This window comes from Cyprinus carpio, chromosome A6 (assembly GCF_018340385.1).
Source record: "Cyprinus carpio isolate SPL01 chromosome A6, ASM1834038v1, whole genome shotgun sequence".
Taxonomy (NCBI): domain Eukaryota; kingdom Metazoa; phylum Chordata; class Actinopteri; order Cypriniformes; family Cyprinidae; genus Cyprinus; species Cyprinus carpio.
This window is the reverse complement of record NC_056577.1, coordinates 8204979-8266239: the sequence shown is the minus strand read 5'-3', so window position 1 is coordinate 8266239 and position 61261 is coordinate 8204979. Positions and strand designations below refer to the sequence as shown.

The window sequence follows — 61261 nt, the reverse complement described above, 5'->3', positions numbered from 1 at the left end:
TCAGTAGGACACCACAGGACAATTATTTTCTAGCGTTCTCGCGTTTGAGAAAGTGTTTTGATGGTAAGGTCTATGTTTCTGTGTATATGGCTGGGAAGATACACACACATAAACGAACATACACATGTTTGTGCAATGTGGACTTACAGAGGTATTTTAAAATCGCTTCATTACCATGACCTCCATAAATAAAGAATGAATCTGTTGACCCAGTGACGTCTTAAAGGAAATGTAATCTGATACTTGTCTTGAGTGTGTAAAGCAGGAGAAACCACAGTCAAACTAGCAAGATACACTGAGAGAGGTTAACAGGGCACATCAAGCTCTCAGCATTAATGAGTTTAAACTATTAAAGAGCTAAGTCATATTAACACTGCTATTCAATTGGTGTAAAAATAACAGACGTGAATTTATCTGAATACTGGATTTGTTGATGATCAATACCACCAGTATCTCCACTGTAAACATATTTTTTTTCAGGTAGCCTAAAAATGTGATTTTATTTGTCAGATAAATTGTGTCAAAAAATGTTATGTAATATACCTGACAAATTAGGTTACAGGCAACAAAAGTCATTTTATGGTTATCATCAAGTAGGAAATAGATTATAAAAAAATTATAATGCCTGCATTGTTTCATTGTTAATCAAGATACTGTGAGCTATTTCTAACCTAATCTGACCCTTATGATCTTAATTCTTGTAACCATATTATAGTCAGATTACAGATTTACTTTGTTACTTACTGTATTTTAACCCAATATTGTCATATTGATTCAGTCATTTTAGATAATAAATTTGACGTGAATAATACCAGTATATTCAGATGTTACCACATAAAAGTGCAATTCTGAACACCTGCACATGTTTGCTAAACAGTTTTATCATGTAATACAGAAACACTGGGTCTCACACACTAACAGTGTGCATACACAAATTTGTGTGTGATATCATACGTACAATATTTTTCATGATAACAAATCATGATTCATCAATAACTGTTGTAATAAAATGAAATTTTAAATTTACAAATAAAAAAAACAAAAACATTAGGAAAAACTTGAAATAGCATATGGCTTTCTAACCGGGATTGCTGAGAAACGGAAGGCTGTGTAGAGACCCCTTTTTTTTCATTTTGGGCTGTGTTTTAAACAAATTATGGTAGTTTATTTAGAAGACTCCAAACTCATTAGCATTACAGCAAAGTTAAGAACAATTTTGTGTGCCATGGGTTTGTGAAATAGACAATGTTCAGTGGTGAGAAGTTTCGTGAGCGTCCCTGTTAATAAATATGAGTAAGCCTACAATTATTAGTGAATGAGACCAACTGACTACGCTGGTGTGCAATCTTATTTGCTTGACTATTTAAGTGTGTTAAATCGAGTTATTTTTTTCCCAAGATTTGTAAGGAAAAGTTGGACAGTTTTTTTACTTTCCACTGCGTGAAGCAATCTTGCTGTTGACCGTGATCATAGCCACCCTGTTGATTAGCCAAAGAATAAATGTTTCTCAAAGGCAAAATTCTTTCGTCTTTGATATAATAGTACTACTGTGTGTAAAAGCAGCACTCTTATAGTAGTACAGTTTTTAGCAGCATTTTTTATGGTTTTGATCATGGTGTTTTCTTCCAAGCTGCCGATCAGGCTACCATGCCACACCATGAGAGTAAAGAAATTCAGCTCAGGTTGCAATTTTCATTTCTCACACATAAATTGTGTGTCCTGAGGTGAACTATGTAATGTGTAGGAGAAGAGCTGTTAAAGAATTTTGCAGCTCTTTCACACTGGTTTTTTCCCCTCTCCATTACAGGAGGAGACACAATACACAGTATCACTGTCTGTGTGTTAATTTCTGTTAGTTACTTGAGGATCCCCGTAAGCATCGTCTCCGTTAAAGGTTGCGAGGATTTGTTTTTTTTTGGCCAAGATAATGGCATATTACAGTTGCACTGCACTAAAAGTTTTGGCCATGAAAAAGCAGCTCAACTCTAAGCAGGAACTCTAATAAATAATGGCTGGCAGATCATATTGAATCACCATTTACTTCCCAAGAACAATATGCCCCCAAGTCCTACCTTAAGGTCACAGTGCTTCTGTTAGTCGGAAGTAGGGATGATCTGTCTGTTGTTTCTATAGAATGCGGTTACTGAAATGATCTGAAGGTGTGTGTGTGTGTGTTCATTTTCTCTAGTCTATATGAACAGTATTAAGCTCAGTTCTTGTTTCAAGACGATGGACATTTCATTAGAGGCAATTTCCTTACTAGCAATAATTAAACCTACAAAGCCCCTTGTGGAGACTTCGCTTAAAAAGAGTCTAATCGCATATGCACTAACCCACCACACACCCACGACACACCCACACACCACACACACAAAACGATTTACTCCAGCTGCTCATCACAAAAGCATGCTCACACTCACCCAATCACACTCTTTTGTAAAAACAATACAGAAAAGAGCAATCATACACTCATTCGGTCTACAATCTTTCCTGTTTTTCTTATGGAATTGGGGACAGTGTCTGGTTTCAGGATTCAGGATGCAGTGATGTTCACATTTTATCATGCATGATCGTGGCTTGTTTGCGTTTATGTGAAAAGTTTTACAATTACGTTTATGATGTATAGCCTCAGTGATGTATACAAGGTGGGAAACGCGTCTGGCTTGAATGATTCATTGTCTCCATCCTCAATTTCCCAGTGACGAGACATCCACGGTATACACACACACACACCACACACACACACAAAACTGGTTTCAAGCACTGTGGACTGATTGGTCTTTGAGGAGTTTTCGTGTTGAAGGTGGGTATTACTGTGCTAGCGGCGACCAAGGAGGGGAGCGAGTAGAGAGGAGAGAGAGAGGTTCATCAGCTGTCCTGACACCCCCTGATGAATGAAGCTGTCCTTCAGTCTGCTGGTCCTGGCCTGGGAGACTCCGCAGTCTCCTCCCTCCTCCCCGAGATAATGATTGTGGTGCAAAAAGAGCTTATTCAGTCTGATTAAAGTGACAAAAATCTCAGAGAGCAGGTTCTTTATTGAAACTGACAGAAGAAGGTAGTTGAATGAGGGTGTGGACAGACCAATGCTGCACAAAGTGTCTGGTGCAGGTCACAGTGTGTTAATGGGAGAATGCTGGGGGGGGGGTTGAGAAGTTCGCGTTCAGTGGTGCATGGGGAAAAAGAGTGGAGGGGGCAAGGAAAGGGGAGGGAGTTCAGCTTCTGACTGCCTGATGATGAAGCTGTCCTTTCAGTCTGCTGTCCTGGCCTGGAGACTCCGCAGTCCTCCTCCTGATGGCAGCAGACTGAAGGAAGCTGTTTGTCAGGTGTGTGGGATCCCCTGCAATGAAGAGGCTTTTGCGAGAAGTGAGACGGGTTCCCGTAAATTGTCCTGGAGGGAGGGGAGAGAAAGAGAAACGCGATGACTCTTCTCAGCTTGCTCTCACCTAGTGTTGAAGAGTCCGGGTACGGCATGACACGTTGCAGGCACCATACTACACAGTGATGCAGAGTAGTCAGGATGCTCTCAAAGGAGCCGCTCTTGTAGAAGGTGACACATGATGAGGGGCCGGTGCTCTACTCTCTTCTCAGTGTGCAGTGGAAGTAGAGACGCTGCTGTGCTGTTCTTTTCCTCTCTTTTCCAGTGCTGAGGAGTGTCGGTCTCCTAGGAGATGGATCCTCTGTGATGTGCACACCCCAGGCCACTTTGGTGCTGTCACTCTCCGTACCGCATTCTCTCTTTGCCACAGCGCCCGTTGTACTTGTGTGAGATCGAGGAGGAGCATGCTGAGGGTGCACTCCTTCCGGAAAGGGTACGCAATCTTCTCGTCTTATCTCCATGTTCAGAGCGCAGACTGTGGTCACTGCAACACCCGCCAGGCGGCTCACTAACTCTGTAGTTGTGTCTCATCTCCTGTTGTGCTAAGGAGACCCACCACAGTGTTGTCATCCACAAACTTACTACAAAGAGGTTGGAGTTGTGTGACGGTGTCGTCGTTGCGGGTTCAGCAGAGTGAAGAGGAGGGATCTCAGCACACATTCCTTGGGGGCCCAGTGTTTCAGTGTGATGTTGCTGGATGTGTTTGGCGGCCGACCCGTACTGCCTGAGGTATTCCAGGCAGAAAGTCCAACAGCCATTTGCCAAAGCGAAGTGTTGAGTCCCAACTGGAACCAGTTTTGTAAAATACTTTGATGAGGTATGAGTTGTGTTCGAACGCTGAACTGAAGGTCTATGAACAGCATTCTGACGTTATGAGGTTCTTTTGTCTGTATGTTGTGAGTGCTGAGTGGATGGTAGTTCTGTGACTGGCATCATCGGTCGATGCGGTTGGGACCGATAATGCCAAACTGGAAGGGGTCAAGCGGAGGGGGGAGGTGCAGACTTGATATGGTGCAGTGACTAGCTTGTTTAAAGCGCGATGTTAGAAAATGTCTGTGAAAGACCTCAGTAAGTACTGCTGCACAGTCTCTCAGTACACACCCAAGGGGATGTTTGTCAGGATAGCCCTGGAGCTTTGCATGCATTGATCCTGCTGAAGGATCTCCTCCACAGTGTCTGGGTCATGCGTCATCAGATGGGTCACCAGGGAGGAGGTGGAGTCTTCTGTGCAGTAGTCGCGTTTGTTGTGTATCTTGTATATTCTTTGTATGAGTCTGCTTACTAAGGTAGCGTGAGTGGGCTGGTGTATTTCTTTGGAAGACGTATCAAAGGCGTGTACTTAACCTTAATCTTTTAATGATCTGGGCAGCAGCATGAAGTGACCTTGTGTAACCACCATGCAGACTAAGGGTTTGTTCACACTTGTAAGCTTCGGTTCGTTTTGGTCAGGCTCATTTAGGTCCTGGTCTGCTTAGCCTTTCACATTGGCATTGTAAAAACCGAACCTAAAGGCATAGGGATATGTTTCACAACGTTGATTGATTGGTTTTTTTTTTTTTTTTTTTTTTTACTTTGACACTAAGAGATTTGTGACTGAATTTCTTATTGTTTTTATTTGATGTGTCGCCTCCTTATCATGTGCACCTTCTACAGAGGCAACCATGAACGAGAGCACATTCTCGACCTAGCTGAAACATCACTGGTGTAGTATGGCTCCTGCAAAACGCGTCCGCGCGTTCAAGTCCACGGTCAATGCATAGTGAGAGCAGCTGAGAAGATCGTTGGTGTCTCCCTCTCCCTCCCTCCCAAGACATGTATGGAACCGCGTCCTCACGCATTTAAAGCACCTCTGCATTGCATGGTGATCCCCACCCGTTCTGACACAGCTTCTTCAGCGTTGCTGTTCATCAGGGAGGAGACTGTGCGGACTGTCTCCAGGCAGGGGACCCATAGACTGAAGGACAGCTTCATTCATCAGGCAGTCAGAAAGCTGGAACTCCTCCCGATCTTGCCCCCTCCCCTCTTTTTTCCCCATGCACCACTTAACTCTGAACCTCAGATCTTTCTGCGCCCCCAGCAGCCCACTATCACACTGTGGACCTGAAGGTTAAATGTTCTACTTTTAGTGGTTATCTGTATGCTACACAAAGGGTCTGAGAGTAACGCAATTATTTCAATTCTCGGTATGTATGTACTGCTACAGGTTTTTTTCTTGGAAGAATTGACAATAAGCAGGACTTGACTTGACTTGAGAACCCGCCTTTTTTTTATTCAAGCTATTTTTTGCTATAATATCGAAACTGAAAATTTGTAAACTTTCATCACTGGATATCTAACAATGTTGGTGCCAACCTTATGTATTAGAAATACAAGTTTACATGAATCCAAACAACACAAGAAAACCAAACTTTTTTTATTAACTATTTATATATTTATACTTTGGTGGAGGGCCAGTGAAAATCCTCTAGCACTCAGCCCTGTTTCAAGTCAAAATCTTATTAACATCACTGAATTAACCTAAATACATTAGGTATTCCAACAAAAACAGGATATCCAAGGGTTAGACTCAGATATAAATAGCTTCTTAAGCTTTCTTAATAGGGGTAACACGTAAATAGCGCACACAAAACTCATAATTAGGTAGCCAGCTCTATGTGGTCAGTATGCATGTTGTTATAAAGCTAAGACTAGAATGAATATGGCCGGTTGTTTTTTGTAGAAATAAAGATGAGTGCCAGTCATGTGTAAAACACAATCCCCATCTGACCTGTTGAGCTCATGGGTTCAGAATGACTTATCTGTTATTCTCTTTGACAGAGCTCTAACCACTGATCTGCTCTCATGCGGGTTCTCTAATTCAACTCTTAGTGATGAGACAAGGTTTGCAGTCTGCCCAGGATGAGTATATTTTGGTGTTTTACAGGTCTGGTAGAAATAAAACATGTCAGCTATTTTCCCAAACCAACCTGTAAATATTCTTGTTCCTTTCACAGAGTGTTAAAAGCATTCACAATCTGACAAAGCATATTACATTTGTGGATAATACTAATAATTGACTAGTGCTGATAGGGTTAGTTTCTTGCTATATTGGCTGGTGGTGAACAGTACAATGCAGTTCAGTCTGTGTCTCTGTTCCCCTGAGCAGAGACTCCAAACACCATACCTACCAAAAGCACAAGATTCTATAAATACCTTCTTTCCTGTGTGTGTGGGTGTGGTCCTCCTCTCTCTTCTGTCCTCTGCCAAAGGTGAAACTGTAACATTTAAAATCTGCTCAAATAGAAAGAGGATCTTGACATCACCCGATTTCAGTTTCACAGAATTAAAGATACAAGATACTAGGAGGCACAAGTGCTAATAATTCTGATTTCATTAGAAAGTGAACCACATTAATCATGTGTGCTAGAGTTTTGTAAAGAAGGGAATAATTTAGTCAGATGTTTGAAGCGAGTGGGTGAATTTTGAATGTTATGAACAAGATGTCCATTATTTGCCGTTCATTAACCTGATTTCCTGTACTAAACAGCATTTTATACACCCGTTTGACACAGTTGCTGTTCGGTCTTTAAAATGGACTGTACATGGAGCTTGCGTGCGATTAGGTGGAGGCCTTGTGTGTAATAAAACACCAGCTCATTTAAATCATACAGACGAGGCCTGTCAGGGCAACATGACAGCATATGTTCATTAAGCTAAGCAAAGAGCAAAGAATAAAAGACAGAGAGACGTCATGGGTCACTCATTTTCCAAAACACAGGTCCTCATCTGACACATATACACAGTCATGAAACCAAACACTGTTATTTCCCCCAAACAAAACCTCACAACGTCATCCTCAAAAATCATCTCTGATCACACTTTATAACTTGATCTACAGCAGTAACACAATAACATAATGGTGAGCTGACTCGATGGTTGAAATGCACATTTATTATATTTTTTATTGGTTATTTTGTAAGGAATACATTCTCATATGAAAGTATTCAAGAAACAGCAATTTACAGAACAATTTACAACATGTTCTTCAAATATTCCACGGAACGCACTCAGAAGAGCGAAGAATTCTGAGTAATGGATGGCAGCATGGCAAATGGATTTAGCTGAATTATGTAGTATATTATTTTATTCCTATTGATGGAATTGAATCCGTTGCAGCAGGGAATTTGCCCATGCAAAGCAGTGGAGGATAACAGTGTCCCCTCTCAGACAGGAAGTCTCAGAAGAATAATGCCAGGGCTATCTACATTCTTCTACGCAATATAAAATGCGAAATAAGGCATGGACCCATACGATGAGGGATGTTGGGGTTGAGCTTGTTTGGGTACAATTCAGTGTGTGGTGGGTGTGTGTGTGTGTGTGGTGGTTGTTTGTGTGTGTGTGTTTGCGAACTAATCTTAGATCTGAATAAGCTCTAATGTGACCACAAATCATCACTCTTAAAAGTTTATTCAGTGGTTCTTTGCAGCAACCCACTTCAGCAAAGAACCCTCTTCTAATCAAAAGACCCCTATGTTGTACTCCACCTTCATTTTATAAGGTGCGAAAGTAAGCCGTTTTTCCTGTGAATGTGCGAGACTTCCGGTTTCATTAGCGCTGTAGGGAAATAACGAGAACAATAATAAAGTGCAGTAAACAGTAAAACTGTTTTGCACCTACAAAACTAGTGTGTTTATACTGAAGATAATACATAAAATAATTATGGTTAAAGATACACCAGTTTGATGAATATCAAGCCAGGAAAACAAGCTTGTTTTGTACAGCTAAAAAATAGGCTGGAAAGCCAGACACATTAAATTCACAAATGGGCCAAGCCACTCTTCCAGGAAAAATAAGGGGATCTAGGGCACTTGGTTTGGCTATATGATTTCTCTGAAGATTTAAAAACGTTCTTTCTGTTTTTTTGAATTTATAGGTTTCTCCAGATCAGTGAATAAATAGATAAGACCAGACAAATAAGAAAAAAGTAATTTAAAAATACTTTCTCACTCTGAGATTTTTTTTTCCTCAGATTTGTCGATTAGGACAAATTTATTATGGAGGCCTAAAGTTGGCTAAATTTAATTTGAAATGTAATATGCACAATGGCAATTTGAGTATTGAATTTAACCATTTCCCAACATACATACTGTATGTGCAATCTTTTTTGCAAAAATGAAACTGCAAATTCAATAATATTAATGTTGCATTTGCCATTTTCATCATTATGTACCATTTAATTCTTTAAATAGTAAACCTGAATAAGTGATAATGTGTTAATGCAATAAGAGTAACAAAATAATTTTCAAATGTCATTTACACTCACAATTTGTAAATCCAGTTTATATAAAAAAACAAATTTGTTACAAAACTGTTTGTTCTAATTTTATTTGTTATTTTTATGAATGTCAATAGAAGGATGAAAATTGAAGAAGGTAGGGAAACAGGGAAAGACACAGATGCTTTCTAAAAATGCTACACGCACCTGCTCATCATTCACAGTTTAATGCATTCACAGCACGGGGCAGCCACTGAAAATCACTATACAGAGAGCAGGTCCAGAATGTGCTGTGCTACGGCTCAGTGAGAGGGGAGAGCCTCATTAGGGCACACTCAGAGACAGGAGTGCTGAATTTTATATGGAGGTCTCTGGGGTGGAACCCACATCTAATCACATGTCCATTAGGTTATATTTACATATATGACGTATAAAGAGACATACAGAACGAGCAGTCAAACATGGAGCTTTATGATAGCGCACATTACGAGTTTACATCCTTTCAATTATGGAGAGGGAGTGTAATAGTTGTGGTTATGATTTCCACGAATGAAGGAAAGAGGGTTTTTTTGCCCTGACAGAGTCTGAAAAGTGAGTAGAGTCTCCCAGGTTATATTTCTCCAAAAAAATCAGTCATGAGAGATATCAAACTAAGGATGGAAAAATTAAGAACGGGTGGAGGAAGACGGGTGAAGACGATGCATCTTTGCATGGCACAGCCAGTAACCAGATGAGAAGAGAATAAGAGCAGATATGGATATTATTGAAGAGATGACTAGATGTACCAGTGGGCGGGACAGGGATACCTGGATGTTTGTGCTGTTGTAAAGAACTTTGACTATGTATTTCATTTAAAGTATTAAATGTAGCTAATTCAGATAACCTTCGGTCGGACTAAGCAAATTAATTGTAGACGTAGATTTGTATTTTCTATATTTTCTTTATATTTTGTGTATTGAGCATATTTTCACATATTTCCGATTAAATTACGTCTCACTTTTGTTTTTGGTTAAACTTGACTGACATAACAGTTAAAACGAGGTATACAGAAAAGAGTAACCACGTTGTATAATTATTTTTGCAAATTACAACTGCTGTGTTTGATCTGATTTACCATTTTCTGTGTAAAATTAACATACAGTAGCAGAAAAAAAAATGCAAAGCAAATTTATAGGAGTGCATTAGTGGCCCACACACGGTCTCTCAGTGGCATTAGTTCGCGGGCAGTACCCATTAATTTGTCTTATAGGGGGTTTAAAAAAAAAAAGTCTTTGTTTTGTCTTTGCCATGAACCAAGCCAAGCAGGCCAGCTACAAGGCCATTTAATATAAAACTTTACCAAACAGGTACAAGACTTAACGGCCTTAATGAGGGAAATAAACTACAATGCCCCAGAAAAGCACTGGATATGACATGAAATAGCAAAATTAAAACCATGGAGAAATACAAAAAGTAGGTTGATTATATCTATTGAAAAAATAATATTTTACATTTAATAAAAAAAACCCTATCATACATAAAAAATTAAGCTTGAAATTCAAGAGATTGAATGAACTTCAACGGAAGTAGGGTAGGGGTCAGTTCAACAAGCTTGAAGCTCGGGCAGAAGATCGTCTTTAAAGGTTTATAAAACACGACTGGGGAAAAATGACAGATCACTATGGCGGGGAAACCAGTGAGCCGGGGGGCACGATCGATGAACCCAGCTGTTGCACACAGAAAGAGTCTTGTGAAATCGAAGTGAAAGTGTATTGCATTTGAGGAATAGCATATTTAGAGATCAGGTTTGAAACAGGGCCTGCTGACTTTTCAAAATTACAGTAAATTCTGTAGGTGAAAGCCCAGTTGTAATATTACCTTCCAAATTACCGGTATGCTTGTGTAGGTTAACAAGAAAATCCGTTAAGCGTTAACTAAGGATAAATTAATGGTTACATGAAGGGTCAGGATACGGGCAATGTTGTAAGAGGGTCATAAAATCATACTTATCATTGAGTAAGAATGCATAAAGTAATCTCTACTTTAAATGCATGATGTAAAAAAAAAAAAACGCTCATGACCTAGGGGTTTATTGCCATTTGCAGCACAGCACCTCTCGCAGTTTGATACTATTGTGCAGCGTCTCGTGTTTTAACCTATGGCAAAACATGTTTCTGTGCGATTCTCGTTTCCACCTTTCACTGATATCAAAAAGGATGTCTGTGCTTAAATTGGAGGAGATGTGAGCCGTAGGCGGTGCTGTTCTACTCAACAGCGGATGAAGACACACAGCGCAGTGCTGTTTTAAAAGGTCATTTACGATGACTGGCATCACAGAGGTTTACTAGTAGATTTGAGCTGGATGTTTGAATGGTCCCCAGCAATCAGAATTAAAAGCCAGACACACTTAGCTGCTTGTAGAATAGCACATTTTTGCGCATGATGTTAGGGAAAAAAATCAATCTGGTAATGTGGGGTAGCAGGTAATATACACAACCAGATTTAATGCGTGTGTAAGGGGCTTCTTATTATGATCTTTGTACAAGACAAGAACAAATGTCCTCTGTTAGGGACATGTAGTCTCTCACTACAAAAGACACTAGAGCTGAACAGGATAAAAAAAGATTTCAGCTCGAGAGAGTTTCCCTTGTGATCTGTAGACAACTTTTCGAAGACAAAGGAAGCTGTCATTTCAGGCTGAGGTAACTCCTCTCATAATTCAAAAATGCTCTGTCTTTACTGTCGCTGTCTCTTCCTCGCTCTCTCATTTATATCTAGATTCCAAGTATCGGTTGATTCCTGAAAGACCCTATAAAGGAATAAAGGTACTATTCAATAATAATAAAGTGACATGTACCCAAAATACATTACAGTGACTAAAAGAAAACTCCATGGAAAGTGTCTGTCCTCTGTGTAAAGACATAACTTGACTTCACAAATCAAGTACTCATAATGTTTAAGTTCAAGCTGAAAGTCTAATTTCTTTGCCACTAGCATCACAAATGGAACGGTAAAAATTGGAAAATCCTTCAAACGAGGTTTCACTACCCTGTCTGCCACTTGGTCATCAACCAGCCCCCCCCAACCCTCATTATTGGCTAAGAGTTTTATAGTCAGGCTAGTCGGGATAATTAAAAAATAACTCTCACGCAAAGTGCGAATCAGACATTAATAGCTTACTATAAAAAAATTTGTTTATAATGGACGTTGATTTCATCCCCTCTGTCAGGCATCTATCTCGTATAAAACATTCTTTTTTTCTTTTGCGTTTAGAGTGGTCGATGAACTGAAATAAGTCAAAATTCCCGTTGATCTTTTGACACATAAGAGGTCTTGTAACTATAAAAACCAGATCCCTGTAAGTTTTCAGGAAGCTGACAAACTTTTCGTTTATTTATGCATTCTTTAAATGGTACTGTATGTTAGTTTTTGGAACTCTACTAAAGCATATAAAAATACCGAAATATGTGTGCCAATATTTAAGAACATTTCATAATGTGTTCTTAAAACATGTCTACAGTCAGTTATCGCTCCCTTTATAAAATGTGCAGTCATCTTTTTTGGTTTGTGCGAGTGCACTCGGTCCGTTGTGTTTCAATCTTGGCAACCTGCAGCTTTTTGGTCAAGTCCTAGGAATAAGTGCCAGTGAAAAAAAAAACCCTCTGGAATTTTTGAATTTGGACGAATACATATTTCAACCACTCTCGTGTCAACTCTACATAACAGCACCTTTAACCGAAAATCACAGCACGTCCATATATGAGGATGCTATGCTTTCAAATATACACAATGTTAGACACTCATAGCAGTGCCCTTTACTTCCTACAAATCCTCCATGCTGTTCAAACGACGGTCCGATGAGAAGGCTCAAACGAATATAAAAAATACTCCTTTTATTTTTTTTTTATTGTATAAATATATGTAAAAATTTTGATACACATTATAAGTAGACCTCTCTCTAGTACAAAATATAAAAGCAGTTATGCCTCCTTTAAACCTTTTTTTCCTTTCACTGAGGTTTCACATGGTGATTATAAGAGCAAAACATTAACCAAAACATAACATTTATAAGCATACCACATTCTCAGTTCAGTGAACTACTTTAACCAAGAAAAGCGCACACACTTCACCCGTCCCTTCCGTGATAGGTGATCTCCTCTTTATGCGTTCCTCGAGCCCAGGAGAGCCTGTGGCTACCTGGCGCAATAGCGCAGCCGCTTGGTCAGCTGTCCGTGCAGGAATCACATTATAGCATGGCTTTTCTGCATGATGTCCGCCCCGGGAAAAACCTGTCATCATCCTGCCAGAAGGCATCAGTGCAGTAGAATGATGGGCACAGGTTCTGGACACGTGCGGCATTGGCTATGACAAATCTCTTGTCTGTAGAAACAGGCAGAAAGAGAGAGTTACTACGATAAAAGAAAGTCTGTCTGATGTGTAGAGGTGAAAAGATATAGTAAATAATTTTAAAGCTTTTATACAAATTTTACTTTTCCTGCCATATATGTGCACTTGTGCTTGGGGCAGCATGTACCTTTAGAGTATAGCGTCATTGTAGGATTGTAAATAGCAAGCTCATGCACTGTCCAGTAAGCCTTGCCAAATTTTACTTACATTACATTGACAATGCTTATACGGACACTTTTTGTTGAAATCAAAATTAAAATAATTTCTGATCGATGAATCTGAACGAGGGGTTTACATGAATGCTAAATAAAGTGATCGGGGGTTTATAGTCATTATTATGTCATATTATATATGTTTATAGTGTTTATATGTCCCAAGCTTCAATGTCAAATTTGATCGTTTTGACATGCACACAATGCTCAAATATTCAGAGTTTGCCCGAGCGTTTGCACATACTATTCTCCGACCATTGCTTCTTTTCTTTGCTTTAAAGAGCAGACTTAATATTTATCTATTTCTGGAACCTAATTAGGAGACAACGCTCATGAAGATTTTTGTGCCGTGCTGCTTTTATCAAGCAGTAAAAAATCACCCATTCCCATGGCCAAACAAGCAGTCTGTGGATGAGAGTATGAAGTGAGGACTGATGGGATGTTGTTCTGTGCCACTTCACAGACGATGAGTGGAAGGGGAGAATTTTAGAATAACATGACAGTCATGACACATCATTCCACAAAAACAACAGCTCCTTCCACGCTTCCACCTCATTAGGCCATTTCTTCGTCATTGCACATGCGCAGTACTTTCCGATTTACATGTCCCTTCCTCGATCGGATTAGAAAAGGTCTACACCACACTTTTCAATCCGATCAAAATTGGAATTTCGGATTGAGCTCAGTCGGATCGATTAAGCTTTTACATGAAGGTTTATCAATCCAATTGAACCACAAATCTGATTACTAATGGATTAGTTGGTTACATGTGCTTGTTTGACCGGTGTGAATAGCAGTCTCTGCTATTCAAACCAATAAGCATTAAAAAAAAAAAAAAAAAAAAAAAAAATTGCATATGCAGGTAAATAATGTGTAGAACCTTCCATCCATGCATGATGGAAAAACTTCAATGCATCAATAAAAGGTTGAAGGATAGAACAATTTAAGAGGGGGAAGAGGGAGCGCTGCAACACAAGTGGAGCTGAGCAAGAATGTATGGCATTAATGGATTTGGAGGACCACGGGCGCTCCTGGCCTTGGCGAAAAAACAAAAAGCCAGGTTACTAAGAGGCACTTACAAGGGAAGGTAAGGTGTCTCAGTGGATAGGGGACAAAAACAGCCACAAGACAAATCCTACTGTGTTAAGGTGATTGGACGAGAAAAAACAGGGAGTAAACCGGCTCCGGTTTGTGAGAGGTTGTATTCAAGAGATATTAGATGAGAGGAAATTCAAACGGTAAAACAGTGAAAGACGGAGACAGCGCACAAGTTGAACGAGAATTGAAGTACAGTACTTTATATAGTGCAATTGAAATGACAGTCGCTTTAACAGCACCCGATTTAGTTAAATGTAAGCTTCACTTTTTTGTTTATTCGCCTACATAGCGGCTACTGTCCCCAGTGGAATGTCCAGGGGAAGAGAACCTCACCAGCTTCGTCGGGGCTTTAAGGAAACAACGTCAGGACAACAAAAGCCAAAAGTGACTGGGGGGGGGGGTAACCAACACGGGTGGGAGAGGGAACGGGAAGCTGAGCAGACCTTCGCTATTAAACCAAGAGTGGCCGAGGGGGGTCCGGGAGCAACAAAAAAAAAAAATGTCCTTAATGTTTGGTACCGACCAGAAACTGGTCCTTGCTCCTATTAACAGTTTATGAGTTTGAGAGAAATCAGCAGAGACAGTAAAAGGCATGGAAGAGTGATGATTTTGGCAGTGGCCACTGCACTGGTGGCCCCGAGGGGAGCCCGATAGCTCAGCTGAGTGCCTGCGGTAGTCGTGAGTAACGACATTAACACTCCAAACACAACACAGAATACGGGAGGTGACATTTTCAGGATGCTGCGACATGACGTTTGCTGTACACCTGGATAACAATAAACTGGAACAGTTTTACCACCTACTGGAGAAAGACTCCAAACTCTATCCAAAAATCTATTGCGCTGTTAACCACGGATTAACTAATCCAATGTTTACACAATCAATGCGAAATGGTAACAGTAAATCAACGCAAATTAATCAAAATATCTATTTCTAAAGTTGGGGACAATAGAATTAAGGCTTAAAATAAGTTGTTCAGGGAGACGTTTCATCAGGCGTGTTAGAGGTAGGCGTTACATTCTTATCACAGTTTTAGAGGTCACAGTCACTAAACATAAACCGCAACTGAATCGCATCACATGCAGCTTATTGTTGCAATGAAATAAACAAACACGTGCTGCAACATCTGGAAGATGATACTCACTTTGAACTCCTGACCCTCGAATTTGCGCGATATAACTCCCGAGAAACGTGTTCTGTGGCGCAACGTGACCCCGTCGACCCACCGGCATTGATTGACACGCTGGTCATTGTCGCGCGAGAGCCGATCGACGTCGCGCGCGCCCCCTTACAAACAGCATGGATGAGCTTCACGAGCACAGCGCGAGGGAAACCGCGTTTTTTTTCTTTGTGATGGGTCATGTCCGGTGAGGCCTCTTCTCCCTTTCTCTCCACCCGTTAGATGGTCGCGCTTTCCCGAGATTCATTTCCGTTTTTTTGTCTTCACCGGTAGTCGTTTTGTTTGAAACGAAAGACGAGAAAACGAGGCGCTCGTGTGAGGGAGCTGCGGGTCTGAGCTGCAGCAACTCAGTCGAAGTCGGAACTGAAAAACGGCCACAAACGGACAGCAGTGACGCGTCTGTCTTTCGCGAGGGGACCTGTGCAAGTGAGATGCGCGAGGAAACGGTATCTTGTTGTTGCGCGAGAGAAGCCCGAGAGGAGGGCGCTTGTTCACACGGATCGCTCTCCGCAAACCACGTCAAACAACACAACACACCGGGGTTTTTCTTTTTCCACCTTTAGGATATCCATGACAGTGAAAATTAAGAGCGGCTGCGCACTACATTAGACACGAGGCATTACAGTGTTAATCTGGATCGTAGTAAAGGAAAACAGTGGTTTATGCACAAATGCCGTTACGGCAAATGTAAGAAGTGTTTAAAGTGCCGAAACATAAAAAAGTAAATCAGGGCTCGCCTTTCGGCAAAGTGTCATCTTCGCACACTGCGTGGTACATTTGGGACATGTCCATGGATGCTGGAAATAGAATGCCAGCTACCCCGAGAGGCGTTTCCTCCAATAAAAAAACAGAAAAAAAAAGACATGCCATTTTTGCATATAATCTTCTAGAACCTATTACATTTTTTATTGCTAGTTAAACAAAAAGTGATGTGAGCAGTGGGAGTCTACCTCAGTTAAAACACGTGTGACAGGAAGGTGAGCCCATAAACTTTATGTATAAAAATTTACCACAACAAAATAAAAAGTTGAAAATTATATTCTTTAGATTTGTTGCCATTGGTCTAGTGTAAAATAACAAATAATATCTTTCGCGAATTAAAAGATTGGTGGGGTTAAAGGGTTTGTTTAAATGGGGTATACATGTCAATTCCAAAATTTCCTGGAACCAATTCACCAAGTAAAAAAAAAATAAACGTTATTAATGTTGCATCCTTCATTACCACAAAATGCAAATACTTGCATGATCAACATATTTATGCAGTAGTTTAAAAGTGGGATTTGTTTGGTCTTGCGTTAGAAAGAAAAATATTTATGTTGTTAACTCAAGTCCTGATATTATCGATTAAACGCCTAATGGAATCTGCCTTCAAGACAAATATGATTCTCTTCTTCTGAAAAAAAAATCTGGCGAATATGTTTATTATTGCATTTCTTGTCCATTAATGCCACTCGCCATCTCAGTAACAAAAAACCGGCTCCTTTGTATCTTTGTGTCCATATAATATATGCTCCCTTGACCAGCTTGCATTAGACCTGTGGGAATAATCTCTTACGATCAATGTTGATCTTTGAAAGGAACTAGGGAAGTCATAGACTGTCATGAAGCGGTCATAAGATTCAGACATTAGCAGAACGTCAAATAAAGAAAGAACATAAATTAAAACTCTATTGAAACCATTAGGGGAAAAGAGATTTATTCCTAAAAGTTTATATCTCTAGTTTATTCAACAAAAGAGTTTTTTTGGAAAGATTATATTTAGAAAATAAAAAAACATACAGAATTTTACGAAGTCTTATCCAATGGATTGTACAAGGTGTAAATATTGTTATGAAAATTTCAGAACTTCCAATCTCCCCTCCTTTGCTACAATCTGGATATCACGCTTTTAGTAGTTTACATACCATGTTTTTCCAAATAGAGTCAAGAAATATGTATAGACTCCATTAGTCATTACAATACATTAATGTATAAAAAGTGACGGATACACAAAGAGAGAGAGATCTTTTCCGCTTTAATATAGGAGAAAACCATATAGAGAGAGGTCTCGTTGTAGCCAAGATAAAAATACTGAAACAAATAAGGTTGGTTGTGCTGAGCTACTCTAAACTGTCTGTGTGTTATATAAATACCTAAATACTTTATTGCATCTTTTGAACGAGGAGGAAATAACATATTTAATTCATTTATCACATTTATGCATGTGACATTGAGCTCACAGTTTGGGACCACATTTTAGCTTTAAAAACCAGAGTCACTCGCAGAATTGTTTAGATTATCTAAATGGCTTTTTTACCGGTTAAAAAAAGAAGTGGGGTCATAGCTATCTGTGAGATTATTAATTTCCTGATAAAAATGGAAATAACTTGCAAGTTTCTGCTGTGCATCATACCCCTGAAAATAACATGAAGTACCAAAACAAATACAAAGGCGAAATCGGCAACCCTGTCTGAGACACCGACGATTAGCAAAAAACGTTGGGAAGCGACCTTTCTAACGATAACAGAGCTTGATAATTTCTTTATAAAACATTTCAGTTACATTACACAAACGAATCCCCCAAAGCCAACAAATTGGAAAGATTGCAGAATAAATCTATGCTCAATGGTATTGTAGGGCCTTCTTTTTACTTTTAGTAGAAGAAAAGTATAATAGCTCTAGATTGCACAAAGTCAGACACAGTCCCCAATAAATCTAAAAATACTGTAAGTCTAATATTATTACTAAGCTATGGCTACCTTTTGACAAACCCTGTTTCTTCTTCGTTTCTGCAATAATTTGATTGATTTAAATTTTAGTTTATTAAGTATAACTAAAGCCAAGATCTTGTAGTCAACTGTAAAAGTGTACATTGGTCGCCAATTATCTTTTAAGAGAGAATCTTTTTCAGGCTTTGGAAATATTTGTTAAGAGATCTTTAATCCCTCTTCCTGACTTCTGATGTCATGGAAATATAAAGGAAAACCCCGCTGAGGGAGAGCTTAAAGTAGAATAAGAAGAAGAAGAAGAAAAAACAGTGCTGGCATCTAGTGAGTGACAACAAAGAGAATATTGCCATGTAATCATGATTTTACTGTCACTGCATTGCAGACAAAAATTTATCAAAAATTGTAAAATGCCGTAAGCAGAAATACAGTTCAAAAGTTTGGGAAAAAGGTTTTTGGCAATTATCTTTATTTGAATAAAAAAAACCTATAATAGGGCTTCCAATATCCATTAAACTCATTTAAAATGACTACGTTGTTTTGTTGTTAATGTGTTTTTATGAGTGACATTCCTGTGCTGGCAAATCTGAATTTGTCAGCATCATTACTCCATTTGTTCACTATGATCATTACGGAAAGTTGATTTGGCTCCAGAAAACATTTCTCCCTTATTAACAAGGTTCAAAACAGTTGTTTCTGCTTACAAATATGTGTAGGACTCTGAGATACTTTTATTAATATACTGGTATAAAATAAAGGTTAATCTCTCTCCATCTTCTCCCTCTTCTACACGCGGTGCCTCGATCCCTCAGTCAGCAAAGGACCCCACGGAGAGCGCTGCGCACAAACAGACACAGGAATAGCAAATAACCAGATCAACCCCCATTCTGCCTCGGACAAAAGGGAGTGTTACTGCTTTTGGTCGATGTGCGAGAGAGAGAAGAAAAAAGAAAGCTGTCGAAGCCGCGCTGCTTGAACTGAAATGCTGAATGTAAAAAATCAATAAAAGTCGAACGGCTAAGTAAACCAGCTCTATCCTTACATTAATTATCAGTGCAAGGTCATCAATATTCAACTGTATGCAATATTCGAAGAGATGAAACTTAGAAAGAGAGACAGCAGGGCGCCTCTTAAGTCTGTTCCTCTGTAATGGACGGAGGTTTGCTACGCAACTGGCAATAAGAAGAACACGTGTGTATCGGTGTGTCGCCAACACAATATTTTAAATCAACAATATTTACTGCCATGTCTTGGAGATATATATATATATATATATATATATATATATATATATATATATATATATATATATATATATATATATATATATATATATATATATTCCGATAAGTAACTAAATCCTAGAATTAAATCAATAATTAATAAAATTTTCTAAATTTTTAAAAGTAATTTTATAATAAATTAATTTAGAGTAAATACAAACTTAATCTTTTGAAAATGTATTTTTTCACATATATAGAAACTATTAAAGCCAATTAGGTAAGTGACAGATAACTAAACATTTTTTTGATTAAAATTTATAATAATTTCAATAATCAATAAAACATTTTTACAGTGCATCTAAATTCACAAACTGACTTGCTATAAGTTAATGTCGCATACATTCATGTGACTTTTCTCTATCAGAAAAAAGCATGATAGCTTTGATTTGTTGTGCTGGAAAATTCCATTTAGCTATGGAGTCTGTGTTGCAACTTGATGGAGATATTTTTAAGCATACAAATTCTTAATCATTTTTGATTGGTCATTTGGTAATTCACTCCAGTGCTGGGGTTGACAGACTTTACCCTACTGGGATTTGTTTCTTACTTTCAATTTATTTACAGAGTGGATATTTAAAGAGATCTACAGAAACCTTACACAGCCTCTAAGATTTTGTCTGCCAAACCATTATCAATTAAACACGGTTCAGCCCCACACTTTGCAAATTAAGCACTGTTTTTGATAGTATGTCTGTATCACTGAAACATGGTCACGAGATCTAACCTCTCTGCTCTTGTGTTGATGGAAATCAGCAGTCTGACGACAGTGCTGATTGCAGATAGCTATACAGTTTGTACCAATTTGGAGGGAAGCGGTTAAAGGGATACTCCCACTCAGAAAGATCACTATTTCATCATTTATTGACCCTCATACCATCCCATATGTATATTACTTTCTTTCCACAGATAAACACAAACTATAATATGTAAATTATTACGAAAAATTTAAAATAACTTTTTTTTTTTTTTTTTTATTTATTAATTCCTGTAATGGCAAAGCTGAATTTTCATCATCATTGCCTCCATTCTTCAGCGTCATGATCCTTAAGAATGTTGATTTGGTGCTCAAAAACATTTCTTTATGTTATCAATGTTGAAAACAGTTTTTTTGTTTTCTAAGATATTTATTTATGAAGATTTTTAGACAGATAATCCATCTCTGTGAGTCCATATAATGTACAGGAACAACAGAGAATAAAATAATTAAACATTCAGAAGCCAAAAAGTAAACAAAAAGAAGTGTACAAAAAAGTAGACACAATGGAATTTGATGGAGTAAAAATTATATTTAAAAAAGCGAATAAAAATGATAAAAAGTGGATAATAAAATTACACTAAAAAAGCTAAAATCAAATTTTTAAAAAACTACTATAATAGTATATATAATACTAAAATAAAAAGTGTCAAGAATGAATGATTGAAAGCTAGACATAACAAGCATATTTTCATTAAAGATTAAAGATGGCTGTATTTACATTGAAATGGGGTTCTATAATGGTGTACTTCACAAATCCTCATCCAACAGCAGATGGCAGCACATTTACACCTAATATCCTTACTCAACATTTTTTAACTCGTAGCTTCACTTAAACCAGGCAATTTCCTAGCTGTCAATGAGCAGCTGATGAAAGTGTGTGTTGTATTTGAACCACTGCATGTATCAGGTATCAAAAAGTTTTGAAACTGAAATACATACTGCATGAACTAAATGCCATTATAATATTTACTTGCACATTTTTTGTACAGTTGTATTCTCCTCCTGAGGCAATACGCCCTGCATTATTTTCATTTCCAAGAAAGAATCAGTTCACATCTAATGGATTTAATAAGTGAAGACTCTTTAAGTAATTAAGGATGATGGCATCATCTGTTTGCGGGTTTACTGGGGAAAGCACAGTCACGGGAAGAAATCGAAGAGAGATCCTAAATTATTCAGGAATTAGGTGTTTTGCTTATACTCCCTTCATTCACAGCATTTCAAACAAACCGGGTGACACCCCGCACATGAGATTTTGCGCTTCCAGTTTACGCTTTCATTTGTTAAACAATTATTTAATGGATTTAATCTCGTTCCCCCGTCTAGCTAAAAACAAAGATAAAAGAATAATTATATAAATAAATCCCCATTTACAAAGTCTGTTTAAAGCGACTTTTGATTGAAAACAGTTTGATTGAACTTTTCCTTTAGAGAGAGTGTAATTAGAGCCCTCTTTAACAGTTAAAGAAATGACAGTCCAACCTCTATTTTCTTCATTAACATGAGTAAAATAAATTTGTCTCTGAATTGCAGTTTGTCTCTTTTGGCAACTCAGTGTTTTAAAAAGATCTTCTTTTTTCTCATTTTTTGATTATGCTCCCCACGTTTAGTCTGCATTTTAGGATTTTAAATGTGAATAGAGAAATGGGTAGTTCACATTAAATGGTGGGAGGTTAACATCTAAACAACATTTTGCTAATTCTTTTTTTTTTTACAAATGGAGTTTTTATGACCATATAAAACAAAAAAGACTACGAAAATGTCTATTTTTAAAAATTCATTTAAAAATATATTAATATATATTTTAATAATTGCTGTCCCCCACCTAAAAATATTTTAAATTTTTTAAATATAAAAATTTTTTCATATTAATAAAAATTTTTTATATTCATATTTACTTTTAAACTAAAACTAAAATCTTTAAAAATTTTTGCATAAACGTCCTATTCTGCAGCTTTTAAGGGATAGTTCAGCCAAAATCAAAATTTGACTTTTACTCCCCCTAAATTTTCTTCTGTTCTGTCTTCTTCAGAAAAATTTCTGGAGAAGCTTGAACCCCTTTTGCGTCCCCATTGTCTTCCACAGTAAAAGAAAAAAAAAATTTGGGGAAGAAATGGGGACCCCCAAATTTTTTGTTCCCAAACATTCTTCAAAATTCTTTTTTGTTTTCAGAAGAAGAAAAGAAATTCAAAAGGGTTTTGGAAAAATTTTTGGGTTGAACGGGCCCTTTTAATTCTTTAATGATAAAGGTATTTTTGTTTTTTATTTGTTCTTATTATCAATACGAATGTTTTTGGTATGGCTCGAATTAAATTGTTTAAACGCGTACGAGAGAAGCAAGTAGGGGAGAAAAAAAAAAAACAAAAAAAAAGATGAAAAATGAATGAAGCTTTTCAAGATACAAAATCAAATGATTCGCTCTCACAGTAAGTTTGAGACAGACAGTTTCTTTTTTTTTACTTTGTTCATTGTTCTTGCCGTGAGAAATCAGAAAAAGGACGATCATAAGACATTTTAAATCATCTTTGTTTAGACCTTGATGGAAGGATTCAACCCTACTTGAACTCAGAGTGGTTTCAAACAACAGCAGCAGCTCTCTCCAAGGTGGGCGGGGAAAGGGTCAAAGTGTTGTTTTTTATAAGGGGGGCTTGGACACACCCCTTTACAGCCGTGGTTAAACTACTTTGTCCACCAAAACTTTGAGGTCTGATTTTAAAGGTTGTCCACCCAATACGTTTTTTTCCCACCCGCAGATCAGCCAATGGGAAACAGGCTTAATGAATCTCCCAAGGTTAATTTGTCCGAATGGCATTAAAAGGATATATGGAAACAGTTTTCCTCTAAATACAATTTCATTAATCTTTTTATAAGGGGAGGAGTTGAAATTAGGGCCAAATCGCCACTTTTAAGAGTCATTAGCTCCACACTTTGTATTTGCCTCAGAGAGGCTTGTCAGTGAAAGCAAAAAGAGGCTGGATTCCCCTTTCACCCAAAAAACCATAATTATTTTCGCAGTAAAATTTTATACAAAACTTATTTTTATAATTTTTCCCACATTTGCATCTTTCCATCCCCATTGCATACTTAGTCAAGGTCTGCGGGGGCCAACCATTTTGGGGCAAATGAACTGATTAATGGAAAGAGTCTTCCTGACGAGGGGGGTTTAAAGAAATGGATTTACAGATAAAAAAAGGGATTTTATACAGAAAAAACCCCATTATTTCCGTTACCCCTTTTTTTGTTAGCGCTTTATAGGTTTAACATTTCTCTCGTGGGGAATTTTCCATTCAAATTTTATTCAAGGTTATTTTTTAAGGGTTGCTTTAATTTCAATTTTCAGCCCTCATCCTCAATTTGATTTCTACCCGAGAAGGTACGTGGGGGTATATGGTTTTTTGTGGTGTGTGGGAGAGAGTGCTGGGGCCGTACGGCCTGATTAGAATGGTGCGGGGTTTTGGTTTTTTAAGGGGTAATTTCATTTTCTTCCTCTTTCCTCAACCCCTTGTCACCCCCATGCGATTATAAAGGATATAGTTTTTCTTTATTGGCTTTTTTTTTATAGAGCCCAAAAAAATATAAAATAAAAGGTGCAATTTAAATTTCAAAGGAATTAATGGTAGTTGTGATGGCCTCAGTGCGTTTCCGTGTGTTTTTCAGCATGCAATTTTTAATTACCCACCACAACACGACGCATTTTGGAGAGCTAGAAAGCTTTATAGATGTGTAAGCGAAGCACTTAAAGGAGGCAAATTTAAAATAAATGTAATTAAACAAAAAATGCCCTGTAATTTTGTAAAAAATGATTGAAAATGGGGGTGTAAAGTGTCAAACTTTGTGCTTGAGGACATTAATGTGAAGATATAACAGTCTTTTTGGAGAAACATTAAATTTACTCCATCGCCAATTAAAGGGTTTTGGATTAGTCCCCCTCAAAGATTCAAAATACATCTGTGTTTGGGTGTGTGGTGTTTCTGTCCAAAACTGAAAACGCAGAGAAAGGGTTTGTTATTATTCACTAGGGAGTCTGGATTGGCTTTCCAAAGTGTAGGAAAAGGGAGAATCATCCCCTTCTGAACACAGAAGCAGAGAGACTGTTCAGCCGTCAACCCCACTTGACTTTCTTGGAGAGAGCCCTTTCTCTGTCTCTCTCCCTCTTTCTCATATGCACACGCCGCTGACATGCATATTGACCCAAAGTTGCATATATGATCAATGACATTCAGCATGTATGCTTAATTACAGAGCACAGAGAGCGCGCGTTTTTGTAGGGGAGGCTGTGCGTCTAGCATAGTGAAATGTTCACTGGCACTCATAATAAGCATCCACCCCACAAATGCACATTATGGAAAAGAGGAAACACAGCTTTCCTTTGTCTGTACACCTCATGGACATATTTGTAGGATGACAAAAGCGGCTTGAGACACATGCTGTGTGGTGTGTGATTTAATATATGCTGAGACTGAAATGACGGAGGCTTGAGGCTGGTGGTTTAATTATAACTTTTGAGCAACTTCAAAGAAGTGCTGTATGTTTCTACATCACGTGTCTTGATACTATAAGTAATCACGAATAGACTCAGTAATTTAAGAGAAAGGGCACTCCTACAAATTATGATAAAGCTCTGGGCGGAAATGCTTTGCTTGGGGGTAGGGAAATGTCGAGAGATCCCGTTTTGAGTGCGTAGAGTAGTTTGGTAGGAAAAGAAGTCAGTTGAAACTTCAAGTGGGAAGGACTACTCTGATGGTCAGCTTTTTGCAGCGCACCATTTCATTTTAGGAAGAATTGTCTGTGTTTTTGCCCATAGCGTAGGCCCTTAATCCGCTTGAATTTTTCATAGCCATATTACAACTTACACATTCAATATGAGATAAATAATATAAATTATACTGGTTACGATATTTGTAATGTGATAAGTATGAAAAAATAAAATATCTAAACAAGGGTCTAAGAAAGCAACGGTCAACCCAATTCATAGTTTTTACATGATGTGTAGGGATGATAAAGATTCAACGCGAGACGGGGGTTGGGAAAATGCGATACAAAAATATGTGACGATTTCCACAATCCAGTTGAGATGTTAAAACGAATTGGGTGACCACATTTTTTGTAGTGGGGAGTTTATGTGACTGCCTTTGTTTATATGAAGGAGATGTTTTTGTCCTAGATTTAGGGTTTGTGTTTAAAAAATTTCAATTTTTTAGTTTTGTTATTTGACCCATAATTCTGTTTGACCAAAGGAAAAAAAAGATAAAACCAAATATAAAAAAAATGGTCGGGCAGCAGTTTGTCCAAGCAATATAAAAGAACACCACCTTTTCATTTAGTCCTGTTGTCCGTAACTTTAATATGTTTTTCAGAAAAACAATTGTGATGGGGAGGGGAAGAAAAGGGGAGAAGACTATTTCAATCGTCAAAATAGGAATCAATGAATCATTTGTTACATCCCTACAGATTTGTTAGGACAATGCCCACCTGGAGGGCAAAGGCTTTCTTCTATTGCTCGCCAGTTATTTTGACTACTTTTACTAATCTAACTACAACACAGGGATTCAAGGTTATTGGTCGATGCTTACCATATTCACTTTATGTTTGTTAACATCAATAGCAGGTGCCAGCCATTGTGTAACTTGAATGTGCATGGCTTCTTACAGCCTGGTTTTTTAAGCGGCAAATAAGTTTCATGTCCCATTTTACTGTCTTGTTATTCTTCTAAGTTTAATTTAGCTTTTCGGTTATCCTACCTATACCAGCTCAATGAAACCAGTAGTCTCACATCATTCAAAACGAAAAATATAGCTTACTTCTGCTTTGGGCAAAATAAGGTGGATAAAACCAGGCAAGTTGCATGAAAAGGATTTGCCCTCCAGGTATCTGCACCACTCATGTGACTGACGAACTTTGAAATATATACTAGCTAATACAATAAAATCGAGGTGTGGTGTGTAAAATGTATAGTACATACTAAAATTACATATAGTTCAACTATAAAGCTTGTTAGTTCTTAGCTGCTTATGATGGCAAATAAAGATAGGCACTGCTGAGTCTGTTGAAAGGTGTGGCACTGTGTTCGGTTTACACAGGTCGCAGTGTCTCTCAGGAAGGGAAGCTTTATTGTGAACCAAGATGTTCACAGTAGGTAAAGCTACAGCTAGATGATTGACCTGGTTGCATGTTTATGAGTCCATACATACGTGAACAGACAGATAGACATGGACTATTTTAACATGCCCATATAAAGCCGGCAATCTGTTTCATTACTGTAAGTACCCTGTTGAGTTATCAGGTGCCTGACTCAAAGGTCAGCCTGTCAGGACCAATGTTCTCTGCTCAGATGTGCATATGTACACCGCGAGGAAGAAAGAAAGAAATAACGGAGGGAGAGAGGGAGAGAGGAGTATAACAAACAGTGGATGTTATAGAAGGTTTCGTCTGATGACAGGGGTATGTCGTTCAAGAAAATGTGCTGGCGACAGCTCATGGCGTTTACAGAGCGAGGGGCATGCAAAATGATTTTTATTTACAATCCAATGGATAGTTGCATTTATTTTTCACATAAAGAAGCACAGAGGGGCGACCTTGTAAATGATGGTCAACACAAAAATAAAAAATAAAAAAAAAAAAATAAAAAGAGAGGAGAGGAGAGCGGGAAGGAGAGACGAGGAGGAGAGGCGTCGATTGGAGAGAGGGGGAGAGTGGAGAGAGAGGGAGGGAGGAGGCGTGAGCGGGGCGGAGGCGAGAGGGGAGAGGGGGGGAGGGGGCGAGACGAGGGAGAGGGAGGGCGGGGGGGTGGGGACGAGGGGGGGGTGAGGAGGAGGGAGGGCGGAGAGAACTAGGGTGGTGTATCTGTGTTTTTAAATGAATCTCACTTTGGTTGGATTAAAGCAGGAATGAAGCACGCTCCGACAAATTAGCCAACTGTCATTGTGGTCTCCAGAGAGACGATTCTGGCTGCATCACCACCAAGACACAATGCTGGCATTATACAGTAGAAATGAGGACAGGCCGAGTACATTACAGCTTTTTGGTATTTAGTGGCGTTTTTTACTTTATAAAATCACATTCTTGTACCTAATTCTCAGCCAAATAAGATGCAATGCCAAGGAAGGGGGAGAAGAGGGGAAGGGGGAGGAAAGGGAGAAAAGGGGGAGGGGGAGAGGGGAAGGTGAAAGGAGGGGCCGGAGAAAAAAACGAGCGGAGAAAAAAAAGGGGAATAGAAAAAAAAGGGCTTAAAGTGCCAGGGAAAGTAACAGGACACAGTGGGGGCACTCTTCTACCCCCTTAAATTATAAGCCTCTTTGGCATTTATTCCTTTTTGGATGTCATTCCGCTTCTTTGGGACAACAGCTCGTGTAGCTCAGAGTGAAATTTGTGGACAAGTGAGGCGGGGGGTTATGGGTGAGCTGGTGTGGGGTAGTGAGATCACTATGTAGAGAGGGGGGAGAGAAGACGGAAACAATAATCAAAATATTAATGAAAATTAATAAAATAATATTTTATTAGTTAATTTAGGTTTTCTTCCTGTCTTGTCACATTACTTAATCAATAGTCATGAGCCATAGAATTAACATTATGAACCCTGAAGCCAATTTTAAGTTTGATTATTGTACTTTGTTATTTAACGTTAATTAATTAATCTGCAGAATGAAAAACGGTCGTCAAACTATTTAACATCAAAATACGATTGGAAATAAGTGTTTAACTGTTTAAACTCCAAAAAAATGTGTAGACCTATAAATCATTTGCTAATGTTCAGTCTCCTGTACTTGGTGTTCATTTTACTCAGTTAACAAGAAACATATGCATCTAGCTTTGTGGTTGTCATTATTTATTTACCAACGTGTCATAATGTGAAGAAAAGCTTTGATGAAATATTTTTTTTATGTTTAATATAGGGCTAGATGATCGTAGTTAGTTAATTATTTTGCTGTATTGTTATTGTTTGTTGCTGTTCAAGTTGTTCTAATATAAAGGGGTCATTTGATGCAATTTCAATTTTCCTTTCTCTTTGGAGTGTTACAAGCTGCGTGCACAGATAAGACCCCTAAAGTTGCAAAGACTAAAGTCTCAAACCCATATATTCTTTATAATCAATATTCAGTCCTTAGCCGTCTTTAAGAATCGGCTAAAAACACTTCTCTTCTATCTTTATTTGACCCTCTAACTCTAGCATCTCTATTCTAATTCTATTCATAAAAAGAAAAAACTTTTTTCAATTGATTTCTTTTTATTTATTATATAATAATTATTTATTTATTTATTTTTGTGCCATTTTCATGTGCAATTTTCTATTAATGTGGGGTCATAAAGACACTTTTGCCTGTTTTCAAATATCAAGGTCTAATAATATAGTGAATTATATGCTCTATCTGAAATGCACTTTCACTGCGAACTTAACAGAGGAAGGGCATATTTCAATGTGGGCAAAAAAAGGGCCTTATCCCCCCATTTCTGGCAGGCCTACCTTGAAAGACAGACTTATGTTTCATGGGTTAAATTCACGCCTGTCATTGTATCAGATCAATGGTGTAAACGTGCATCCAAAGTAGAGACGACAGAGAAAAATAGCTCAAAACTGGAGATAAAGATGGGATAAAGCACACCTATCTATCTCTGAAAGACATCCCATATGAAACAAAAAAAAAAAAATCTAATCAAAATCTAAATGATATATTTTTAATGGTTCAGTGTTGAACTCTCAGTTGTGGAACAAGGGTCTCTCAGTGCCTGCCAAGGCAGCACTATGATTATTCAAATGAGTACTCTACCTTACATTTTAATGACTGTGTGTTGGGGGTAATTAATGTGTCTATTAAAATAGAGAATCGTGATGATGAATACATCTTCATTCCGGCTTAACCACAATAACATGTAGATAATTGTCTGAGATTAGAAGACATCATCACTGTTATCAGCCCTTGTCTAGAACAAAATGTTCCTGCAACTCAGGCACATTAAAAAAGAAGATCAAATGCCAGGGCACCTGATTGGACGGAATGATGAGCCGTTGAGCCGTAGGTCTGTTGTTTGTTTTTTCTTCTACATGTAAATCCAAAATCCAAGATGGATTTTCTGGGATTTTTTGAAGCTTTTAGAGACCTGAGAAAAATAAACTAGATTTTACATTTTGTAAAGAAAATGTGAGCAATGAAAAACTGTTAAGGGTGATTCCTAAGATGTTCTTAGTCATTTGCATTGCTATATGGGTTGATAGGTTGTTATGAGTTTCTCACAAAACCCAAAACAGAGAATGAGAATTATACTCTTTTCAAAAAGAATGTTAAAATATTGTCTATCATGAAGACTTCTATTTATACAGTAATAGTGATTGTTGCCTTAGCAAACAAACAAACAAAAAAGTATAGATGGCAAGTACATAAATATTTTAAATTTTTTTTTTTTTAATGGGAATTTTTCAGACAAAATATAGTTGGATAATGTGTGGATGATTGTTGTGTGTTATAGTGTATTTGTTGGGGTCATCCAGTGTGAAGACTGAAGGAATGAAACCTGATTTATTAACGTCATGCGCACACACACACACACACACACACACACACACACAAACACACACACACACACACACACACACGTTTACTTAGTTATCTAAATTGGGACATTGCATATATTGTTTTTACATCTGTAACCTAACCCTAAGAGAAAATGTTATGCATTTTTTACAATTTTTAAAAATCTTATTACAAAACTAGGTTCTGAGAGATTAGGCAGGTTTAGCACACTTCTGGGTACAAAATTTGTCCCCAATATGTGGTTACACACACAAAAGTATACACACACATACATTCTAAATTCATTCAAATGAATCTGTACAAAAGAAAGAAAGATAATAAGTTACAAAGAAAAGGTTAAATATGTTGCCTAGCTGTTAAAGTAAGAGAAAATACAAACAGACACACACAAATGGTGACGCAATTTGAACTTCATTCCAATGCTATATGCATAATTACCCCGCAAATGTACCGTCATCCAGAAAGCCTTAATGCACACACAGACATGCACACTGGCATTTAGTGGTGTTTGTGTTCATTTACCCCATGTCAAATCTATCACACACACACACTGAAGCACTGTCATTTCATAACATCATGGAAATATAAAAAAAAATGAAACATTGCGCTTATTACTGGGAATTTAGGCTTTCAAACGGTCAAGTCCTTTTGTTATTTGCATAATTTATTCATGTTTTTCTTTCTCTCTTCTGCCTTTGCACAATTTCCACTAATTTACATAGACTGTCCATTTAAGGGTCCTTAAACAGAATTACTGCCCTGCATACTTTAATTGTTGAAAATTACATTTAACGTGAAATAAAAAACAACAACAACAAAGCCATTAAAACATAAATCACTGTGTGAAAATGTAACAGGGAAAAAAACAAACACAGAAAACCTTAAAGAAAAAGCTAATTGCCAGATATCATCCTACGCACACTGGTTTAACACCAACAAACACCTGAAAAATACAAAAGAACAAAATTATCTAATTTACCTGAATAACACTTACAGCCCACGTAAACATGTTCACCGTGTAGGCCTATATACTATAATAATTAGTTATCCATTTTCCTAACCACTTGTATGTGATGCTGGAGCCTATTCCAGAATCTCGTCCATTATAGGGCTAACACACATGGACATACACACAATCACACTCACACCATCAGATAACTTAGTGTCTCCTATTTTCTCAATTATATCCATCTATAAACTGCAATATTGCACATAATAAGTGATGAAAAAACTGGATGAAAACAATTAAAAAATTAAAGTCTGTGAGATGCTGAGTCTGTGAAATGGTGAGTTAAATAACACAACCATTCTTCACTGCACACACAAACACACACAAAACCTTAGCTATCTCAATGAGAAAATGTGCTTAATTTTGATAAAAAGCTAACTAACCATAACCCAAACACTACTTCTAAAAGAAATCTATTCACACTTATATTTGTGCATTTACAGCATAAATGTTTACCTGAATTAATATTTTTACAGTATCTTGCACCCTAAAAAGTGGTTTTGTCAGATTTCTGGGTTTGTCCAAAAAAGTTAAAACTCACGTATAGTGTTTCACGTCCACTGAACACAGCAAACAAGGCCTTAAGATAAACGTATTTAATTAGCAAATTGTTTACAATACTCCAAAAGTCATGAAAACAAACACAACAGAGTTGATTAAGAATATGGCAACAAACACTCTCTTTTTGACTGCAATTAACTCAAAACTCAGTTCTGAATGTAACTGTATTTTATATATTGAGAACACAGGCTGTAAAATGCTGTATTTTGAAATGCAGAAAGGAGTCACCAACCACTAAATGTGGTTAACACAGTGAAACATCATGTGTGGTTGTAATGTACCTTTAACACCAATTCCAGCACTCAGAAATACCAAAACACAGCTGTCCAAAGTCTTGGTGTCCAACAAAACAACTGTAGAGAGTTTAGTGCACCATTACTGCAAACACTACAGGATTTCAGAAGTTTCTAGACAGGGGTTTTTTTTTTTTTGTTTGTTTTGTTTGTTTTTTGTTTATGGCTGTAGAAGTGGTAATGAACTTTATGATATGCTTATGATGTACAGTTTTCAATATCTCTCATTCCATGGCACCTATTATCACCTCTTCTGTCTGCAAGGAGTATATGAGGACCCATTACTTCAGTTTGGTTACATCACTGCAGACAACCTCTCTCCCTATAGTTCAAACAATGTATAGAATAAGAGAGGTTTAGGTACATCTTAGAAGGATCCTTACAAAATTTTGGTAAATACAGTTGAATCTTTTGTTGGAAAGTAGCCGAGTTCCAAAACCTAGTGAGCAGCCTGGCTGCCTACATAGGCAACATCCTAATAGTTTTGGAACCACAAACACGCTTCAATGAAAATAGTCACTTATATGCCATTCAAATAGTATGAAAAGAGCAAGAAAGACTCCACTAACACTCACAGTTGGTTCCAACTGCTGTTAGCATGTTGCTAGGCCAAAAACTAATAAGTGCAAAAATACATAGCACAAAATAGTAAGTGAAATAGTCAATTTAAAATAAAATCTTAATGCACAGTCTTGCTGACTACTGTTTGGAACAGCCTTCATGTCAATGCGCTCACTAGGTTTAGGAACAGAGTTATGCATAGAATGCCACAGACTATTGAATTTAGAACTATCTACTGAAACTATGTGAGGAAACTAAAAAAAAAAAAAAGGCAAAACAAGCCTCTTGTGGCTTTACTTCTGTTTTAATACCAAACAACCTTTTTAATAAGACAACAGATGGTTTGATTGGGAAATGATATGATACTGATAAATAAACTTCTCCTAATTTTCAAAATGATCAAGGCAAAAAAAAAGAAAAGCTGCAGACGGAATGAAACAGGAAACCGTAAAAAAAAAAACCTTCAAATGACAGCAATAAAAAAAACACGATTTGGAAGAAAACATTTCTCTTTAAGCATAAAGAAATATAAATGGCGCTTTTGGCAAACAGCTGAAAAGAGTTAAAGAATGTCTTTACTTTCATCTAGACCAGTAGTCCTCGCGTATCATCGCTCTGCACATTTTGTATGTATCTCTTATCACTACATACGTTTGTTCTATTCGACTGTAATTGCCCTGCGAAGTGGAAATCACAGGATATTCTGCCATGATTCCAGTTTGATGGGAGCGTACGTTCCATTCAAAGGGAATTAAAGTGTGTGAGACGCAAATTGAAACTGTATTTATTTACAGAGGTATATTGTCACACTTCAGTAAGTTTTGTCTGTGTGTGAAGACACTGAAGGCAGTGGGGTATCACAAATCCGTGAATGAATGTTCTGAAGTGAAATCAGCTTCAAAAGATTTCCCGTGCACAGGGAGTAAGGAGCAAAGAACACTGTGTAGGGACCATGTCAATCGGAACACAGTTCATGCATGGAGCTCTCTTCTAATGAGCTAGTTTTCTGAATCAGATGTGTTAAAAGGGAGAGACATGCAAAATATGCAAATCCCGGTGGTACTGTACTCGAGGACTGGAATTGAGAACCACTGATCTAGACAATGATGAATATGTGTAGTTGTGTAAGGAAAAGTGTACTGGTGTATGTCCTAAATCACTATACAATAGCTTAAGAAACTTGAATGAATAGGCTGAGCATGAGATAACACAATAATACCACAGGAACAATGTAGTGATGCACACCATTGCAGAACGAGATTCATCATCATGATTGAGGTCTGTTCCACTCAGTTCAGCTGATTTGCTTCAATTCACAATTAAATTTTTACCTGATCGTTCTTTAAGCAGCCTTTTCAAGGAATTCCTTCCATTTGTCTCTTAGAATAAAGCCAATTCACACTACTGAACTGAAACCACACAGAAATAAAAAGACTATATTCTCACAGAGGGAGTTGATTTGGATGAACATTTCCTTCTGATTTGGCTCCCACACTGCTGCTTTGGTGATTTATTTTCATAAATAAGTATAATAGCTTTATTCCCTTTGGCAGGGTTCACAAAGAAGGGAAAGGAAGTAAACAGTAAGATTTGTAGTGAGGCCAGCCAAACCTATTTCCAATGCTTGGGATAAAGTAAACAACACTACTTTTTAAAAAAGCAAAAAACCTTAAGTGAAGACAAACATGCAAAGTCATGTGCTCTCCTTCTCGCTGAGCATTTTCACACTTGGCCCTTAAGGCAATGTTTTATTTTGGTGGCCAAGCAGGCCAAGACCGTCTCAGGAATTAGCCGAAATAATCTGAATTCCATTTGTTTTTATGTCTGCAGTAATGTTTCACTCAATATGCTTAATTTTCGAGATAGTCTACAACATTTTTTGAGACAACAGCAGAAATTGGTGGAATAGACAGAACAGCACTATGACTGATAATTACTAAACATTATAAATCTAACAGCAAATTTTAAAGCTGCGGTTTGTAATTTTGTTTGGAATTATAAAAATAAAGATTTTTTTCAGTTCAAACATTCCCCTGCACTTAAAACATTGGTCAGACCGAAAGGAAGTCCCGCCACCAAGTTCCCACCAATTGTTAAGCCAGTGTTGGTAGTTTGGACCACTCAAACAAAACTCCACAGAACAACAGTGTTTACACTTTTTGGAAGTAAACATGCAAATAACTGACTGTTTTCTCTGCATATTGACCTATGAAAGCAAAATGTAATTTCTCATAGAAAAAAATACACACAGCAGCTTTAAGATCCTAAAGAACTGCAAAAATCTTGTGCATAATGTTTCATAGAATGATCTTGTAACATAGCTCCACAAAAGATGTCTAGCAACATATCTGTATCCTCTCTTAAAATGCAGCGAAAGTGCATACAAACTTAGCAACAGACAAAAAACATTTTGCTTTGGACCACCTGGTTAAAGTCAACTGAATTGGGTTTTTCCTTAGGATGGTATGTGAAAACGCCCTCTTCTCCTCTGTTACACACAAACACAATAAAGGTATAAGCCATTTATCTGACAGACACTTTCCTGAGGTTTTATCTATCTCTCCCACACTCACATACTTTAAACAATCAGGATTTGTCAATTCTCCTGTGGAAAAAGTGGGAACAGAAATTTACAATTAAAGCTCACCACATAAATAACCATTACAAGGCCACAAACACACACTGAATGTACACCATGGCAATATGGTCAACCACAGCTAGTGTCCAACCACCACATCTGTTACCATGACTCCTTGTTTCCATTGCAGCCACAACACATCCATTAGACATATATATTCCCTTCATGTACTCTCATATCTCTTAGAATGGAGGAGCAAATTCTTTCCAAACCTCTCAGAAATATGTGTCTGTCATAGAGGATATACTGGTCTGTCTGTCCATCAGAGTGAGGAGGTCAGTGTCTCGCAATGACCTGTTAGGCTCGGCTAGAAGGGGCATAAACATCATTGTCCTTTTTCCAGAATGGAGAAACTAATCTCCTTCTGTCCTGTAGAGCAAACAGCACACCAAGAGACCTCCTGGGCAGAATTCCCCTGCTGCACTAACATTTTGAGGACCTTGCATTGAACCCCAACTCTATGGCTTTGAGCAAGTCCCTCCTTTCTACCTCCAATCCACTAGGGGGAGCATTCACACATCATCAACTCAAGCACTTCTGGTTGAGTGTGAGCACAATCACTCAGGGTGTGTTTGTGTCAAGGCAGAGATGTTGGTGAGAAGTGATAATAGAAGTTGAGGTAGATGGAAAGTGTTGTCCGGATGTACCATTGTTCCGTCCGCTCATGGCTACTGTGAGAGTCTCCAGGCTTCTTAAAGAGTCTCCGTGATTAGCTGGCTTGAAAGATGATGATGTTACATCTGCCGATTGGTTGAATCCATTTTGCTTGTCCACCGTTTCTTCTCCTGATGGTCTGTACAGGGGGCTGCCTTCAGACCTAGAGTCTGAATTAGAGTTCCCGCCAAAATCAAACTCCTCAAATACTCCATTCTCGCTTTGAGTTGATGGGTAATATGACTTTGAAAGGCTGGTAGCACTTGAGGCATCACTTTCAGAAACACTACCTCCCAGGCTGGTGGCTGGGTATGAGTATCCCACAGCTGGAAGAGGGTTGGGAGGAGTTATACCTGCAGGTAGATATGCCGAGGGAGGACTGTAGCCGGCAGGAAGAACAGCCTGTGGGGGGTAACGGGTATTAGGGTAACTGTATGCAGCTAGGTTTGGTGAGGTGTTAGCATTGTAGGTTGATACCAGACTTGCATGGGAAGGGGTAGGGTGGAAAAGAGAGCCACCGTAATTGCCTACAGGCTGCAGGAAGGGAGTGCTGTAGGAAGTGCTGCTGTATTCCTGATTCCCGGTCTGACTGTTACAACTGCTGCTGGAGAAACAAGGTTCCGGAAGACTCCTGCTGCCTATAACCGGTGAGTTACACGCAGTGACAGACACATCCGTCACACTGAGTGGTGTTTTGGGAAGAAGTTCGGGTATGCAACCTAACGGAGGGTAGACACTCTCCATCCAAGGCTCTGCCTCCACCTTTCGTCCATTAAGAAGGGGCGGCCCATTATTCACAACACCAGGTCCCCTAACGCTAACGGAGATGGCTGTGTCTGGATATCCCATAAGTCCACTCTCACAGGGTAGATCCAGAATGGCAGAATATCTCTCTGCATACCTCTTGAGCAGGTTAGAAGCAGTCAGAGCTGAAATGTCATCGTTTGCCCACGAATGTTGATATGCTGCAGCTGAGGTCGAACCTGTTAGCCTTGGATCCCTAAGTGCTTCGAACTTATGCCCTGGTGAGCGTGTGGTGGAAGTGATGTCATAGTGTTGCTCCGCCCACTGCGATTGCTCAGGGCTCCACTGAATGGTCACACCTGCCAGTAAAAAAAACAAAAGTTATATCCGTCAGTTCAAACTCATGGAACTTCATAAAAATCAGAAATATAAATAACATCATAAACAAATATAAAACGAAAAACCTCTGAATGTACTGCCCACATTAATTAAAAATAAAAAAAGTAAAAAAAACATTAATTATACTTAATATTCTACCTTATTTCCATCACAATATAAATTAAGTGTTCTACAGAAAAAAAAAACACCACTGAAGCCATGTTTACACGACAGCGATGTAGTCAAAAGCGGCAAAGTTTTTCCCTTGCATTTTTAAAAATACCTACATACCTAACACATACTACACACGCACATGACGTCACCGTTCTCAATCCCGTATTGAGTTTTTACACGCAAACAATAACGGTGGCATTTTCAAAAACTTGTACTTTGAAACCCATTTTCAAAAATGTGAGTTTTCAGTCCCCAAAACGGCGTTGTCATGTAAACGAACAGTCAAAATTCATAATGAGAAAATGTAAAGCAATTTAGGTTAGATTATTTAGGTTAGTTAACGTTATAATTAACGTTTTTAGAAAATTACAGCAGTTCCAGATAATGACCAATTCCGCATCATCATCTTGTCAAAAAAACATATTTTTACAAAAATGAATAACAATAAAATATAAATAATATAAAAATAACTAATATACAAATTTCAAATGAAAGACCATAGAAAATGGCTTTCACAATTCTTTTTTAAGGCATTCACTAGCCGCTATCTAAGCTGTTTTATGGTCTTTAGATTGACAGTGAAATTTAAATTCAGCTGTGCACTTGATTCACCGACCCCCCCACCCAACACACACAACAATAGCACTGATGATATTATTAAGGTCTGATATTGAGATACAGCAGAAGGCTTCTTCTCTAGTGAATAAAATAAAAGCTCTTTAATGTAATCAAGGAACCTCAAATTACACTCTCTCTGTCTCTTTCTTAGTTTCACTGACTCACACACACCACGCAGGAACATAATATTTCAGCATACTGTAATAACAATTGATCAATAATGTAGCTCTCGGCATTAGCAACTGAACCCGACAACAGATGTTACCCCTAAAAATACTGTATCTCCGTCATTTCAACTTCACACATGCAGTATTGCACCAAGATTTTAGTTTGTGAAACAAAGAGCTTTTCTTTTGCATCAAACTTTGGCATATGGCTGTACAGAAGGAGTGAAATAGGGGGAGAGAAGGAAAAAAAGAACAGATAATGTCCTTAAGCCATAAAATATAACACACAAAATACTTCTAAGATCAACCAACAATGGATTTTCTCTGACCTTGCAAGAACAGTGGATTTGCAAAGCCTTGCACATCAGAAACAATCCAATGTTTTGTCAAAGCAAAATAAAATGAGAGACATATACTCCATATTACAGCAGATGGATATTGATTTTGAGCTGATGGAGCAAAATTTACATGTTCTATCCATCTCAATTAAAAACTGCCCAATTACATTCAATTCTATCAAGCAGCAAATCCTCCTGATCGATTCATGCAACTTGAGGTCAGTCAGTGTTCTCTCATGAGAAAAGCCTGGACTTACTGCAAACACACACACACACACACACACACACACACACACACACACACACACACACACAAGAGGTGGAACAACTGGCACAGTTTCCCTGAAAATATTTTAAATGACATAAATTAGGACTTTGAAAGTCACTCAGCACATTCATTACATGAGCAATAGCTTTAACTGTTAAAAACTGAAGTTGTATAGTTTAGCGCACACTTAAAGCGACTTACAATACTGGGTACAAATCACACTAAAGGCAATTAGCAGGACAGGTGGCTGAAAAATGGTAAGATAAAAGAAGAAAAGCACAATAAAATGACAAATGACTAAAAGCAATATCAATAACACATCTGAAACAGCTAAAGATGTCTTTTAACAACTTCCTAATTGTTTTTTCCCCCTCTTTTAACAGTTAAGGCTATAGCGAGGCATAATAGTAGCCATTAATTCAGCATTAATTCTTACATGCTCGCCTACAAAAACAGATACACACACACAAAAAAAGTGCATTCAGAAAACTAGAAGAAGGGGAAGAAAATGTTTTTTTCAGTGTAATTCTATGGAATTTTTTATATTTACGTTTATGCATTTGACAGATGGTTTTATCCAAAGTAACATACATTACATTCCAAATACGGCGTATTAGTTTATGCTATCCCTAGCAACCGAATGTCATCGCCATTGCTATCAACATATATATTGCTATCAACATACATCCTACAGGATGTCCAACAGTATATGAAAAGTTCTTACACAACTCTATATTACACACTAACTTCAACTCTTCTACAATACAATGATAAAGTCCTATGCATCATGGAGAGGGATATTTATTTAAATGTGAAAAAATTAAATATTCTCTAGCTGTTTTATTCTTTCCCTACATTACAGTCTCACCAGAGTCTAAAGCCAAAAGTGATGTGTTGTAAAGTCCAATATTAGCTGTGGTTTGCTGGAATGTTCTCTCAGATGCTGTCTTTTTGTTGTATTCTACAGAACTACCTGGACAATCCCATTAGCCGCAAAGCTGCTGATCTAGTGTGTGTGTACTTTTGTGTGTGTAAAAGAGCGTGTGCTGGTGCTTTAGAGAATGACTTTCTGTTGTTTCAATATACCCTCTGGCTACAAATCCTCCGGAGAAGGCCCAACACACACACACACACACACACACACACCATTTCTAAAGCAATGTTCCACACTTTAAAGGCAGACATTTCATTAGCCTGTTTTAGAAAAAGAGATCTTCACCTCATTGACTGAAAATATGTTAGTTCAGCTGTTGCGTCTCTTTAAACAATGCTTATGCTGTGTGTGTTTATGCAAGTGCGTAAATGCATATAGACTACTATTAAAAACCAGAAGCACATTGACAGACAGATAGACTCACTCTTCCTAAGTGAAATCTCAGGTTTCTCCAGCAGCAAAATCAATACATCACACAGACTCACACACACACACACACACACACACACACACACACACACACACACACACACACACACACATACACTGCATCCATAAAATGCTTTTATTGAGTAATTAAACAGCCATTACTGTCGCCAACCGCAAAATAGTAAAACGGATAAAGCCATTCAAACAGGATCTAGTCAAAATACGTTCACACAATCTAATCCAGACCATTGACTAATGATTACCGAACTACAAAATCCTATGGGTTCCTGATTTCAAATCTTTTACAAACAGAAGACAAAGACCCACAAATGTACTCAATTCAGTCTTTAGGAAAAAGGCCACTAGTTCCAGACCTGTATGATATTCTTTGTTCCATCAAACACAAAAAGAGATGTCAGGCAGGATGATCACTGTGGACTCCATAAAATGAAACTGAATGGTCACCAGGGGCTGTCAAGCTCTAAAAAAGTACCATAAAAGTGTCATAACACTAGTCTATACAACTCATGTGCTATATTCCAAAACTCCTGAAGCCATATGATACAGACAGAATAAAAGGTCATTATTTAAAGAGTCGGAGTGTGAATGTAGCTTAACTAGATGCTGCTGAGAGCGGCATTCAGAGGATATGCACATATGTGCTTCGCACTTTCCTCTCAATAATGAAATAAACACACAACTGAAATGACAGTGGTGAGAAAACAGCAGTTAAGAAAGCATCTGATCATAGCCTTGTGGATATGTTTGCACCAGCTCTGCAATTGGTGTTCCAGTCAAGTCACGTCACATTTATTTACATAGCACTTTATACAACAGATTGATTTAAAGCAAGCTGTTTTACAGTATTTAACATGAAAAAACAATGGCAGTGTCACTTTCAGTTAGAATTACAACTTGATTTTCTGTTATTGATCAGCTTTTATTAGTGAATGCAAAAATAAATAAAAATTGTAAAAAAAAAAAAAAAATCTTATTACATTAAAGTAATAGTTTGGTTTGCATAGATTAAAGCTTAATCTAGCTCAGGGCTATTTTGATTATTATAACACTATTAGGTATTTTAAAGGGGTCATCGGATGCCCATATTCCACAAGTTGATATGATTCTTTAGGGTCTTAATGAAAAGCCTGTAATATAGTTTGGTTAAAATTTCTGTCAAAAACAGCACTTTTCAAAGCAAGAGGAACAGAGAAACACAACCAAACACTTCTCACTGTATTTTGTTCCATATCCATATGACTTACAAAAGGAGATGTCAGACAGAATGATCTGTAGGTCAGTTAGTTACTTTTTCATACAGTTAATTAAATGGTGAATGAGAAAGTCTCTCTGTCTGTCATCTCATTTTGTATGCCAAATATATTTATTTGTATTCTAAAAAATTATTGTAATAGTTGTACAATAGTAATACAATTGTTTTTAATTTTCAAAAGCTAAAGTGATTACCTTGTTTTATTTAGAATATGTGTACATCAATATTTTAACTGATTGTTAAAGCTGAATAATAGATCAAAGCCTACTGATTAATCTGTGAAAAATGTGTTGATTAGTTGATTAACCGTTGTAATCAATTATCAAAATAATCGTTTGTAGTAGCTCTACTGATTTGACACATTATAATATTAATATAGTGTATACAAACATGAATGAGATCTGGGAGTTGCGGCAAGGAGAAGACTGTCAGTAAATAACTTAAATTTGTCATTTTAACACACAAAGCTATCATATGGCTTCATAAGACCATATGCCTAATTATCATACTTTTATAGTACTTATTTCTGGAGTTTTTTAGAATTTTTTGGTCACTGCTGAAAGAGAGGAGTGTGAACTCTGTTTTTATTTTTCTTGTTTTATTAATAATATGGTAGAGTGTTGGGTTTTAAACAATGACAAAATTAAATTGACAAAATCTTTTTTTTTTTTTTTTTTTTGGGTGAGTAATCACTATACAGTATAACATTCCTCTATTTATGCTGTTTACTCCTCTAGACATCAGCTACATACTGCATGACACGAGCCACAGTACTGCATAGATCATATTATCCATCTAAAAATAAAACAAAATACATTTGATACAAAACCACACATGTGTGTGTGTGTGTGTTAGCTGATGTGAACAGTTCTCCTGTTGTGCCAGGCTGTTTGACCATTGTAAGAGTGGCAGCATGGAAGCCCTTTAATTATTCTTTAATGTGAATGGCCTATTCACTCTCAATGTCCTCTCTTCAAAACGCCTGACTTTCAGCCCTGGCCTGCTGAGTGCTGCAATAGAGAGAAAAAGGGAGAAAGAAAGGGAGGGAGATGCAGAGAAGTATGACAGAACATAGCCTCAGCAGCGGAAGGTCTATGAAAGTTTAAGCTCAGAGATTTAAACTAAACCTTTGTTTTGTAAATTCACTGTAAAATGATGCTGAAAGGGTAAGGCACCATTCAATTAAAACAATAAGGTGAAACCATCGACAACATACAGCTCCAGTTTGATAAACTCCTTTGTGCAAGTGTGTGCAGTCTTCAATGATCAAGTCAAAATTCTTAAGACTCCAATGTACTTTAAGCAAAATCAAAGAACAAATGGGTGTAACGATATTTTAAAATGTCAAACTAAGACACAAGTAAAAATATGAATACACTGGAGTGCCGAATTTCAGAGCTGATACAAACATACTATATTAACATCTCTGTTTGCTTGCATAGAGTTTTTTATATATTTTTTTTAATTTCCAATGGATACAATTAAGACCCATCCTACATTTTTCCTGTTAATTATCCTGTTTCACTTGGAAATACAAAATTATGGGTTGCAAATGGATTGCAAATTTTAATTCACATGGACATTTTTTCTGAAAAGTATAAACACTGTAGGTCTACAGCACTTTCAAAACATAACTTTATTTGTGTGAGCATCCCCAAAACCATTGGCTCAACTAATGGAGTGACTTTGGGACAGGGCTATGTGTTTTACTGACCAATGGCAGATGAGAGAGTGTTCTGGAAACGTGACACTTTAACTTTGATTTAAATGAATCACACTGAATCAAACATTTCAGAGAGACATTAACAGCCAAAAAAAAAAAAAAAAAAAAACACTGATAATTTCAATATAAGACAGACACGGCAACTCTTTTCTTTAACTTCCTCCCCCTTCCCTCCTACTCTTTTCTGCAGATAGGTTATTTAAAACCTCCATAAAAGACATAGCAAGGGCTTAAATCACTTTCATATCTCTCTAAACAAGACGAACGCCTTGCATGTCAATGACCAATTCAATTCCACACGCCATTTTCCTCTGCTAATTAACACAGTACCGTGTTCATTTAGAAACACAATGCAGAGCACTGGGCCGGGGCAGGCTGGGCGGCCGCATGCCGTCTGCTTCTGACATCGGCCTTTAATAGGGCTTTAGCATATTAAACAGCTCAATCATCTCCCATACACACACACACACTCACTCAGACTGGATGGATGCACTAGTTTTCTGTGTAATAGGGACAGATATGAGAGAAAAGAGAAAGTATGTGAGAAAGTCTTCATTAGTCACTCTAAGACACTTTCCTCTTGTCACTAAATAATAAATATCTTTAGATGTGTGAAGAGAGTGATAAAGCTGGAGGGACAGAGAGGTGAATGAAAAAAGTGGTGTAAAATGTAAAGGATAGAGAGATAATTTCATCACGAACACTGTCAACACAAAACTTTTACCATAATCTGACTGCCAAGATAAAAATGGAGGTAATTAACGAGATGTATATGTTAATTTCATATATTTGACTATATATTTTGTGGCTGGCTTTATGTAGCTGTCATATGAACAATCACACTTAAGGGTCCCAATTTTTTGCAAAAATGAGCACATTCAATCATGCCCACTGAATATGACAGTATGACTGACAGCACAAGTCTTAATTTACACTGGATAATTCAGTAAAGATTAAATTAAATAAATTTTCTTTTGTCACAATATCACAATTAAGCAAAGATGAGTGGAAAGGGTGAATTATAAAAGATTTCACTAAGAATATTCAAGATGTTTCTTAATTTTTTTTTTCTGAAAACAAAACATTTTCTGTAAAATATGAGTTTATAGTTTATTAAATGTCCTCAGTATCACTTTCCATCCTAGTTAGACTTCACTTTTGTAATATCAGTTTAGCTAACAAAAGCCAGTTCCTAAATTTCATCATCCTACAGGAAGTTTAGAGAAAACAACACACACAAAAAAGCACAAGTATCAGCAATGGACTTCAAATTGACAGTCTCATGTAAACTAACATTCAGTTCCTCACTGAACACAAGCATATTCATTTTTTATTAAAAAAACTAGAATGCATTTGAACTATATGATGAATTCTGACTCAATATGAGTAGTCTGCATCACTGGATATTACTATAGATGTTTTGATTTGATTGGTCATCTAAAAAAAAAAATAAAAAAAAATCATCATTGACGAATGCTGTTAGCCATTGATGAGTGCACACAATTTGGACAACTTAGCTCCCTAAATGTCAATGGTTGTTCTGGAACACTAAACCTCACATAAAACTATTTTAATTTATTTGGTTTTAGTTATTAATTGTTTTGTGTATTTTTGTGGATTTTTTTTCATGTTGTTGTATTTTTTTTGGTAGGAAGGACATAAAAAAAAAACAGCTAAACCTTTAGGCTACACACAAGCAGGACAATAAAATAGACAATATCACTCAATGATTGATGTTACACAGCTGGTCTTGTGAAAATATAGTAAGAAACAAACGCACATGGTAGTTTAGCTGTCCATTTCTAATTCACAAATTCCCACCAGAGTGTGACTTATTGTGTGTAGTGTGTGACTGGCTCAGTGACACCACATTCAGACAGATAAACAACCCCTCATACAGACAAGTCCACAGCAATCTGCTCTAACTGACTGAGAGACAGACAGACTGAAAGAGAGACAAGGGGCACACTGGAATATTGGAAAATGAAGTGTTGTCATTTCGCAATACATCTGAGTCCAAATTACGCACAGCTAACTACCCGCGCCACTGTGCGCTCACGGCTGATTTCCCGCCAGAATCCCATCACAGCTCGAGCATTTATTACGCGCTCGTGCAGCAGTCGCTCTTCCCGCGCGCGCGACTGGAGATACAGCGCGACATGATTGCGGTCTGTAACCTCCAATCTCGACTCTCCTTCCCCTGACGCGAGCCAGGAAAATGCTATCATAGCGCTGAAAATCAATCTGCGTTCTGCACGACCAATATGAATGAAATATCCGAATGAGACAGTTTGAAAAAATAAAATAAAAAAAAATAAAAACGTTTAAGTAGGAAACCATAGGCTTTAAAAAGCGAGGAGAAGAGTGAAGACACGGGATCATCTAACAGTGAATAAGTAGTTTTATTTAAGAGAGCTGTTGTTCGGTTCCAGTCCGGCCTGGGTCACGATCCCATTACCCTCTTTCCTTGGCCTGCACTTTCTTGCCATTTCTGCCAGCAATTTAAATACTAATGCATGCATGTGATTGGGATTGACTAATAAAGAATGCAATAAAACATTTAACCGATCCATACACAAAATATAACACCCTCCAATGAAAAATATTGCATGGATTTCAAAACTAAACATAGATTTGACCTACCATATACACCGCTGATCATATTGCTTGACATCCGCAAGGTGATTGAGAGACAGAAAGGAGTGAAAGATTCACTTCAGTGATTTCCAAAGGCGAAGAGAAAGTCTTTCCAGTAAGTTGAACGACACACAACACATGTAAATAGTGTTTTAAGCGGACATGAACCCCAAACTGTGGAGAAAGAAAGAAGAAGAGATGAATATAATGCAGCAGCAAAATATGCTTACCAGTAAACGTAGCCTATATAAAAATGCTAATTAACGTTCATTGTTCAGGCTATTTGTTTTTGTGTTTAACGTTCCATTTCAACCTAAAACTGTTGGTAAATAGGATATAGATATATATATATATATATATATATATATTATATGTATATGTATATATATATATATATATATATATATATATATATATATATATATATATATATATATATATATATATAAACAATTTTATATCAATATTTTACGATAATATTATTTTCCAAATAAAAAGTGTGCTCAAAAAGTTCATTCCAGACGTATTAATTAGGATTTTCACATTGAAGGCGTTTTTTCTATTTATTTAATTATTGCAGATAAGTATATAATAAGTAGCCTATATATGACTTAAATGTAATTTAAACAATATTATGTAGCCTATTTATCTGTTATATAAAATCACTGGATTGTTTTGGCAATGCTATATTTGAATAGTCTTGTAATGGAAACATCATTTATATAATAGCTAAAATGAGATTTATAAATTAAGCCAGAGATCATATTGAATTTTGCTGAGGTAAGAATGCCTCTCACTATCGCCTAGACATACAACACACACACACACGGATCAATGCTGCCTTATTACAGAAGTCTACTCTAATAATAAAACTTATTTCCCAGTGTTCAAACTACCATAATATCATGCTTTTTAGAGTCACGCCGAACAAAATCTGCGCGCTATATTTTGCTCAGGCCTGTGTCCGAGTGTCCGAGCGCGCTGTCCGTGCAGTGACATGGCCCCTCTCTCTCTACAGTACAAACGGACAGCTGGTGGACACAAACAAAGTGAAAGATTTACCTGTTCGGCGCCGGAGAACGGCGACAGCGTCCAGCTGTGCTACTGAGATGAGGGGGATGAGGGTTACTCCGAGTCGGTAATGGTCTGGAATGTTTCCAAGTCAGGGCTGGAGAGACTGACCACCATAGAAATACTGACCACATCTACTGCCATGTTGGAATTCCAGAACCTCACGCCAGCTGCCGAAAAGAAAGCGGAGAAGCTTCACCTCCTACTGCGCATGCGCTCTCCCGGACTCCAACTGAGAGTCCAGTCTCTCTCTCGCTCTCTCTCTCTCTCTCTCTCTCTCTCTCACACACACACACGCACATGTAATATATCATGTTTAACGCAATCAAAGCTGGCGGGTTTAAACATCCTTTGGGAATTCACATAAATATACAAACATAATTCATATCATTCATTTGTAGCAAAGGACAACATTCGCTGATGTTGTACACAGAGTGTGACAAAGCACGGGAAGTCATTGTATACAGCTGTGAGAAAATATTTTATGTTGTTGTCATACTAAGGGTCGAGAAAAGCTCGTGTAAATGTGATTATACCACTCTATAGGCTATAATAATTTACTGCTATACGATGTTACTCATTTGATGCAATGTAATTTGATAAACAATGAAATAAACTGCAAAGTGCTTTTTCTGTAGGCCTATCTGTTAACGTAGCCTATACGAAGACTGAGATTTACAAATCTGTAATGCATAATATACAAAACAGCAGCCTAATAATTATTTTTCTTATCTTAATTTTTCATTCCTTTCGTTTCTTTTTTCTCTCTGCTGTTAACACGCCCTGAGAATATAATCAGACTGCACATTTTTGTACTAAATTGTAAATGTGTGGCTAGGCCTATGCATGTGAATGAGCATATTAAGGAGTGTAATGCGCCAGTCACTGTATATTAAATAAACTTAGAGCATATATAATGTGCATGATAATTCATATTAAGACATCCCAGACAAATTCACCATGCTTTCAGTGTGCAGAAAAAAAGTCAAGCCCCCATTCACCAACCTCAACATCATCTCATTCTAATCCACATTTCTTATGTTTGCTAATTACATAGCCACTCATGTCCCTGTCTCTGATTATCATTTCACACAAAAGGCACAAGTTTAGCATAAATTACGAATATTTCTGCATATTAGCCAGTGAAGCCATGACATGTTAATGACCCTGGTGTCAAATGGCGGAGAAAATGAAGGAGAGATAATCTGACAGAATGAAAAATAGAAAGAATAAACACTGAAAGAGACTGAGAAAAGAAACAGCACCTTGACATTTAGAATTGTTTTAATTACTTTTCATCAAAAAAAAGAAAAAGGAAAGAAAAGAAAAGAAAAGAAAAGAAAAGAAAAGAAAAGAAAAGAAAAAAGAGCCAGTTTTCATTTCAAATACATGGACACAGTGTAGGCAAAGCAGTATAAGCAAAGTGCAAATAATTTAAGATAGAAAAGAACGCAGACAAGCAGCAATATTTTGCATATCGTTTAAGAAAACAGCACTTGAAGTGGGGAAGTTGAGGTTGAAAAACTGTGCATGTTGTGATTACAACATTTTCTTGGTTCTTTTGTCCATTTCTAGACTAAATATAGTGTCTGTCTGTTTGTCTTTTCTCTCTGTCTTTCTGTGTAAGGGCAGGGAGGAGAGGCCATCCGCACAGCATTGTGGGGGTTAGAATGTGGTGACATCAGAGGAAATGTCAGAGATTGTGGGAGGCAATGTTAAAGAGAAACTCAGCTCCGTGCCTGAAAGCCTAACTGACATTTTTGGACAGTTGGAAAGGTCAGGCATACCTTCAGATGAAAACTATTACTATTACAGTATATATATGTAATTTTAAGTATTTTTATATTCATTTTCATGGAGAGAAGGTATAATATTATACATACTACAAACACATTTTTAATTGTTACTGTTAGGCTGCAGTGTCATTGAGCTCAACAACCCATCATAGTCTAATGGATTTCACTGAGTGAAGTGCAGATACAGTATCTGTCTGCAGTTTCATCGGATGTCATACAATAACATGTTTTATCATATTTCACATTTGCATGTATGTGTTTATCCCAGGATGACACAGTGAAAATTAATTTAAAATGAAAATACTTATTTATGCATGGTAATTCATATGTGTGTGAGAGAATATATTCACAGTATACACACACACACACACACACCACACACACACACACACACACACACACACATATATATTATATATATATATATATATATATATATATATATATATATATATATATATATATATATATATATATATATACTGTATGTACTACAGGCCAAAACTGTTACTTTTGGCTGTTGTGCCATTGAACACAGCGAGCCATCATAGTCATAAATAGATTTCACTGGATTTTTAAGTGCAGATATCTGTCTAACACAGCTTCATCTGAGGCCAGTTCCATCTGAGACAGACTTTATGTAAATAAGTTTGGCTCTGATTGTTAATTAGGGCTTTAGGTGATCAGTATTCATGAGTGTGCGTGGCGCTCTGCTCTCGCCGGGTGTGTCTGTGTTGTGCGGGGGTTGAGGGAGCGCTGATCTGGCTTCAGTGACCAGTAGGAAGTATGTGCGCCACAAACTTGCCGGAATACTGATGAGGGAGGTGAGAAAGGCACCAGTCCACCAGGGAGAACTAGACGCTTCCTCCATCTCATGCACCACCAGTGGACTTTACACAAGGTGCATATTTTAACGCAAGAGCGTTTCGATCAGTTCCTCAGCATACTCACACATGTAAATCAAACTAGCTTTATAAAATAGAAAACATGCATAGGTCAGATGACCAATAAAGCCCACCTATATCCCAGTTGGCTATGGCAAACATATACCCGCAGTGTTTATGCCCACACGTGGGTTTCAATAGCCCAATTTGATGAAAAGCCCCTCATTTTGCTTAGCGGGGTCCTATTCAATCAGCCGTGTCTGTTGGAAAACCATTCCTACACACCACAGAGAGGTGTCTCAGAGGGCAGGAAAACACGCCTTGAAAATGAGTGATGAAAATCTGAAATGGCTGAAGGTCTAAAAGGTGGAGATGCAACCGCTCTGCAGGCTGTTGCGGCCTTGAGAGAGTCCTCCTCAAACAAAAAGCAAGGAAGATAAATAAACTTCATCCTTTTTAATGTCTTTGACTGCCCACAGAATAAAGTAACACTGAAAGCTTTTTCCCCTTAGTTTTATAAAGTCTATAGAACTTGTCAATGACAGACAGAAAAGATGTTACTAGCAGAAAGAGGTAGGTATTTGAAAACAGAAATAACACTGTGTCGCTGGTTAAAAATCTCTCCTCTGTGATTTGACCTATGTGTTTATCGTTAAGAAAATGACAGTTGAAAGGATCCGCAAAGTACGTGAGTCACATCGGGATCAGTGAGGGAAAAAGTGTTTGCCGTGACTGACAAAAACACATGCACAATACAAGGTCCTGAAGCACTTGGGGCTCTTGGTATATACTGCCCCCTAGTGATCTTCTTTACAGTTACACTAAATGAGTTTACAAACATACAAGTTACACTTATATTTACTCCAAGGACAATAAAATCATCAAAAAAAGATTAATAAATAAATAAATATCACGTGACAGTGAATATCAACCACTGGGAATGCTAACAGACTTTCTCCAAGTATAGACCTAGTATAGAGTATATTCTTGGGACCAAAAGGTAACCATTTAGCGCCTTGAACACACTAGCAATGTGCTAACAATCACTAAGGATTTCAGAGTCAGAAGAAAGAGCTTTATTACCAATATGCTTACAAACACTTGGCGACCAGAGCTTCCAGTGCAGAAAAAAGTATGAACATAGTGCAAACATACATGATAGTGCAGACATACATAGGAATTACAAGGTAGAGAACACTATAAGAAAAACGGAAAATTAAATAATGCACTATATACAGAAGTAGAAATATAGAGAAAAAGCATGTTATTGTTTAAATGAATGTACAGATATGTTATTTACAAGTGTGCATTTTACAAATGTGAAATTTTTGGATTCCATGTATAAATATCTCAGTTATGGTATAGTTATCACTAAGGATTTCTTACAATTCATAACATTTTACCATTATGGTTGCATGGAAGAAGCGTCGTCGTCATGTATGGTGATTTACGGAGGATTCATTGGTTAAAAAGTGATGTAATGCAAAATTTCTCCAAATCCATTCTCATGAAGAAAGAAACTCATCTACATCTGAGATGGCCTGAGGGGTGAGTACATTTTTATACATTTTTTCATTTCTGGGAGAACTATTTCTTTAATATCACAGCACCACCCACTCTGTCTTTGCTTTTATATTTGTCTCTAAATCTGAATGATGAAACACTTTGCCTGAAGTTTACAAACAAATGATATCTATTTATACTCACAAAAACAAATGCTTCAATTCGGCAATATAAGTCTTCATTAATATACAAAAATGTACACATTACATGTTTTTACCCCAAGTGTATTCAGTGGGGGCAAAGTTTACTCTTGGCACAAAAACGTTCCTGTTGAGTCAATTAAAAGGCTGGAAAAATACTCCTTTCTGAAAGGATATGTGAAAATCAGTACAAAAAAGGGGGAAATACAGGTAAATCTTTCAGAATGTTTTTCATCATTCAAAATATTCATAATTCTAAAACACAGAAACAAACAATCTTATGATAAGAAATAAGAGAAGTTTTAATATAGTAGTTTAATATAGTGTGTCCTCCTGTTCATTCTGGTGAAGAACATCCTCCTCATTTAAGCCAAATGAACACTTTCAGACTGGCCATCAATTACCTGGAAAAAAACAAGACACCATAGTAAGTCCCAGCATTCTGCAAGACTCATACTGCCAATTATATATTTTCTGGAGCCAGGTTTGAAAGCTAGATCCAGGTCCATTTTTAGCTCACGTCAGACATTAAGAAAGCCACATGCAGTACATTATGGTTGTGCACAGAACATACACTTACTCCATCATCAGTGATGGAAGTTACATGTTCTGTTGAGTTATTCTTCGAATGAGTCATCATTTTTAATTTCATAAAGACATACAAAACACTGATACACTGCTTAGAGGAACGAAGATGCCCATTAAATAAACAAAGAGACCATTTTGAGTGTCAGACATCATTTACATTACAAACTACATGTACATAACTCATCCCTGACCCAGACACACCTTGCTCTTGTGACAATGAACAAACCAATACATCTGAAAGAGGCCTTAACATCCTTTTCATCCTGTTAAGTTTCCTGGCAGGTGACAAAAGATAAACTACTGTTCCAAATGTTCACTGGCTGCATTTATTTGATCAAAAATACAATAAAAACAAATATTGTGAAATACTATATTATTACAACTGAAAATATATTTTCTATTTTAATTTATTTAAAAATTTCATTTATTTTTGTGATGGCAAAGCTGAATATTTAGCATCATTACTCCAGTCTGCAGTGTCACATGATCCTTCAGAAATCATTCTAATATGCTAATTTGCTGCTCATAAATAATAAAAAAAAAAAAACATTTCTTATTATTAGAAAATGTTAATTATTAGAAACATTTAATATTTTTTAAAACTCTCAGGCTATTTTGATAAATTAAAAGTTCAGCATTTATTTGAAATTTAAATCTTTTTCCATTTCTCCAAAGCAAGATTATCTACAATTTTCCCTGGAGTAGAAGATAAATGTGAACGATGTCTTAACCCATGTTGTCATTTGAGCCACATGTTTTTTCTTTGTCCACGGTTACACGATTTTTGGTCTGGTTTCTTCAACATAATTTCAATTATAATAGGAATACACCTTCAACCTTGCCCCTTAATTGCTATTTTTTGGACCCCAGACAAATCAGATCAATTTAATTGGGCACAGAAAGAAATTCTCAAATTCACATCTTTATTGGCCAGACGTCGAATTCTCTTAAAGTGGAAATCTCCAAATCCTCCATCAGTTTCACAGTGGCTTACTGATGCTATGCATTTCTTAAAACTTGAGAAAATCAAGTACGCAATGAAGGGAAACACTGACAAAGTTTTTTTTATATCTGGCAGCCTTTTCTATCATATTTTGCAGACTTGCAAGTCTTACCAGACTAAATCCTGTTATACTTTATATTTGTATATGATTTTAAGTAAGCCGGGGTGAGGTAGGGTGGGGTGGGGTGGTTTGGTTTGGTTATGTCTTTTTCTTTTCTTGTTTTCTGTTATTTTGTTTAAAATCTAAATTGTAAAAGTTGTCAATTCTATGTAACTCGATTCAGTTTTCAATAAAAATATGTTGCAAAAAAAAAAAAAAATCACTGCAACTAGCTTATAAAAAAAAAAAAAAAAGAAATTTAAATCATTTGCAACACTATAAATGTGAATGTACTGTCAGTTTTCCAGCTATATTTGAATGGTATATGTTCCAGCCCAAGAAGCTTCTTTAAAGTGGGTGGTTGACAATGCAATGCAAGGACATCAATGTAATTTAGCAATTACTGTCCGTAATTGACAACAAACATAAAAATGTTCTCCCTCTCATTAATATTAATACCCTTCTATTAATATTTCAGTGATGTCTTTAATCGGTTTACTCACTGTGTGTGTGCACGGGCAGTTTCCATCTCCTGGAGCAGTTTGGATCCAGCCCTGATTTGGAGCGCTTAGCCTTCTGAAATACAGCCAAGGCGAAAAGAGACACTGTTGCAGGAGGGTAGGGGTCAAAGCCTGAATGTGATTTGGATAAAAAGGAAGTTCTGTGAGGTTCAGGATCAGAGCTGCAATTATTTTCAGCCCTAGAGATGTTCAGATCAGTGTTAGTTTGGGGAGAATGGGCTTTTGGTGTGGCGTTTTGTGGATAAGGTATATATTTGGGTTTTGGGTCAAAGTTTGCCCATTGATCAAGGTCTTCATCACAGGTCTGCATTTCTTGCTTGCTCGAATCCTCTTCATTTTCTCCATTATTCTCATCCCAGCAGACAGATGGTGGAGGTGATGGGAAGTCCATTTCTTGCAAAGTTTTTTCTTCTTGAGTGTTCGTAAATTCTTTCTGAATCCTTCCCCAAACATCTAATTTTTTCATACCATCATCACCACCTAGAAACTTCCTTCTCCTCTCTTTGTATTCTTCTACCCAATCCTTTTCTTCTCCATTTTCCACCAAAGCATGCTCTTCCATCTCCTCTTGCGCCACAAGATGTGTATTTGGACTGAGTGGTGACCTATCAGCAAGTTTTGAAGGATTAGCCCAACTGTCTTTTAGTTCTAGATTGTTCATTATGCTGCCTGAATGTTCTAGATTACAGAGGCCTCTTTGGAGTGATTTTAAGTTCTCAAGCACCATGTTCTCTAGATGAATACATTCTTCCTCTTCATCTTTAAGTTCCAAATTCTCATTCTCTGCATCTGTACAAGCTTGATTCTCTTGCTTCACATGCTGTAGATGTAGAACCTCTGGTAAGTGCTCACTTTTATCTGAACGCTTGCACCCATTTTTGAAAGATTCTGTTGTGACTGCTTCCAAAAGCTCTGTGGTGGGGATCTCAAGAGCATCTTGGTCTCGAGGGCACAGCTCTTGTTCAGCTTTAGCCATGTCGGGTGTCTGTAAGGTTAGTGGCACCTCAAAACACTGCCTGCTCTGCTGATGTCTCTGTGGAACCACAGTGAAGGTCATCAAACCTTCTCTCTCAGAGGGGTTTCTCAGCAGCTGACAGCCAGAAAATGCTTTAAGCTCAGCCTCAGGGGTGTGATGCTCAGAAAACAAACCTGTGGAAGAATCTTCTGCTAGCTGATTCTGGGATATAGAAGAACTACAGAGGAAATTGAAAGAAAAGATATTGAGAATCAGTGACTTAATAAATAAAAATAAATAGTGAATAGTGAAATAGAATTAGTTTCCTGGCTGATATTATCTAGCTGAAACATCCACACACACTATTTTTAAACCGTTTTTCACAACGCAAAGCAGCTTTACAGAAAAATGAGACATTAATGTTTATAATACCTATGTATTCATATTGTATTTTCACATATAGCAGATTAGATCTATGCAATAAGAAGATGCTCAAAAGGAAGTGCAAACCAGGAAATGAATTCAGCAAAATGAACATACTTTACAGAAGATAGGGTTCTCTGTTGCCGTGCCTGCAGAGATTCTGCAAGTTCACTCATAACTTTAGCAATTGCAGGGCAGTGGTCAGCAATGTAAGCTCTGTATTTGTCTGAACTCTTGACGTCCCCTTGAGCTTCCTCCTGAAGCGAAACAAAGTGTTATGACAAGACAAGTATTTTTTTGAGTGTATCTTGTGCTTTTCTGTAAAACCATCTCATCTGCAACCTATCACTAATATAGCACCTTGGGAAAAAAAACAGCACAGCATACAATATGTATTTTTAATTAATTTATTCAAATACGAATCAGTATTAGAAAATTTCATTTCAAAAGTTAATTTGGCAAAAACAACAACAACAACAAATGAAAAAACAAACAAACAAAATTCTGAAGAAAAAATAAAGCACAAGCACACAGAATGTTGATGACAAATATAACATTAAAATTATTCTAACAAAAAGCAAAAGGGCAAAACTTTAATTAAAAATGTTGATTTATTTGTGGCTGATGAATTCATTTGGAATTTCTGAATTTTTAATAATTTAAGATTTTATTCTCAAAAGCATCCCTTATGACCCCAACATGTAATAAAAAAAAAAAAAACACATTGAACTTAATAAAGTTGAACTGCAGTTACGTAGATAAAAATATCAAACACTGATTACAACCTTCTTGGGAGCTGTGGCTCAAAATCAAGGCACAATTATTGTGATAAATTGCTACAGATTACACAAACACTGAAATAACTTTATATTAAAAACATTTGAACCTACAAACAATAATAAAATCCATCTGTCTAAGGCATAAATTGACTCTGACTGTTATTGACCTGAGAATGCATTACTTTATCCTCTAGAATACTACATTGTCTTTACACTAACTAACAAGGTGAAAAAGACACATTACAGTTTAAAGCAAGAGGGAGTGACATTAAGCATGGAAGCCAATTAAACAACAGAACAAGACTCAACAAGAACTTAAGTTCAGTGCAATGTGCATAAGACATGAAGGCTATGTAAAGACACAGAGGACAAATAGCCCATCACCAATGAAAGCAGGAACAGATAAGCATGCATGGAGGAGAGGAGGAGGAAAGGAGACTGCGCTGCCTGTTAGGCGCCCCCTCCTGGTAGTACAGTGCAAAACAAAAGCAAATACTTAATCCAACACAGTTGGCAAGCACAAACAAATACTATTTTTCCTCACATTTGTTCAAGCTTGATTCTATGCTGAAACTGCATATACTTGGCATCTAGGAAACCAGCACTAGCATGCACACAAGTATTCACAAATGCTTAAACACAGAAGAATTAAAAAAACATTAACAAAAATTAATGTATACCTTTGTTATCTGACTCGGATGGGGTGGGGCCATCACATGGTGGGGGCGGAGCTCTCCGTTTAGTCCTTTTAAGGGAGGACTCAGTGGAAGAGATACGACTGAGCTGACCCTGAGCAAAGCACAGTGAGGTTATGTTTGGAATAAAATACTTACATAGTGCTTAATGTGTACTGCATAGCAAATACTTAAAGTGGAAAAATATAGATTATACAATTTTAAACAATAATATACTATAGGTGTCACATAACCTCATTACACTGTAGTTTAATTTATTGTTAAATTAAATTCTGTTTGAAAATGTCTTAAATTTTGGCAATCAAGTAATGAGTAAAATATAAGATCACAGTGGGCATTGAGGGTCAAACTGAGTGCATTGCACTGTGGGATACTGTAATTCATTCTGGTTTTTTTTTTATATACTATATTTTTAGCAAATAAAGTAGGTAGTATTCCAAGCACAAAGAAAATCTGAATATTATGAGCTATATACTGTATATACTGCAGAAAAAAATAGCATGTCTTTAAAACATGCCACAGAACCATTCACATACATACTATTTTATTTGAATAATTAGCCTACTGTTTAAATATAAAATTGGATTCTGATCAGCATAACTGCACATTCCTGCATGCCAGTGTTGTTACTGTTAACTAAAATTTAAATTCAAAACGTTTTAATTGAAATAAAGCTGAAATAAAATATATATTATATGAAAAACCTTGAATACTAAATTTATTTAAAAAAATTAAGATATACAAGAATATAAAAATAATTACAATTATCAAAGCACAAGAAATAAATACAAAAATTTACATGAAAACTGACAATATAAAAACAAAGGCTAATTCAAAATATCAATGTATACTATAGTAGTATATTAATAATACCAAAATAACACTGATGCCTACTAATATGAATATTCAGTGGCCAATGGTACAGTGGTTTGTTTAGACTGGTATGGAGATGCCCACAGCATTCCTACCTGTTTTCCAGCAGAGTTACTCTCTGATAGGTTGGAAAAATCTCTGGTCTGAAGTCCACAAGTGACACTCTGGGACACCGTCAAAGGAGGCTGTGGAGCGCGTCTCTTCTTTGGCATGTCGGCAGTGACCATGGGTAAGGTTAAGTGGCCATTAACACCGTTCACCCTGTCTGCACATTGGCCGTTCCGTTCAAGAGAGATGGGAGCACTGCCAGTCACAGCCTGTAGAAGAAGAAGGGAGAACAAATAAATAAATCACTTAATATGTTGAAAGAAGTCAAATATTACAGAAAAGTAATATTTTTTTTCTATATGCAAACTGAATTAATGTTCAAAAACATGAGACAAGATAAACAGATGTAAAGAAAAGCCAAGAGATAAACGGATGCAGAGACATATGGGTGGACCAGCACAAGTGTTTTACAATTTGGTTATGATATTTCCCCCCATCATTTCCTTAATATGACAACCAGCAGATTGCAGAGATTGCAAAACCAAACAGACTGACAGGTGTACAAACCTGCTCAGGTGTTTTCTTGTTCTTCTTGAATAATCCAAAGAAACCTTTGTTTCCCTTCTCTCTGTGGGTCTTTTCTTTGACTAGGGATTTCTGTTCTTCATCACCACCTGGATAAGAACAAAAGAGCCTCTTAGTTAAAAAAAATTGCAAGACTAATATTATTAATATTACTTCATTCACATATTTAATTATGTAAATGCAAACAGATGCCTTGTTCAAAAATCATCACTTACTGTGTATTTTTATGATTTTGTTTGTGAAATCTATGTATACATTTTTATAAATTATGATTCATTAATAACTTTCATACAATTAATTGTAATAAAAATGTAGCAACTACATGTTTTCTCTGCATAAAAACATACAAGGTTGTGTAGTTAGCAGAATATGGAGATGGTTTGGGTGTGTTTAATGCAAATGAGAATTGTGGGAATGTGAAAATTGTGATCACTCATTTGTGATACTGTGAAATAATTTACATAATAATGAGATTAAAAACAAATTTGTGTGCCTGTGCACACGAAAATGTGCAAATTAGGTGTAAATTTATCACAGATTGTGAACTTACTGAATAATTCATGCAATTATTTAGTGAATGAGACCCATAATGTGTACTAAACACACACAGTATGTACTGCACATTGTATGGTGTTTTGAAATTAATATGATACAGTATGCAACATTGCCACAATGTCACTACGGTGCTTGTACACTGCCCTATTTTTCTTTCTTTTTTTTATTTTTCTAACCTTTAATGTCTTTGGCATACAGCTCCCTGATTCCATAGTCATTGAGTGTTTGGGTGAGATCCAGAGGTTCCTCTGACTGATATGTCCTCAGAAAGATGGTTGTATCAGGGTTGAACTCACACTTCTCACACACTGTGGGCATCAGCTCGGCCAGCGGCACTGTAGGATTGACCCGTACTACTGCCTTATGGGACTTCTTGTAGTTTATCAGAAGACGAACTGTTGCCTGGGAAATTCAGTTTTTAGAGAATGACTTAAGATGTGACTTAAGACCCTGTGCCCAACCCCTGGGTGACCTACTATGAAAGTATGACAATTCAGACTCCGCAAGATACACTTGTTTTAGGCACCATAAGGAGCCAAATCCTAGATTAATTGCTTGATATTTGACAAATTGAAAACCAAAAATGTAATTTTAAGATAATATGTTAATCGAGGTAAAATTATGAGATATGGATACAATTAAGCTTTCAATCAGACTTACCACAGGAACATGAGGTTTCTTCTTGTTATCACTTCCTTTGGTTTGCAGGACAACTCTTTCAAATTCAAGAGAGCCAATCATGTAGTTGGGTTTGAAATTGATGTGGTTTTGATTTGTGGAAATAAGCTTTATGACATGATCTGATGGAACGAGATGGTGTCGAGCACACAGTGTAACCAGAACATCCATAACTGGTTTACTGCAAGCGCACACACACAAGTGAATTAAAATATGACCAGAATTGGTGAAAATGTGCAAAATCACCTTTATTGTTTCCCTCTCGCTCACCTTCCATGCACTGTGGCTGTGGTCTCCTGTCCTCCTGGGAGCAGTACAGTCAGAGTGATGTCCCTGTCCATGAGATCTTCTTTGGGATCCATTGGTGTGTTCTGTAGCTAGTATGAAAGATAGATGACACTGTAGATTTTGGTTTTCGTATTGATGAAGCAAAAAAAAAAAAAAAATAGATAAACTGATGGGTCATTCAATTGGAACACCATACATTTATCCAAGTAGGAATGATAGAAGCCATTTGGATACAATCACTCATAGATTTGCCTTTCTGGAAGTAGTTCTTTTAAACAGAGACAATTATGGCATCCAGTGTTATACACTCATGGAAGAATGCTTTGTGATGAATCACATCACCAACCTGTGTAAAAATCATCTCTGTGTCTCAGCTACGGCTGTGCAGGGGAAATTTCCAGATATGTTCCAATGTCTGAATTTTCAGCTTAGGGCTCTGTTAGACATGGATCGGAGCAATACCTCTGTGATGTCTTGGCTTAGTATTAGCTTAAACAAACTTTTGTTAATCTTCAACACATCAACTGCCTCTAAGCCCATTTCCAAACAATATTAAATTGTTGAAATGTATATTATCATTTTAGTTTTAATTATATTAATGTGCATATAACTGTGTGCCACAATTTTCTCACAACCTCCAACAAAGCAAAGTAAATAATACCTTATACATTATTGCTCAAAAGTTTGGTGATCTTTCAGTAATCGTTTTACTGAAAATAAAACTTTTATTTAGCAAGGATTCATTCAATTGAATTGAAGTAACACTAAAGTATTTTCAGAAGGATCACGTGAGACTGAAGACTGAATTAATGGCTGCTAAAAATTAAGCTTTCCATCACAGGAATAAACTACATTTTAAAATACATTAAATATTACTATACTACTATTAATGTATTAAATATGAATACATTAATGTTTTATTGTATTTTGGATCAAATAAATTCAGCCTTGGAGAGGATAAGATACTTCTTTCAAAAACATTTTTAAAAAACGGTAGTGTACTTAACTGTATTGTGTATTTTCACATAAATTATTGTGTGGATTATGATCATCAAACCATTCAAGCCTTTAACAAGAAAAGTAAAAAAAAATAGAAATGAGAAGGGTTTTTTTTTTTTTTTTTAACAAACCAGTATTTGGTGCCAAACTAGCTTGAAATCTGCAACCCTGTTACGACCCTGGAGTAGTTTTTTTTCAAATCTTGAACTTATTTTATATTAATATTATTATGTGATTAATTAATGCTAAAACGCAATCACACAAATCAAGGTTTTAAAGTGCATTCAGGCATGTTCTAAATTTTGATAAGTGTTATAAGTCATTGTAAAAACAGATGGTTGATCATGTTATTATAAACCAAAACCAAATGACGTCCAAATCACAGCTGATTTAAGAACTCCAAATTGGACTACAACAAGATGACTGAAAATGGACTTTAATTAATAAATATCTATTTTGAAAGTGACGAAAATTAAAAATAAATTTGGGCAGCCAACGCCTTTCGGTGTGTATGGTGCTCGTTTGCTGGAGCGTCACGCCTCCCTGCTGCTGATCATCGGCGCAAAGCGGAGAAATGCACATCAACTCACGCGTATTTCCCATGAGAACGAACGCGACAAACGCCTAATGAAACGCCAAACGCACGTGACCATCCAATGTTCAGTAAGGGCACACAGAAACACACATTTGGTTCTTATATGCGGGGACATTTAATCCATACATGCTCATTTAAATCTTCGTTTGTGTAATTTTAAGACTTACGATACATTCACAACCTTAAAAGGTTTGTTTTATCGTAGCAGGATTAACTAAAGTTCTATCAGTAGCTCACCGACGCGCACGTAAAGTTTTGGACACATTTATGCAGTGTGTGGCACCTGTATCTTACCTTACCTATCTGAAGTCCTCAGTAAGGGGGGGTCCTTCCAACAAGTGCCGTTTAAAAACAAAAGGAGGTCTAAATGACCAAAGTGGATGCAAAGACTTTAGCTTTGGTAATCCTCTAGAAGTGTTGTCAGTAGCCTACCTTATGGACATGCCCAGTGCTGTGACATCAACAAATCTGTTTCCTGTGTGTGCGCCGCGCGTGAGAGAAAGACAGTGATATAACAATCTTGTTTTAGGCTATTGAGTTGACGTGATTTAGATTGTACTTAAAAAGCAAATCTAAATACATTTTGTTGAGGAGCAATATATGAAAAATATATATTTTGTTTGTTAACATGGTGATTATTTATCAATTTATGTCAATAAATAATGTCTTAAATGTTTGAGGGAAGTTGTGTGAGAGAAAGATGTTATGTGGGCATGAATGAATCAAGCTACTTGTGTTTACATGTGCTAATGCACTAGCAATCTTCAAGAACTGGCAGCTGATCACATGACGGATGAGTAATCAGCTTATTGTGGTTGTCTGTTGTGCGAAAGAGTCAGCTGCAGAAGTTGATTCATTTCAACACATTTTGCTTGCTCAGTAGGGCCACAAAACTGCAGTAATTTATCACTTTCATACAAGAGGAAAACCTATTGGTGTTAAGCA

The 61261-nt window shown here is 37.1% G+C and overlaps 3 protein-coding genes across 9 annotated transcripts; all 3 read right to left on the bottom strand.

The window, feature by feature from the left end:
* Positions 1-33262: 33262 nt before the first annotated feature.
* On the bottom strand, positions 33263-46491 carry LOC122145270 (fidgetin-like). The gene is made up of 3 exons (XM_042757847.1): positions 46240-46491; positions 45184-45351; positions 33263-36597 (listed from the first exon to the last, which is right to left on the bottom strand). The coding sequence occupies exons 2-3, from the start codon at positions 45212-45214 to the stop codon at positions 35402-35404; spliced, it is 1227 nt and encodes a 408-aa protein (XP_042613781.1). The 5' UTR covers positions 45215-45351; positions 46240-46491; the 3' UTR covers positions 33263-35401.
* Positions 46492-49989: 3498 nt separating this feature from the next.
* LOC122145409 lies at positions 49990-55179 on the bottom strand. Its single transcript, XM_042759180.1, has 4 exons — positions 55168-55179; positions 54339-54478; positions 52826-54036; positions 49990-51035 (listed from the first exon to the last, which is right to left on the bottom strand). Exons 1-4 carry the CDS (start codon positions 55177-55179, stop codon positions 51028-51030), a joined length of 1371 nt encoding a protein of 456 aa, XP_042615114.1. The 3' UTR covers positions 49990-51027.
* On the bottom strand, positions 54742-60900 carry LOC109089011 (cordon-bleu protein-like 1). 7 transcript variants are annotated; one of them, XM_042757841.1, is made up of 8 exons: positions 59069-59098; positions 58705-58805; positions 58417-58615; positions 57933-58158; positions 57184-57290; positions 56664-56885; positions 55681-55789; positions 54742-55464 (listed from the first exon to the last, which is right to left on the bottom strand). In XM_042757841.1, exons 1-8 carry the CDS (start codon positions 59081-59083, stop codon positions 55451-55453), a joined length of 993 nt encoding a protein of 330 aa, XP_042613775.1. In that variant the 5' UTR covers positions 59084-59098; the 3' UTR covers positions 54742-55450. The 7 variants fall into 7 exon arrangements, with proteins under 7 accessions (XP_042613775.1, XP_042613778.1, XP_042613777.1 ...); XM_042757844.1 differs by lacking the exon at positions 59069-59098 and adding an exon at positions 60749-60900 and having other exon boundaries at positions 54743-55464; positions 58705-58811; XM_042757843.1 differs by lacking the exon at positions 59069-59098 and adding an exon at positions 60611-60805 and having other exon boundaries at positions 54743-55464; positions 58705-58811.
* Between the last annotated feature and the right edge of the window lie 361 nt (positions 60901-61261).

Coding starts and splice junctions, on each gene's coding strand:
- LOC122145270 (XM_042757847.1), bottom strand. CDS start 45,214: ATGTCAAGCAATATGATCAGCGGTGTATATG. Junction 36,598..45,183: donor TATGATCAGCGGTGTATATG/GTAGGTCAAATC, acceptor TTTTACTGGCAG/GTGTGACCATTCAGTGGAGC.
- LOC122145409 (XM_042759180.1), bottom strand. Junction 54,037..54,338: donor AGAACCCTATCTTCTGTAAA/GTATGTTCATTT, acceptor TTTCCTCTGTAG/TTCTTCTATATCCCAGAATC.
- LOC109089011 (XM_042757840.1), bottom strand. Junction 58,159..58,416: donor AGAAACCTCATGTTCCTGTG/GTAAGTCTGATT, acceptor TGAATTTCCCAG/GCAACAGTTCGTCTTCTGAT. Junction 56,886..57,183: donor ACAAGAAAACACCTGAGCAG/GTTTGTACACCT, acceptor CTTCTTCTACAG/GCTGTGACTGGCAGTGCTCC.